General features: G+C 50.0%; 1 protein-coding gene across 7 annotated transcripts; it reads left to right on the top strand.

Annotated features, from left to right (window-relative positions):
* Positions 1–35308: 35308 nt before the first annotated feature.
* Positions 35309–70543, top strand: VIPR1 (vasoactive intestinal peptide receptor 1). 7 transcript variants are annotated; one of them, XM_032161940.2, is made up of 13 exons: positions 35309–35484; positions 46445–46550; positions 51941–52048; positions 58891–58997; positions 60388–60491; positions 60987–61119; positions 63756–63909; positions 64448–64508; positions 64780–64846; positions 65235–65326; positions 67969–68098; positions 68337–68378; positions 69068–70543. In XM_032161940.2, the coding sequence occupies exons 1-13, from the start codon at positions 35407–35409 to the stop codon at positions 69257–69259; spliced, it is 1374 nt and encodes a 457-aa protein (XP_032017831.1). In that variant the 5' UTR covers positions 35309–35406; the 3' UTR covers positions 69260–70543. The 7 variants fall into 7 exon arrangements, with proteins under 7 accessions (XP_032017831.1, XP_032017832.1, XP_032017829.1 ...); XM_032161941.2 differs by having other exon boundaries at positions 60391–60491; positions 69068–70537; XM_032161938.2 differs by having other exon boundaries at positions 60391–60491; positions 68337–69152.
* Positions 70544–71156: the final 613 nt, after the last annotated feature.

The following is a 71156-nucleotide window of genomic DNA, read 5'->3' as shown; positions in this document are numbered from 1 at the left end:
TGTAGAGAGGAGAATGATAGATAATGGAGACTCAGAAGGGGGAAGGAGTAGGAGAAGGATAGATGATGAGAAATTACTTAATGGGTGCAATGTATGTTACTTGAGTCATGGCTACCTTAATGGCTATCCTAAAAGCCCTGACTTGACCACTATGCAATCTATGCATGTAACAAAATTGCACTTATACCCCACAAATTTATACAAATAAACAAAAAGAAAAGAGAAATACAGAATGAGAATGATATGGTTTGGCTCTGTGTCCCTACCCAAATCTCATGTCGAATTTTGTAATTCCCGATGTTGGGAGAGGGGCCTGGTGGGAGGTGATTGGATCATGGGGGTGGATTTCCCCCTTGCTGTTCTTGTGATATTGATTGAGTTCTCCTGAGATCTGGTTGTTTAAGAGTGTGTAGCACTTCCCCTTCGCTCTCTGTCTCCTGCTCCACTGTGGTAAGATGTGCTTGCTTCCCCTTCACATTCTGCCGTGATTGTAAGTTTCCTGAAGCACCCCAGCCATTCTTCCTGTACAGCCTGTGGAACTGTGAGTCAATTAAACCTCTTTTCTTCATAAATTACCCAATGTCAGGTAGTTCTTTATAGTAGTGTGAGAATGAACTAATACAGATAAATAGATGAAACAAACAGAAAATGGCAAATCATCAATTAATATAAATATACCAATAAAACAACAGATATTGGCAGAGTAGATTTTAAAGATAATACAACAATATACTGTCTACAAGAAATTCATTTTCAAATATAAAGACACAGGTACATTGAAAGTACAAAGGTGGAAAAAATACACCATGCAAACTTTGAGCCCAATAAAAGGTATATTAATGTCAGATAAGGTAGACTTCAAAGCAAAGAAAATTACTAGATGCAAAGAGGGCCATTACACAATGATAAAAGAATCAATCCACCAGAAAGACATGGCAATGTTCAATGTGTAAATACCAAATAACAGAGCCTCAAAATACACGAGTGATCTGAAAGGAGAAATTGAAAACCCACAATTAGAGTTGGGAAACTTAGCACCCCACTCTCAGCATTTGTTAGAACTACCAGGAAAAAAAATAGCAAGAATATAAAAGAATATAAAAGAACTGAACCACACAACCAACCAACAGAATCAAATTGACATATATAGAACACTCCACCTAACAAGAGCAGAATATAAATTATTTGTAAGTGTTCATGGTACATGCACCAAGACAGACCATATCCAGGGGTGTCTAATTTTTTGGCTTCCCTGGGCCACATTGGAAGAAGAATAGTTGTCTTGGGCCACACATAAAATACACTAACACTAATGATGGCTGATGAGCTAAAAAAAAAAATCACAAGAAAATCTCATGTTTTAAGAAAGTTTATGAATTTGTATTAGGCCGCATTCAAAGCCATCCTGGGCTGCATGTAAAAAAAGTACAAAAATTAACCAGGTGTGGTGGCACATGCCTGTAGTCCCAGCTAATCAGAAGGCTGAGGTGGGAGGATCACTTGAGCCCGGGAGGTGCAAGTTGCAGTGAGCCAAGATTGCACCACTATACTCCAGCCTGGGTGATAGAGTGAGACCCTGTCTTAAAAAAACAAACAAACAAAATACACACACACACACACATACATATATTTACACACACAGAGATACACATATATACACACACATATATATGTATAGAACTAAGTTAAAATGAAAATATAACATATCAAAATATGTGGGATGCAGCTAAACGGTTGAGAGGGAAGTATAATACTAAAGGCTCACATTAGAAAACAGAAAAAGTCTCTAATCAATAATGTAAGCACCCATCTGAAGAAACTTTAGAAAAAGAAAAGAAAAATAAACCCAAAGTAGGCAGAAGGGAGGAAATAATAAAGATAAGATTAGAAATCAGTGAAATTAAAAATTAAAAAATAATAGAGAAAAATCAATGAAACATAGCCTGCTTGTTTGTAAAATTTAAAAAAGACGATAAGCCCCTAACAAGACTCACAAAGATAAAAAGAGAAAACACGAATCACCAGTGTCATAAATGAAATACTACAATTTTATGCTGATAAATTTGACTCCCTTGTTCTTCCCCCTATTTTGGCTCCTGTGGAGGCCTGCTGGTAACAGGACTTATAAAAGGAAATATGTCTGGAAGACTGTGGTCCAAGGCCATTTTTGCTGGCTATAAACGGGGTTTCCGGAATCAAAGGGAGCACACAGCTTTTCTTAAAATGGAAGGTGTTTATGCCTGAGATGAAACAGAATTCTATTTGGGCAAAAAGGACCATGGAAACAGTGGTATAGTTCATGCCAAATTCCGAGGCGATCTTCCTGCTGAGACTATTGGACACGGAATCTGAGTGATGCTGTACCCCTCAAGGATTTAAACTAATGAAAAGTCCATAAATAAACGTGGATTTAAAAAAAAATTTACTCCCTTGAAGAAATGGACCAATTCCTCCAAAATCACAAACTACTAAAACTTAACCAAGATGTAATGGGTAATCTGAATAGTCCTATAACCACTGAAGAAATTGAATTCGTAATTTTAAAACTCCTATAAAAGGAATATCCAGGCTCAGGTAGTTTCAATGGAGAATGCTACCAAAATTTTTTTTTTAACTTAACACCAACTTTACACAACATCCTCCAGAATAATAGAAGGGGAAGGAATACTTTCCGACTCACTTTATGAGACTGGTATTACCCTGATATAAAAACCAGACAGCAGGCCAGGCACAGTGGCTCACGCCTATAATCCCAGAACTTTGGGAGGCTGAGGCAGGCAGATCACATAAGACTAAGAATTTGAGACCAGCTTGTCCAACACGGCAAAACCCTGTCTCTACTAAAAATACAAGAATTAGCCAGGCATAATGATGCATATCTGTAATCCCACCTACTGGCACATCTGTAATCCCAGCTGAGGCACGAGAATTGCTTGAACCTAGGAGGCAGAGGCTGCAATGAGTTGAGATCATTTCACTGCACTCCAGCCTGGGAGACAGAGCAAGACTCTGTCTCAAAAACAATAACAACAACAACAACAAAAAAAACCAGACTGCGATATTACAAGAAAAGAAAACTACAAACCAACATCTCCCATGAACTTAGACACCAAAGTCCTCAACAAAAATTAGTAAACTAAGTCTAGAAATGCATAAAAATAATTACGCAACAAGACCAAGTATGATTTATTCTAAGTATACAAGACTGATTCAATATTTAAAGAACAATCAATGTAATTCACCACATAAACACCACATAATATATATATATATAGACAGAGAGTACTAGAATTTCTAACCACTGCAATAAAAGAAGAAAAATAAATAAAGTGTTGCCCAGGCTGGTCTCAAGCTATCTGCCCACCTCAGCCTCCCAAAGTGCTGGGATTACAGTGGACTGCACCACTGCACTCCAGCCTGGGTGACAGAGTGAGACTCTGTCTCAAAAAAAAAAAAATTATATATATATATGGTACTAGAATTTCTAACCCCTGCAATAAAAGAAGAAAAATAAATAGATTGAGAAGGGAAAAATCAAACTGTTCCTATCAGAAATGATACAACTGTCTATGTAGAAAATTACAAGCAATCTTTTTAAAAAATCCTCCAAATAAGAAGTGAGTCTAGCAAAGTAGCAGAACACAAGATCAACGAACAAAAATCAACTACATTTTTTTTTTTGAGACAGAGTCTCACACTGTCACCCAGGCTGGAGTGCAGTGGTGTGATCTCAGCTCACTGTAACCTCCGCCTCCCAGGTTCAAGCAATTCTCCTGCCTCAGCCTCCTGAGTAGCTGGGACTACAAGTGCGCGCCACCATGCCCAGCTAATTTTTGTATTTTTAATAGAGACGGGGTTTCACAGTGTTGGCCAGGATGGTCTCGATCTCTTGACTTCATGATCCGCCCGCCTCGGCCTCCCTAAGTGCTGGGATTACAGTTGTGTAATAACATTACAGCTGGAAATGACAGTTGTGTCATTTCCGATAGGGACAGCCTGGGCAACAGAGTAAGACCCTTCCTCGAAAAAACAAAAAACAAACCAAAACCCCCTGCAAATAACAAAGGGAAGAAAAGATACTTTTAAAGTGAAAAAATCTGGGAGATACTACCTTAGCCAAGTGATCAACATTAGTATTACCAGTAATGGGACAGTCCTGGCTCACTGCAGCCTTGATGTCCTGAGAGCAAGCATCAATCCTCCCACCTTAGCCCCCCCAAGTAGCTGGAACTACAGGAATGCATCACCACACCCAACTAATTTTTGTATTTTTTGTAGAGGTGGGGTTTCACCATGTTGCCCAGGCTGGTCTCAAGCAATCTGCCCGCCTCAGCCTCCCAAAGTGCTGGGATTACAGGCATGAGACAGCATGCCCGGCCTGCTTATGCTATTTTTAATGTCCGAATAATCCACATAATGGTTTTTGTTTTAGTGTACATGGATATATGTTACTATTATGAATTAGGAAGAATTTTATATTTGAAGCAATTTTTTTTATAGGACCTTGCTCTGCTGCCTAGGCTAGAGTGCAGTGGTGCAATCATAGCTGACTGCAGCCTCAGCGATCCTCCTACCTCAGCCTCCTAAGTAGCTACAACTACAGGTGTGTGCCACTGCGCCTGGCTAATTTTTAAAAACAATTTTTTTTGCAGAGACAGGATCTTGCCATATTGCCCAGGCTAGTCTTGAACTCCTGGCCTCAAGCAATTTCCCCATCTCAGCCTCCAAAACTGCTGGAATTACAGGTGTGAGCTGCCGTATCCAGCTCGAATTCTTAATTGAAAATGGGCATAAGCCTACCAATAAAATAAAATAGTTTGTTAATTAATATGTAAATATTTTTGTAATATACATAATTTAAAGCATGTCCTGGTACTCTCTTAAAGTGTCTACATTTGGACACTTGAGGCTATGTGCCTGAGAATTCATTGCAAAATCGCCCTTGAGGTTGTTGAAGTCAGACATTCAGGCAGAGATGATAGTGATGGCTCCAGGGCAGCCTTCAGCTCTGCTTTCAGTCACCCTCCACCCACCACCCCTTCCCCCACATGCTCAACTCAGAGCCCTGGGTCCCAAAACAGATACACTCCATTAACAAGCCAGGGTATGCCCTCCCACCCCAAACGGCCAACAGGCAAAAGACCAGAACCAACAAATATCTGGAGGGATTTGGGTTCTTCTGAGCAGACTCATCACCCACCTCCCTTCTCTTTTCCCCCTGCCGTCCCTCTCTCCTCCTTCCCTTAAACACCTTCATTCCATGGGTGAGAACACTGAGGTCCAGAAGGGGCAGAGGCTGAATTAATGGCATGGTCAAGATCACCACAGAGCCAGGACTCAACCTACCCTTCTGGTTTCAGGAGAGCCCTGCAATGGGGTAGGAGGCAGGAATCTTGGCTTAGGATTCACCTGCCCTGGCTTTCAACAGGCTGCTTGCTCCAGCCTGGAGCAAGCCACTGTGCCCATCAGGACCCAGCCCATGTAGCTCCTTACTGGGCTTCCAGGAAGGGCTGCGTGGCACAGCCCGTGGTTCCCTGCCCCCTGCAACCTGCAATGCACCACCCTGTGCCCAGGGGTGAAGTGCTCTCAAACAACTGCTCTGGTCACCAATCCCCACCCCAACCCTCAAAGCAAAGTCTCCACCCTCCTTGTTCCTGGACGATTCATTTCATCCTGTTTCCTCCTCCAGGAGCCTAGTTAGAGGCGTCTGAAAGGCAGCTCATCCCTCCTTGGCAAACTCCCTCTCCCACTCTGGAAGACAAAGAGGCTGTTGACTCCTCCCTGGCAGTAAGGAGCACCCAGCCCTTGAGAACTAGGCTCCTGGCAAGGTGGGTTTGCCTCCCCTCCCTTCCTGATGGGTCTTTGGCAAAAAGAAGCAACTCCTCCTGTGATACACCTAAATCACTCCTGCTGCTTCCAGCCAGTTCCCTCTGGCTCCACGGAAAAGCCATTATGAAACTCCAGGCTTTGTGTGCATGTGAAGTGGCTGGTGCTGGTCAGGACATGTGTCCTTCAAAATGGAATGTGTGCCCATTGTCCAGTGCAGATAACCCAGACCCCAGCCTGTAGCCCTGAGAGGAAGACTGAAGCTGGCTCCCCTCCAACACGTCACTGCACTGCATGCCTCACCAGGGCACAGATGGTGGCATTCCAAGTGCTGCGGAGCCCCTGACACTTACACAGAGTTTAGCTATCTTCCAGGGAAGCAGGATTTTGTGGGGCTCTAAATTCGTCTATGACTTAAGCAACAGTTCTGTGTTAACTAGACCTTGGGTTACCCAGAGCATGCTCTCCCCTGGCTTCAGCAGCCAGCAGGGAGAGCCTTCTTTGGGAGCCAGGGACGTGGGGGTGCTCCTGGGTTCCCAGACCTCCAGAGAGATCATAAGAAAGTGGGAAAAGAACCTCAAGCTCGAGCCCAGCCCCACACTGTGTGGTGTGTAGCTTGGAGCTCTTTGGATTTCAGCTTCCTCAGAGATGGGCAGACAATCTCTAAGACTGTCCAGCTTAGGGACTGTCTCTTGTTTCTAACAGATATGTCATCTATTGGCTCCCCAAAACATACCCTGCTCTGTCCTCTGCCTCCATAGAATAAGGGCTAGGAGGTTAAACCATCCTCCAAACCACCATGGTCTGAAGCTTCCAGCCCTTCCCCCAAAGCATAGATATGTTGCAGTTCCAGAGGGGGCTATGCTCCTCAGTCCTGGGGCCATACAGATCCCCCAGCCAAATCTCACCTCCCACATATGGTACAAAAAGGCAAAGTACACATACGGGGCCTAAAGACCGTGACATGCGAGCACAGGAGGGAGGCAGGACAGGAGCTGTGGGAACAGTCCATCCTTATTCACTATGGGAGCTTCCCCAGGTCCCTTAGCCTCTCCCAGCCTCAATTTCTTCAACAATGTAATGGGCACACGCATACACCCCAACAGAGCCCAGGGTGTGGCCTAGACTCTCCTTAATACTTACTCAGTTCTGCTCCCTGCCCAACAGGTCACTGCTCTGCCCACCCTGTGCTTCTTCTCATGCCACAGGGAAAACTGGAGCATCCACCCCCTTCTCATAGGGAAATCCTGCAATCCCATCATTCGGAGTGATGATCAAGCCCAGACATAGCCTTCATTTATGAAGGCCTAGTCCAGCAGGAATTGTGCACTCCTTTCTCTGAGCCAAAAAGAGGAGTAGGATTGAGTAGCACCTGAATAAATAGCAATTTCTGCCTTTACCCCAGATAAGCTGAGTGGCTTTGCTGAGTGTAAGAAACAAACTCTGGGTCCCCTTCATGCTGTTTTCTCCATCCCCCAGTGTAGTTACCTTATTTCATGAGGAGAACCCAGGGTCTTAATAGCTTTGGGCTCACTGTGGCTCCTGGAAAGGGCTGTGCTTGTTTCTGAAAACCAACTGATTTGTTCTCATTATCAATCTAATAAAAGCCCAGTCCCTTTCTAGCATGTCCCTGGAGTTCTGTTCTCATGCCTGACCTGAGATCACACCCTGACCCTGACCCACACTCAGCCCTGACCTTGTAGAGGCTGGGACTTCAGAAGGAGTCTGAACCCAGTGAGACAGAAGTATCTACACAATACTGTAATGCTGCTACTAGAGCTTCTCTCTCCCTTACTGGCTTTGACGAAGCAAGCAACCATGTTGGGGAACCTCACATGGCAAGGAGCTCAGGCAGCCTCGAGAACCATGGGCAGCCTCCAGCTAACAGCCTGCAAGGACCTCCAGCAGCCAGCAAGGAAGTGAGGTCCTTGGTCCTATAGCCACAAGAAACAATTCTGTCAACAACTACATGAGCTTGGAAGCAGACCCTTCCCCAGCTGAGCCTCGGGTAAAACCACAGCCTTGACTGACACCTGCATTGCAGCCTTGTGAGACTCTGAATTACAGGACCCAGTTGAACCATGCTTAGACTCCTGATCACGGAAACTGTGAGATAATAAGTATTCATTGTTTTAAGCTGCTAAGTTTGGGGTCATTTGCTACACAATAGATAACTAATATAGAGCTGTACTGGGAAGTCTTGACAGAACTTCAGGTCACTGAGATAGCTAAGGGTGGTCAAAATATTAGGCAGCCGTTGCGGCAGGGTAGTGTGAAATACATAACAGCTACATTTTACTGAGCACTTACTATGTGCCATGCACTGTGCTAAATGCTTTCTGTGTGCTAACTCATTTAATCCTCACCAGGATTTAGGGACTAAATCCACATTTTATAGACAAGGAAATTGAGGTGCAGAGAAGTTAAACACATTGCCCAAGGTCACACAGCTGAAGAATAGTAGAGCCAGAACTCACACCAAAAGTACTTTGCCATAACCCTTCAAGAGTAGGGGAGCTGGGATGTCAGTCTGAGAAATTTTGTTCTTCAGCCAATGGGAGCCCTTGAAAGTGGGGAATAGGAGAGTGGCATAGCCAGTATGTGTTTTGGAAAGCCCTTTTTGGCAGGCCAGCAAGGAAGGTAGGGAGCCAGGCTGTGGGGAGACTTGGAGGCTGTGGGAGTTTGCGGAGGATGGAGAAGTCAGGAGGGAGACCCAAAGTGAGTCATGTGGGGACGGGCTGGAGGGAGTAGAGGACCACGGGGCAGAGCTGAGATGCTGACCAAAAGCCACCTAGGTCAGTAAGCATCTCCGGGGTCAGGGCTGGATTAAAGTGACCTAGTGGCCTCTGAGCCTTGCCACTTCCCCACTTCTGCTCAGCAGCCCTATAGCCTGTTCCTCCTCCTCCCAGGGTGTGGTACAGCTGAGGGAAGCTGTGCCCCCCGTCAGGCCCTAACCAATTGACTGGTGTCCTCGAATGCTCTTCCCTCCTTCTTCAAAGGCTCCTGGAAAGTGCACTCGAGGGTGAATGTTATTGCCTGGCACTCAGAGGCCAGGCAGCCATAGCTGAAGCCACCATGGAAGTCAGAGCCCGGCTCTCCCAGGGCAGAACACCCACCACGTCTTGAGGCTCAGGTTTGCCCAGGATTCTACTGAGCCCCTCTCTGCAGGTTCCACACCCCCCACCAGAAATGAAACAAAACCAGTCATTGACAGGAATGAGCCAGGCTTAGGGTAAATGCTGCAATTAGTTTTTTAATCTGGTGATTTACAAACCTCTAAGACATCCGGAGCTCTGAGACTCAAAGCAGCTGATCCCATGCTAGCTAATGAGGGTAGTGGCTTCTAACTGGAGCGCCTGGCAGCTGGCACTGCTGGGTTGAGCTGCCCTGAAGCCAAGACTGCACTGGTAGCTGGACCGGCTCTCCTGGTGGCCTCCACAGGAGGAAGTGCCTGAGGGCTCAGGAGGGTGGAGCTAGGCCCAGCCTGCCTGCCTTTTGAAGGCTCCACTCCTAGTCCTGGCCAGGCCTCCCTCCTTGCAGTCCTGTCCTCCCTGGACTCTCAAGCAGCAGCTCCTTTGCTTTTCCTGTGCCTCCTGCCAGGATGCCCTCACTCTCCTCCGCCACCCTGCAAATCCCACCACACTTTCACAAGCCAGCATCTCCCTGACACCTTCCAGAATCCCAGCAGAGATGTTGCCTTTCTCCTCTAAGGGTCCCCAGTTGTCTTGCTCCCCTCTGGTGGCCCTGACAACATTTTGCCTCACATAAAAGTGCTATCTCAATGCAGTCTTATTTCTTCCTTGTCTGAGTCATGTAGGGCTGAGGCTCAGTCCAGTTCGTCTTTGCACTGTTCCCCATCCAACCTACAGCGCTCCATCCAGGAGACCCCCTAAAACAGACATGAGAGCACTACTGGTAGGGAAAGCAGCCTTGAAGGAAGCCAGTGCACAGGAGGGTATTTTTAACAAGTTAGCAGAGGTTTTCTCTCCTTCCCCTCAAACAACCTGTGGACCTGGATACATCACCCAGGGAAGAGAGGGTGGAGTGGATGGCGCCCTGCCCGTATCCCCTCCGCATTCACTTCCCCTAGCAAAAGACACCTGTAACTTTTTACTGCAGGCACCTGCAATTCCCTATCTGAGGGCTTTTTTGGCCACTGGATATGAAAGGACCCACAACCTATGGGAGTTGATGGAGAGATGCCCCAGCTTCCTCGACCTACAGATGGGGATAGCATGACTCTGAGGTGTGTTCCATGCAGCCTCCCAGAGCTGGAGTTCCAGGCATCCATGGGGGTGACCTGGTCATTAGCCACCCTGCATTGGCTGCCTTCCCTCTTCTGTCCCACTTTCTCATTTCCCTTGAGTGCTTCCTAGGATCACCTCCCAAATAAATTGCCTGTGCTCAAATTCTCCTCTTGGGGTCTATTTCTAAAGGAATCCATAAGGAGGCAAGGAACACCTATGAGCCCCCCTGGATCATAGATGATCCCAGAGGTCTCTGAGGAAAGTCTCAAAACTGATTAGGACATGTCGACAGCAGAAAAAAGTTCATGAAACTCAAGAGCAAAGCTCCCTGGGCCCACTCCCCAGACAGAGCCTCAGCAGGGGCAGTAAGAACCCAAAGAGGAAATGGGCATGTGGGGTAGCCCAGAAGAGACTTTCTCTGTCTCCTGGAGAGCTGGCTCCCCAGGCATAGCCAGAAGCCTGTTTTCTGATCCCACAGGCACAGCAGGAAAATAGCAAAGAAACTCCAGGACTGAACCACTATGGAAACCCCTTAATAGCTGGGCTTACATCAGCCCCCAGAGCTTTGACTCAACCCCTCAGAAAGGCAATAAGTCTGGAAAATCATTGGGATTTAATTTTCTGTCGTCATAGTAGAGCGGGAGCCCAGAATCAGAAATAGTTTGGGTTACAGAACATAAAACAGTTTCTTACACACCTGAGTTTAAGGATGCCTCAGTAGCTGCCGAACTAGCATTCCTTCCTCTTTCCCTCTTCCTGGTTCATACCTGGTTGTCTAGGACCACTCAGGATGCTGCAGGGTAAGCACTGGAGACAAAGCATTAGTTCCAGGACCTCCTTCCTGGAAGCCTCCACCCCTAATGCATGGGAAGAGCTCTGGAGTTCAGTGAGGTACCTTCCACATTTCTCCACTCTCTTTGGGATCTCGTGGGGCTCATAGTTTCCCCAGCACCAAGCCCAAGCTATCCAGGGCCAGGCTCTTCCAGGAAGCAGTCAGGGGCTAGCCCTCTCCATCCATCTGTAGAAATGACTCTTTTGAGGGCAGAGTTGGGAGAGTGTTCCCCAATCCCTCCTCGGGAGATGGCCAGTACCTTCCAGTCCCACCCTCCTTTCCACTTCTACCCCAGCCTCACCTGGAAGCCACAGTGGCCATGACTTGAGGCTGGAGTTACCCTCCTGTTCCCAAGGTCTGGATGCAGAACATCTGCATAGACCACATATGCTGGCAGGGACCCTGCCCTTGTTGGTTCAATCAAAACCAGCCAGGCAGGGAGAGTGTCCAGCTGGGGCCATGAGGCCTGAGAAGGCAACAGATCTCAGTTAAGGCTTCCCATAGAACAGGTAATCTTAGCCCTGGGTCCAGTGACATCCAAGAAATGCATGAATAGAAATTTATGGAGCCCAAATACTTGGGTGGTAAAAAATGGCTGCTTTATTCCATTTTAACTGAAGGTTAGCATTCTCTTCCATGATGAAAGTAGACAACATAGTACAGTGGTATCAGCAGGAGCTGTGACTTTATCACCAATAGAAATCCCAGCTACTTTCATCTCAAGTTACCATTAGTGGAGATGTCTCAAAATGTCATTTATTCTCATCGCTACTTTAAAATCACTGTGGTTACTCAGCCTGCCACTAGATCTTGTTATTTGATACATTAATAAAGAAACACATGTATTACTGTGACCAAAATGTGTTTTTAATATTTTGATAACTGTATTTCAATTGATTTCCTATGTAATTCTATGTTTTGTTTCTTGTGCATTTTAAAACATTATCTGGAGAAGGTGGTAGACAGGAGACAAGGCTAATGTGCAGCTCCCACATGGACAGACAGAACACCATGATCTTTTGCTCCAAGAACCACTGCAGGAATGTGCAAGGAAAACCAAAATAATTCACAGATTCTTTGAAAGAAGTGGCATGCTGCTGCAAATTCTGTGAAACAGGCAAAAAACTGAGTCCCCAAAGTATGATGGGGGGGATATCTGCCTCTGAACATACATCCCCACTGGGGAATCTGAAAATCCAGATCATGAGAGGAAGATTTAGCCTTGCCTAGAGCTGAAACAGAATTAGGAAGTTGCATGAAATAGAAAAAGTAGAGGTAGCAGTGGGACGGGCCTTGTATGCACTCCCAGTCTCCAGCTTGAGCCCAGGGAAGCCATCTCTGACTATATCTCACAGGGGCCCTTGGAGAAGGCAGCCAGCAGAATTAGGGAGGGATTGCAGGGTGAAGAAAACTCCCAGTTGAAATTGGTAGTGGTTTCAACTGGGCACAAATTTTCTTAAGCAGAGTCCAGGGAACAAGAAGGAGCTGCTGCAGATTTGAGTGTAGGAGCATGGGAGCTGGCTATGGAGTGGGCAGATGAGGAGGGGTGAGGTCTGAAAGCCTGCTTTCTCAGCAGGGTGGCTCACAGCCTGGGGCAAGGTCTGAGTGGGAGTATTGCAAGAGTGAGATAGGCCTCACCAGCTGCATGGGAGCTGGGTGAGGCCTCTTGCTACCAGCTATACCCCACTTCCCTGGTGAACTATATGACACAACAGAGATAGCCAAGATCCCCTCTGGAACATAGCCTCATAGGCCTGAGAAACACCCCTCATCCCCCACAGTAGCCACAACAAGTGCTGCCCAAGAAGAGTCTGAGCCCAGACATGCCTGATCCTGCCCCCACCTGAAGGTATTTCTCTACCCACCCTGGTAGCCAAACACAAAAGATAGAAACTCTTGGGAGCTTTATGGGCCCACCAATCACCTAAGAAATTGAAATACTTACCTTGGCCAATTTAGGGCAAGCTTAGATCCCCCTACTACTACCACAGCTGGTGCTCTCTTGAAAGTGCCACCTCCTGGCTGGAGGTCAACCAATTCGGGCCATTACAGCAACTCATGACAGAACAACCCTGATCCCAGGAAGGAGAAGAAAACACCTAATTCCACTGCCTACAACATCCTGGCTAACCAGAAATCCTGAGTGTGTCCATGTGACAACTTCACTGCTAGCATAATCAGCATTCAAGAAAGCCAGCACACTAAACATATCTATAACAAAGGACTCTCACAGAGTCTACTTCATTTCCCTGCCACCTCTACCAGAGCAGGTGCTGGTATCCATGGTTAGGAGACCTGAAGACAGATTACATCACAGGACTCTTTGCAAACATACTGCAGCACAAGCCTGGAGCCTGGTAGCCCACAGGGTGGCTAGACCCAGAAGAGCAGTAACAATCACTTCATTCTGGCTCTCAGGAAGCCTCATCTCTAGGGAAGAGGGACAGCACCACATCAAGAGATCACCCTGTGAGACAAGAGAATCTGAAAAGCAGGCCTTGAGTTTCAGACCTCTCCACTGAAATATTCTACCCAAATGAGAAGGACCCAGAAAAGTCATTCTGGTAATATGACAAAACAGGGTTCTATAACACTCCCAAGAGATCACATGAGCTCCCCAGCAATGGATCCAAACCAAGAAGAAAGCTCTGAATTGCCAGATAAAGAATTCAGAAGGTTGTTTATTAAGCTACTCAAGGAGATAACAGAGAAAGGTGAAAACCAATTTAAAGAAATGTTTTAAAAATACAGAATATGGATTAAAAAAATCCCCAGAGTAATAGATATAATAAAGAAAAATAATCACAACTTCTGGAAATGAAAGACACACTTAGAAAAATACAAAATACTGTGGAAAGTTTCAACAATAAATTAGAACAAGTAGAAGAAAGAACTTCGGAGCTTGAAGACAAGGCTTTCAAATCAACCTAATCCAACACAGACAAAGAAAAAAGAATTTTTAAAAATACAAGACGCTCAAAGAACACCTGGGAAATTCATTGCAAAAAAAGATCATCACCTTGGCACATAGTCATCACATTATCTAAAGTCAAGATGAAGGAAAGAATCTTAAGAACTGTGAGACAAAAGCATCAGAAAACCTGTAAAGGAAAACCTATCAAGGTTAACAGCAGGTTTCTCAGCAGAAACTTTACAAGCCAGAAGGGATTGGGGACTCATCTTTGGCCTCCTGAAAAACAAAAATAATTGTCAGCCAAGAATTTTGTATCCAGCAAAATTAAGTCTTTTTCAGACAAACAAACATGGAGAGAATTCACCGCTAATAAGCCAGCCCTGCAAGAAATGCTAAAAGGAGTTCTAAATCTTGAAACAAAACCTTGAAATGCACCGAAATAGAATCTCCTTAAAGCATAAATCTTACAGGTCCTATAAAACAGTAACACACCAAAAAACAAGGTATTAAGGCAACAACAAACATGATGAATAGAACAGTACCTCACATCTCAATACTAATGTTGAATGTAAATGGCCTAAATACTCCTCTTAAAAGATACAGAATGGCAGAATGAATAAAAATCCACCAACCAAGTATCTGCTGTCTTTAAGATACTCATCTAACACATAAGGACTCACATAAACTTAAGGTAAGGGGGTGAAAAAAGATATTCCATGCACATGGAAACAAAAATGAGCAGGAGTAGCTATTCTTATATCAGACAAAACAGACTTTAAAACATCAACTGTGAAAAAAAAAAGACAAAGATGGACATTATATAATAATAAAAGGATTAGTCCAACAGGAAAATATCACAATCCTAAATATTTATGCACCTAACACTGGAGTTTCCAAATTTATAAAATTATTACTACTAGACCTAAGAAATGAGATAGACAGCAACGCAATATTAGTGGGAGACTTCAATACTCCACTGACAGCAATATACAGGTCATAAAGGCAGAAAGATAACAAAGAAACAATGGAATTAAACTATACCCTAGGACAAATGGACTTAATGAATATTTACAGAACATTCTACCCAACAACTGCAGAATATACATTCTTTTCTTCAGCACATGGTACATTATCCAAGATAGACCATATGTTAGGTCACAAAACTAGTCTCAATAAATTTAAGAAAATCAAAATTATATCAAGTATCCTTTCAGATCACAGTGAAATAAAACTATAAATTAACTCCAAAGGGAACACTCAAAACTATACAAATACATGGAAATTAAATGATCTGCTCTTGAATGATCTTTAGGTTAACAATGAAATCACAATGAAAATTTAAAAATTCTTTGTGCTGAACAATAATAGTGACACAACTTATGAAAACCTCTGAAGCTGGGTGGGGTGGCTCACACCTGTAATTCCAACACTTTGGGAGGCCAAGGAAGGCAAATCACTTGAGGTCAGGAGTTCAAGACCAGCCTGGCCAACATGACGAAACCCCGTCTCTACTAAAAATGCAAAAATTAACAAGGCGTAGTGACATGCACCTGTAATCCCAGCTACTCAGGGGGCTGAGGCAAGAGAATCACTTGAACCTGGGAGACAGAGGTTGCAGTGAGCCAAGATTGTGCCACTGCATTCCAGCCTGGGCAGCAGAGCGAAACTCCATCTCGAAAAAAAAAAAAAAAAAAAAAAAAAAAAAACTCTGGGATACAGCAAAGCGATGCTGAGAGGAACATTTATAGCATTAAATGCCTACATCAAAAAGACTGAAAGAGTGCAAATAGACAATCTAAGGTCACAACTCAAGGAACTAGAGAAACAAGAACAAACCAAAGCAACTCAGCCGAAGAAAAGAAATAACAAAGATCAGAGAAGAACTAAATGAAATTGAAACAAACAAAAAAACCCAAAAGATAAATGAAACAAAAAGCTGGTTCTTGGAAAAGATAAACAAAATTGATGGACCATTAGTGAGATTAGCCAAGAAAAGAAGAGAAAAGATCCAAATAAGCTCAATTAGATATGAAATAGGAGATATTTCAATGGATACGACAGAAATATGAAAGATCATTCAAGCCTACAATGAACACCTTTATGCACACAAACTAGAAAATCTAGAGGAGATGGATAAATTCCTGGAAACATACAACCCTCCTAGATTAAATCAGGAAGAAATAGAAACTCTGAATAGACCAATAACAAGTAGCGAGATTGAAATAGTAATTTTAAAAATTGCTACCAAAATAAAATCCAGGACCACATGGACTCACAGCTGAATTCTATCAGACATTCAAAGAAGAATTGGTACCAATGTTACTGAAACTATTCCAAAAGACAGAGAAAGAGGGAATCCTCCCTAAATCAGTCTGTGAAGCCAGTATCATCTAATACTAAAACCAGGAAAAGACATAGCAAAAAAAGAAAACTACAGACCAATATCCCTGATTAACATAGATGCAAAAATTCTTAGCAAAATACTAGCTAACTGAATCCAACAATGTCACAAAAAGATAACCCACCATGATCGAGTGGGTTTCACACCACGGACATAGAGATGATTTTAACATATGCAAGCCAATAAATGTGATACACCACATAAACAGAATTTAAAACAAAAATCATATGATTATCTCAATAGATGCAGAAAAAGCATTTGACAAAATTCAGCATCCTTTTATGATTAAAACCCTCAGCAAAATTGGCATAGAAGGGCCAAACTTCAAGTTAATAAAAGGCATCTCTGACAAACCCACAGTCAACATTATACTGAACAGAGAAAAGTTGAAAGCATTCCCTCTGAGAATTGGAACAAGACAAGAATGCCCACTTTCACCACTTCTGTTTAACATAGTATCGGAAGTCCTTGCCAGAGCAATCAGACAAGAGAAAGAAATAAAAGGTATTCGAAACAATAAAGAGAAAGTTAAACTGTCACTGTTCACCAATGATATGATCATATACCTAGAAAACCCTAAAAACCAATTCAAAAAGCTCCTAGATCTGATAAATGAATTTAGTAAAGTTTTGGGATACAAAATTGATGTGCACAAATCAATAGCACTGCTCTACACCAACAACAACCAAGCTGAGAAGCAAATCAAGAACTCAATCCCTTTTACGACAGCTGCAAAAATAAAAATAAAATACTTAGGAATATACCTAACCAAGGAGGTGAAAGATCTCTACAAGGAAAACCACAAAATACTGCTGAAAGAAATCACCAATGACACAAACTAATTGGAAATATAACTAATGCTCATGGATGGGTAGAATCAATATTGTGAAAATGACCACACTGCCAAAAGCAATTTACAGATTCAGTGCAATTCCCATCAAAGTACCATCATTATTCTTCATAGAACTAGAAAAAAGCAATCCTAAAATCCATATGGAACCAAGAAAAACCCCACATAGCCAAAGCAAAACTAAGCAAAAAGACCAAATTCGGAGGCATCATATTATCCAACTTCAAACTAAACTACGAGGCTATAGTTATCGAAATGGCATATAATACTGGTATAAATATAGGCATGTAGACCAATGGAACAGAATAGAGAACCCAGAAATAAAGCCAAATACTGACAGCCAACAGATCTTCAACAAAGCAAATGAAACATAAAGTGGAGAAAGGACACCCTATTCAACAAATGGTGCTGAGATAACTGACAAGCCACATGTAGAAGAATGAAACTGGATCCTCATCTCTCACATTATATGAAAATCAACTCAAGATGGATCAAAGTGTTAAATCTTAGACCTGAAACCTATAAATTCTAGAAGATAATATTGGAAAAACTCTTTTAAATGTTGGCTTAGGCAAAGAGTTCATGACCAAGAACCTAAAAGCAAATGCAACAAAAACAAAAACAAATAGATGGAACCTAATTAAACCAAAAAGCTTCTGCACAACAACAAAAAAAAATCAGCTGTGTAAACAGACAACCCACAGAGTGGGAGAAAATATTCACAAACTACGCATCCAACAAGGGACTAATATCCAGAATCTACAAAGAACCCAAATAAATCAGCAAGAATTAAACAAATAATCCCATCAAAAATGGGCAAAGGACATGTATAGACAACTCTCAAAAGAAGATATACAAATGGCCAACAAACATATGGAAAAAATGCTCAACACCACTAATTATCAGGGAAATGAAAATCAAAATCACAATACGATACCACCTTACTCCTTCAAGAATAACCATAATTAAAAAATAAAAAAAAATAGATGTTGGAGGCTGGGCGCGGTGGCTCACGCTTGTAATCCCAGCACTTTGGGAGGCCGAGGCGGGCGGATCACGAGGTCAGGAGATCGAGACCACGGTGAAACCCTGTCTCTACTAAAAATATAAAAAAAAAATCAGCCGGGCGTGGTGGCGGGCGCCTGTAGTCCCAGCTACTCAGAGAGGCTGAGGCAGGAGAATGGCGTGAACCCGGGAGGCGGAGCTTGCAGTGAGCCGAGATCGCGCCACTGCACTCCAGCCTGGGCGGCAGAGCGAGACTCCGCCTCAAAAAAAAAAAAAAAAAGATGTTGGAGTGGATGTGGTGAAAAGGGAACACCTTTACCCTGTTGGAGGGAATGTAAACTAGTACAACCACTATGGAAAACAGTAAGAAGATTCCTTAAAGAACTAAAAGTGGAACTACCATTAGACAATTGGGTAGATACCATTGTCTAAGCAGTTCCACTACTGGGTATCTACCCAAAGGAAAAAAAATCATTGCATGAAAAAGACACCTGTTCAGGTGACAGATGCACCAAAATCTCAGAAGTTACCACTAAAAAACTTATCCATGTAACAAAAAACCACCTATTCCCCAAAACTATTGAAAAAAAAATAAGTAACTAAAACATTGTCCTAATGAGGGTCCACAGGCTTCAAAAGAAGGTCCATGGCAGTAAAAAGATTCAAACCCCTGCTGTGGACAGACCCCCATGAAAGAGGGAAGCAGTGGCTTCCAGTTGGGAGCGGTCCTCATTCAATCCTTGCAGAGATGGGTCAGGAAATCTTAGAAACCAAGGTTCTAGGGCAGGGGCTGGCTGCCAGACTGTCCAGAAAAGGACTTTACTCCATCTTATCTTCTTTCTACTTACTGTTTTAACTTGTACTTATGGATTCGACCTCTGAACTTTTCCACTGTGTTCAGCAAGGAGCTTAGCAGGGGAGGGTTCCTGGCAGGGTGGAATAGAAACAAGAGCCTGACAGGCACCAGACTTAGCCCCTTGAATTGGGATTTTGGGTGGTGGTCAAGAACAGACAGGGCAGCCCTCAATTTCCCAGTAGGGGGTCTGGGAGTGATAGAGTCCACATTCCAGGACTTTCCTGGAGATGGACCATGTTGGGCTGTCACTGAAGGCTGGTACGGCAGAGCCGAGAAGTGAACTCCCAGGCACGAACTAAAGTGAGTCCACAGCACCTGCCCTGGGAAGTCAGTGGCTGACAGGAGGTCTTTAAGCTGTACAAACTGACCCCTGTCCTCAGGAACTTTGAGCAGGGGGCAGGGCAGGCAAAACTGGCAAACTATATGAGAGATGCTAGGATGGTTCCCCAGTCTGACCTCTGCTTCTTCCAGAGTGTAGCAGATATTTGGGGCCCCTCCTCTGATTACAGCTGCAGCTGCAGGGGCCAGCTCTATACCAGCCCTCAACATCCCACCTCAACAGTCATAGGTCTCTCCTTTTGCCTGTCTCAGGGCTATTTTTAAAAGCCACAGAGTCAGCTGGGGGATGAGTGGGAGATGCAGCCAGGAAGTGCAGGGGAGTTAATTCCCCAGAGTGGGACCCACAGATAAATGGCCCAGCTTCCCACTCACTCTGGCAGGCTTCTGAGGTTCTCGCTGAGTTGGGCCCCCATCTTCTGAAGCAGAGACCTTGGTGGCACACTCCCTGCTCCCTTCTTGCAGCCTGCTAGGGTCACCTCCCAAATAAACTACCTGGATCCAAGTACTTTGCTCCAGGTTCTGCTTCCAGGGAGACCCAAACTGAGACACAGTAATAGAGTTTTTAAGCTGGACACATGACTGCCTCTTATAAAGGCTATATTGCTCAGCTGTGTATTTTAGCCATGGGTGGCCATGTGATTAAGTTTTGGCCAGTGGGATGTGAGAAGAGGTGATTGTGCAACTTCCAAATCACTCAGTTGCTAGGAAGGGGCATGCCATCTTCTTCCCCTTTGCCTCTTCCCACCGCCTAGAAAGCAGAAGCAGCAGTGCCCAACCTGGGCCATGTGGACAAAGGTCTTTACCTTCTGATATTCACTCCCTTGTGTAGCCTCCTCCCACATTCAACCAAGAATGGCCTCTGTGATCAATAGAATGTGGCAGAAGTGATAGTGTATGACTCTCACAGACAGTCATAAAAGGCACTCTATCTTCCATTTCAGTCTCTGGGGTCCGTCACTCTGGAGGACCAGCCACCATGACATAAGGACACTCAAGTACCCCTGTGGAAAGGTCTACATGGAGGAGGAACCAAGGCCTCCCTCCAATAGCCATGTGAGAGAGAAAATGGTTGGGAATAGATAGTACCCCAAATAAACCTTTAGATGACTGCAGCCCTAGCTGACATCTGACTGCAAACTCATGACAGGTCTCAAGCCAAACCTGTCCAACCAAGTTTCTTACAAATTCCTGATTGACAGAAACCTTAAGACATAATAAATAATTTATTTAAGCCACTAAATTTTAGGTTAATTTCTTATATAATACTAAATAACTGCTATGGATTGAATTGTGGCTCTCCTGTCAAAAATTTACTTGTTGAAGTCCTAACCCCTAGTACCTCAAAATGTAGCATTATTTGAAGTAAATGTCTTTACAGAGGTAATCCAGTTAAAATAAACTTATTAGAGCGGGCCCTAGATCAATATGACTGATGTCCTTATAAAAAGGGGAAATTTGGAGACACACGCCACACAGGGAGAATGCCACGTGAAAATGAAAGCAGAGATTGGGATGATGCTTCTTCGAGGCAAGGAGTGCCAAAGATTGCCAGCAACTACCAGAAGCTGGATGAGAGGCATGGGATTCTCCTAGTCCTTAGAAACCAACCTTACTAACACCCTATCCTTGGACTTCTGGCCTCCAGAACTACAAGAAAATAAGTTTCTGTTGTTTAATCCCCCAAACTTACGGTACTTGGCTATGGCAGCGAGAGCAAACCAGTACAATAACTGATACAGACAACATCCAAGGGATAGTGGAGTAGAAAGACTGAAGAATTCTGGGCCTTTCATGTCACAGCAAGAGCCTCCACACGAACTCTGGCTTCTCTATGAAAAAGAAATAAATCTCTGTCTTATTTAAGCCACTGTTCTTCCCATCTCTAGCCCACGTAGCTGAAGCTATATCCTCACAAATTCAGCATCTAAAACTTCCTCTCGACATGTGCTCTCCTGACAGTTTTCACACGGAAATGAATCCCCAGAATAAAGAAATAAATTGAGATCAACACTGTCATCAAGATTGTAAAGACTGTCTTCCTTTTGCACACAGACACTGAATGTTTCTTCCAGATGGAAAGCAGGTGGGATTGGGTGGAAGGGGATGCAGGAAGCCCTTACTGTGAAGGAGCAGCACATCCTGGCAGGACTGAGGGGAAGGTCTGGAGGAACCACGCTGGCTCTACTCGCTCTACGGAGACAGAGCAGAACATCTCTCTAAGGAAAAAGAAACGGCACCAGGTCCAGGAGAGACTGCCCAGGAGCAGAGGCCAACACGAAGATTCAAAAGAAGTGCTTGTTTCTGTCCTGGGCTAAAACAAACCACACGTACATTCCCACTCCTTCCCACGGTGGCCTCTTCCATTCTGCTGTCTCTGAACAACTTGAGGACTGGGGAGTTGGAGTGGGAACTTGCAGTATTAGAACTCTTTCTGTTTCACTTAACATGAAGCCAGCATATACTGGCCTAAGCAAAGAAGAGATTTATAGATCAGAAACAGAAAAGTTCACAGGGCTTCCGGTGCAACTGGATTCAGGAACTCAAACAATGTCATCAGAAATCTGTCTATCTCTATCGCTTGGCTCTGATTTCCTTGTGTTTGCTCAAATCTCAAGCAGGTAAATATGCCACAGCAGCAGCAAACTTGCATTTTCCCAGCTTACTAGTGGAAAAGCAAGCTTCTTTCCCACAGTTTCAGCAAAAGCCCCAGGGCTGATGCTCATTGGCCCAGGTTGGGGCATGTGACCATTGGCATGACTCCCATTGGCCAGGCCTGAGGCAGGTGCTCACTACTGGAGCCAGAGCGGAGGATAAGCCCTACCCAATCACTGAACTATGTGGGTCAAGAGTAAAGGAGCTGTGGCTTCCACCCCATCAGAAGGGCACTGGATGATGGATGAATTCTGTGTGGTGCGTCTTCACACTGACACCAGGAGGATAAGGAAATGAGTGACTCCCTCAGCTGAGTGGCCGGCATGTGCCAGGCTAGAGCAGCCTGGCTATGGCAAAACATCCAGCCCCGCCGTGTGGACGGGAGGATAAGACCCAGCCCTAGTCTGGCCTCAGACTAAGGGCTCCTCAGCCCCAGGCTTCCCCATGCTTTGGCACTCCTCCAGACCAGGAGTAAGACATTTCTTTATTACGCACAGTTCTGTACTTTCTTACTCCTCCGTATGGCCCTCTGCTGGTGGCCAGTTACCCTCAAATGTGGTCTTAGCTCCAGCAAGCCTTCTGCCTTCTCTCCACTCTCCCACCATAGGTTACACATACACACTCATTCTTCCACCACCAGTCCAAGACCTCTCCTCTGACCCTCCATTTCTTCAGAGCACAGTTCCCGCGAAGCCCTTCCTCTGATCTGCACCACCCAGAGAGGCTAAGCTCTGCCTGCAGTCTCCACTCACACCCTACCTCATTCCTACAAGAGACTCTGGTCTCCCCACTTAGCCTGGGAGCTCGCAGGGCAGGAGTTCAGCTTCCTCCTTGCTCCTTCCCCACCCCAATTCCTCCCCATGCAAGACAGAGGACAGACAGGCCTACCCCCAAAGAAGGGGTTAAATAATCTGAAAGTTAGAGTCATCACAAAGCAAAAGAAGCCAGCGGTCAATTCAGGGTGGCTTTCCAGAGTGGCAGCAGGCGTCAAGGTTCACGTGGGCTGCAGCAGAGCTGCTAATGCTGTCGGGGTCCCTGTCCTTATCCCTCTGGGCCCTATCCCATCTCAGGCAAGAGTAGGCCTAGGGGCAAGCACAGCTGGCAAGTGACTCAGGCCTGGGCAGGATCCAGAATAAAGAGGAAGCGAGAGAGGCGTGCATAGCTGAGGCTATTTTTACCCAGACCTGTGCAAACAGAGGCATGAGCTGGTCTGGCCAGTTCCTCCCCTCCCTTGGCACCTGGCCTGGAAGTCCCTTGTGCCCACTGGGTTGGGAGCCAGAGGTGAGGAATGGGTGGGTAGAGAAAGGGCAGATGTAAGAACTGCCTCCAGGTATCCTAGAGACACAACACCTTGGAAGGTGGTGTTATGAAAAAGAGTAGAGAGTAAAGAGGTTTAGGAGTTGGGGGGAAGGGAGCAGTTTGCAGTAGTAAGGAGGGGGACTGGCATTGAGAAAAGAGGTGGGGAGCCATGGGAATACCGGGGAAGAGCATTCCAAGCAGAGGGAGCCGCCGGTACAGACTGAAAAGCAAGACGGGTCTAGGAATAAATTTTCAAAATAGCAGGGAGGCTGGTATGCCTTCAGGGAGAGCAGAAAACAAGAAGAGAGATGAAGGGACGTGATGGAGGCGTCACTCAGGGCCTGGTAAGCGCTGGGAACTTAGGAGCCACAGCATCTCGCTGATGTTTTAAAATGTGTTCCACAATAGTCAGTCTGAGAGAAATGTATTAAATAACACCACAGGGACACAAGCAGCAAACTTTGACAAGAGGATGCCCGTGCGCAGAACCCACAACCCAGTTTCTTCAAAAGAGAGCCTGCAAGGAAAAGAGAAGCACAGGCAGAGAGAATGAGGGGAGTCTCTGTATGAAATCTGAATGTGTGAATCGGATTTAAGCAAAAACTGATAAAAATAATAAATAAATAAATAAATAAATAATAATCAATCAAAGCACTTATAAGGCAAGGAATGAAAATTAAATAATGATTGGATATTGAATGCTATTAAGGAATTTTGGTATTTCTTAGGTGTGAAAATTGTGTTGTGTGTAATGGTATTGTGGTTATTTTTTAGAGTCCTTATCCTTTAGAGGTACACACTGAAATATTTACAGATAAAATGATAGATCTGTAATTGGATTCAAAATAATCGTGGTTGAGGTAGAGGGCAGAGGAAACAAATTAAGTGATGGATGCATGGAAGATCATTATAATACTTTATTCACTTCATGTATTTTGAAGCTTTCTTTCTTTTTTTTCCTTTGGTTTGTTTGTTTGTTTGTTTGTTTGTTTGTTTGTTTGTTTGTTTGTTTGTTTGAAATGGAGTCTCACTGTGTCATCCAGGCTGGAGTGCAATGGTGTGATCTCAGCTCACTGAAACCTCCACTTCCTGGGTACAAGTTATTCTCCTGCCTCAGCCTCCCAAGTAGCTGGGGCTGCAGGCGTGCACCACTACACCTGGCTAATTTTTGTATTTTTAGTAGAGCTGGGGTTTCACCATCTTGGCCAGGCTGGTCTTGATCTCCTGACCTCAAGTGATCCACTGACCTTGACTTCCCAAAGTGCTAGGATTATAGGTGTGAGCCACCGCACCTGGCCTGAAGCTTTTCTTAACAAACAATAATACTACTCAATCCAGATACTGAGATTGGAGAATGGGGTTCCAGAGATTCTGAGGAAGCAATTGTGGTGAACAGGTGAACAGGTGAGCAGGTGAGGGATGAGTTAAAGATGACCTGAGACTGGAAGCAAAGGGTGAGAGAGAGAAGTCAGGGATGCGCTCGCAAGAAAAGACTCCCCTTCCTCCCCTGGCTCCAGCATTTGGCTTCCTCTTCCCTCCCCATTCCCTTCTCCCCTCTCATTTTTTCTTCTCTCCCAACTCTCCATCCTCTGCCCACCCTCCTCATCCTTCCTTCCTTCCTCATCCCTCCTCCCCTATCTCTCCTTCCTCTTTTCTCTTCCTCCCGCCTCTCTATCTTCAGCAAACATCTTCCTGGCCTCCTTCCCAGCCCTGCGCAGGTGGTCCTACCCAGCTGGTTTTTCTCTGCAGCTAGGTTGCCAGGCAGCTCCAGTTTGATTCCCCTGGTCACCACCACCCCCAGCTTCCTGGGCCTGCTCTCCTTGCTGAGTGCTGCGTTCACCAAATTTCCTCAAAAGGAGAAAAGAGGGTGCTGCTGGGGCCTCTCCTCCCTCCACAGAGCAAGCACTGCCACAGCCTGAGGTTGTCCTGGCCCAGCTTGGAATTTAATGGAGGTGAGGACCTTGGGAAAGCATTAGGGACCCAACTTGGCAATAAGAGCATGAGATGGTCTTTGCTGTTCTTCTCCCGGAAATGATTTCTCTCGCTGCAGAGAAGGGTGGAGGCTGGAAGAAAAGCAGAAGTGACCTCAAGACACTTCCTGTCCAGTCATTTGTTTTCAAGTGTCAAGCCTGGGGACCCAGGAAGAGAAGGGGAGGACTTCCCTGGGATTCCTCCAAACTGTCTCCCTTGAGCAGCACTAGATCACTACCTGCTCCCCAGCTGTTCTTTGCCTGCTCCCCCCTCAGGAAGGGGACTGCAGGGTACACAGGAGGCTGGGCCCTGGACACCAGGCCCCAGCCCCACCAAATCCTCAGTCCCCAAAGCCCCAGGCCCTGGACTTGCCAGGACCATGCAGGCTGGGCTACCGTGGGTCTTGGCAGAACCAGAAACCAATGGAGTGCGAGAAGGAAGGAGATCTCTAACATTTTCCCAGAACAAACCACGCAGGAACCCAAGAAAGGCTGAAGTTCTATTTTTTGCCAATCCGGTGTAATGAGAATATAAAGTCAAAATTAACTTGAATTCTAGAAAATAAAGACAAGCCATATTTCCTGAACCTGAGTCAAGGGACTGAGATTCCACCCAAACGAAGGAAAGGCTAGGAGGGAGATGGGGGGCTTCTGGCTCCAGTGAGACCCGAGGCTATCTGCTGCAGACTCCAGATTGCAGGCCTCAGTCACTGTCCAGTGGCAGGGCACCAGCCTACCTTGCCACTGTGGGCAGCCATCAGGGAGAGGGCAGCCACTCTCGAGAGGGCCTTGGGACCCTAAAATAGCCTTGTCTCCCCAGGGAGAGTAGACACACACTCCCACACTCTGGTAATCATCAGAGTAATAAAGATGATAAGAAGAAGCATTTAGTGAGCATGGCTGCTTGCCTGTGGGCACAGTCAGGCCTAGGGTCCCTAGAGGCCTTTATGCTGGATACCTGTGGCTGCAATGGGGGACAGAGGAGGGATTAGATCTGGGCTTTCCCCACCTAGCTCAGATCTCCTGCTCTCTCTGCCTGGTCTTCAAGCCACAAGCTTGGCCCCAGTCCTAGAACCCATCCTTCAATCAGAGGAATGACACAGTGGCTGTTGCAAAGGCCCCAGGTCAGAACCCAGGTCTGGCTAATGGGTTCTGGCTGATGGGTCAAAAGAAAGTTAAATAGATACTCCCACCCCTGCTCTGCAAGGATCAGGATATGGCTGCACCTGGATTTCTCTGGGCGTTTCTTCAGGGTCCCGAGGTCCTCGTCAGAGTGGCACAGACCTGGGCTGTGCTCTACCTTCTCAGCCCATGGGAGCCCAGATTCCGGGCCCATCCCTTTCTGGAAACATCTGGTTTCTCAAGGGCAGCCACTCTATGACCAGCCAGGGTCCTCTCCTCCAGTCTCAACTCCCACCTGGCAGGTGAGGCTGCCTCTGCCCACATCCGTCCTGGGCCCAGGTCCCCTCACCTCACCAGGCAGCGGCCAGCCGCATCCTGCCTAAGGCACGGCAGCTGACAACAGACCTGCCTCAAACCTTCCCCAGTGGGGCAGCAGTGGTTTGTCTCCCTTGTCTTAGCTGAAGAACTAAGACAACTTTGTACTTTATTGACCCTGCTGTTTAATTTTTGCTTCTGTGTTTATGTATGAACATGAATTAAATATTAGACATTAAATATGTATTAAATTAATTCATAGATTTATATATTTATTGATATCCATGAAATTATAAAATGGAAATACAGTTTTTTTTACTTACCATATATTTGCCTTGTTTTAATATCAGCATTATGATACCTCATAGAATATGTTGGAAAACATTTCATCTTCTTCACTGCTTTCAAACAGTTTGATTACATAGGAGTTATCTGTGCCTTAAAGGTTTATATAATTCTCTTATAAAACTATCTGAGCTTGGCATTTTTTAGGGGTAAATTTAATAGTTTATATTTCTCTAGAAAAGCACCCATTTCACCTAGATGTTCAAATATATTGGCATTAGGATAGTATTCCCTCATAGCTTTCAAATATACTCTATTCTTGGAACTATGTCCTTTCTCTTGTATATTTCCACTTTCATTTGTGATCAGCCTTGCTAAACCTTTGTCTGTTTACTGGTCTACTCAAGAGGAAAGTTTACTTTATTAATCAATTCAATATTTTATTTTGATTTCATTGTTTTCTGTTTTTATAGTTACTAATTCCTTCTTTCTTTAGATTTATTATTTTTTTCTAGTATATTTAGCTGTTATTTCACTAATTTTGTCTTTCTTGTTTATTATCAGTGTAATTAAGGCTACAAATTTTCCTCCAGTTACTAGAATGTTCATATCTTTTATTTTAGTATTCAATGTTATTCATTTCTAAATAATGTATAATTCCAATTTTCACTTCCTTACCATAATAATTACTTAGAAGGGTGATTCTGGTGTTTTAAAATTTATTAATTGTCTGTGTGTGAAATATTTCCAAACATACAGGAGAAAAGAATAAGAAAATCAAACCCAAATATCCATCACCCAGTTTTATTAGACCTTAATATGATGTCATATTTGCTGTAGATTTTTATATATATATTTTTTATATATATTATATTATATATATTATTATATATATATATAAAAATATATAAATATATATATAAAAATATATAGAGTCTCACTCTGTCACCCAGGCTGGATTGCAGTGGCGTGATCTCGGCTCACTGCAACCTCTGCCTCCCGGGTTCAAGTGATTCTCCTGCCTCAGCCTCCCAAGTAGCTGGGACTATAGGCGCCCACCACCACGCCCAGCTAAATTTTTGTAGTTTTAGTAGAGACAGGGTTTCACCATGTTAGCCAGGATGGTTTCGATCTCTTGAGCTTGTGATCTGCCCTCCTTGGCTTCCCAAAGTGCTGGGATTACAGGCAAGAGCCACCGTGCCTGGCCTGCTATAGACATTTTTTAAAGAAATAAAATATTCAGTGCAGTTGAGAATCCCCTGTGTATCCCTCCTATGGTTGGCAGAATTCTAAGATGGCACCCAAGATTTCTGGCTCCTGCTGTGCACACACTGTATAATCCCCTCCCTGTGAGTGTGGGTGGGCCTGACTTAATCAGGTGAGCCCTTTAAAAGGAGGTTCTAGAGTTCAGAGACATAAGTCAGACAGCTTCAAAGCTGCAGCAGATACTCTCTTGCTGGCCTGTCAAAAAAAACAAACCTCTATGTTGTGAACTGCGTACAGAGAGAGTCACATTGCTAGAACCTGAGGTCAACCTCTAGGAGCTGAGAATGACACCCAAGTCAATGGGCAACAAAAAAGTAGGGAATCTTATAGCTGCAAAAAGTTGAACAACCTGAAAGTACTTGGAATAACAATGAAAACTGAACAACCTGAATGAACTTGGAAGAAGACCCTGAGCTTCATATGAAAACACAGTCCTGGCTGACAATTTGACTTCAAGCAGAGGACCCAGCTAACCTTTATATGGACTTCTGACTCTAGAAAATGTGAGATAATAATGAGTGCTGTTTCAAGCAGCCACATTTGTGGTAGGAGTTCGAGACCAGCCTGGCCAACATGGTGAAATCCTGTCTCTACTAAAAATACAAAAATTAGCCAGGCGTGGTGGCGTGTGCCTCTAATCCCAGCTACTCGGGAGGCTGAGGCAGGAGAATGGCTTGAACCCGGGAGGCGGAGGTTGCAGTGAGCCAAGATTGTGCCACTGTACTCCAGCCTGGGGCAAGACTTCGTCTCAAAAAAAAAAAAAACTAATACATCTCCCTTATTCCATTCCCCTCCCTCTCTTTGCAGAGGTAACTAATAACATGCCTTTGTGTTTATCATTCCTGGACATGATTTACACTTTTACTGCATAATTAGTATCCATAAAAGTTACATAGTATTGTTTGCAGATAGTATTGTTAACTCTATAAAAGTAACATTGTACCATACATATTCTGCAACTTGCTTTGGTTGCTGGACACCATATTTTTAGTTACATATACACATAGAGGGAGATGTGGCTCTCCTTATTCTGAGAGCTGGAAAGAATTCCTGAGAGAAGGATGTTAAACTCTTCCACTATGACTGTAGATTTGACAGTCCCTCCCTTTTTTACATAACTTGAGGCTACAGCATTCGATGCATAGACGCTTGGCATTTTTATATCTTCTTGAGAGATTGAGTGGTCTAACAATATGAACTATCCTCTTTGTGCCTTTTGTTTTCTATCTTAAATTCTCATTCCCGTTGACTATGATGATTCATTTTTGTTATTATTTCTAATACATGATTTGATGCTTCTATTTATCATATATTTTTATTTTTAATCCTCTTATATGAGCAATCTTTATTTTTAATCTTCCAAAACAATCTTTATTTTTAATCTTCCCAAACAATCTTTTATTGGATACATGGAGTTTTCTTAGTTTCATTTCTCTTTTTTCTGGTTATTTGGGAGTTACATACTTTCTTTTTTTCCCCAGTGGATACCCTCACATTTTTAACACACACACAAATCTCTGGTGGCATCAATTATGTTAAACTCCATGTCTGTTTTGTCCTGCCTACATTATCTCCCTTTTCCAGAATCTCTGTCGAAGGTCAGCTACACACAGGAACGCAGGACTGGGAAGGGGGAGGTGAGCGTGAGAACTTTGAGATCCCCTGTGGAGTTAGTCCGAGTTCTCCCTGGGCTAAGTGGCCTCACCCCCCTCAGGAATTCACTGCCTCAGAAATGAGCTCTGAGAGATGATGCAGTGCTGTCTGTGGTTATGGGCACCCTCTGAAACTCAGCCCCTCTCTGCCCTACCTACCTTGAACCTTGCCCTTAACTCTACTTCCTCCCTGCACACACTGGCCAAGCCCTGCTCTCAGACCCCTGGCTGGAAGTAGATGTGTCTGTATGAACTCATGCCCACACACAAGGGCACACACTCACATGCTCTTACACGCGGACACACATGCACACACACACGCACACTGCAGCAAGCATTTGACCAGAAACTGTGGCTGCTTTTGAAAATAGGGTGGAACAGTCCTCCCCTTTAGAGTCTCCCACACTCCCAACACCATGACCCCTGATATGGTTTGGCTGTGTCGCCACCCAAATGTCATCTTGAATTGCAGCTCTCATAATTCCCATGTGTTGTGGGAGGGACCTGGTGGGAGATGATTGAATCATGGGGGCGGTTTCCCTGATACTGTTCTTGTGGTAGTGAATAACTCTCATGAGATCTGATGGTTTTATAAATGGGAGTTCCTCTGCACAACCCCTTTTTGCCTGCCTTCTGCCTTTCACCTTCTGCCACGATTGTGAGGCCTCTCCAACCACATGGAACTATGAGTCCATGAAACCTCTTTTTCTTTATAAACTTCCCAGTCTCAGGTATCTCTTTATCATCAGTGCGCAAACAGAATAATACAACCCCCTTGCTAAGCTGTCTGGTGACAGATTGCTGACCTCCTGGACCAAACTGAGCCCTGGGGTTTTGAGGGAAGGAGTTCTCAGGCTTTTCCTCTCTGCCCAGACCAGGAGCTCCAAGGGTGGTACCTAGGTCTCCTCTTCCTCTATCCCCTGGAGCAGGAGCTCTCTCACACACTTCATTCTCCATGCCTCAGTTTCCCCTCTGTGGCAGCTGCAAAGGGGCATCACTTGGATCCCCCTCTAGAAAGAGCTTGCCACTCAACTGTGAGGAGGACAATGAGCTGGAGCCTCTAGCCACATTGCCTTCAGGCTCTGGTCAATAGGTCTATGACGGCCTGTTAATGCTCTTCCCAGACAGCCCCAGACATTGACAAAGCACAGTAGGGTTACTAAGGCTTCTATTCCAGCCTTTGCCCTGGAACTCGCTATCAAATTGGCAGAGACTTTTTCAGATCTGCAACGCAGTCTGAGTTTCTCTCTGCCCAATCCTACTTTCTCCTCTTTTGTCTCTCACAGGTCCCCCTGCCATCCAATAAACATTCACACTCCTAACTCCACTTTAGCATTTGCTCACTAGAGGACCTGAACTGACACACCTATAGTTAGCACCACCCTTCCCCCCAACAGAGCTCTAAGCCCCAGCCTCCAGGACCAGGAATAGCCATTTCAGAACTTGTCCCTGGGCTTCATTTCCAAATCTGTTAAGTCAGGATGATTCTTTCTCCATCACCTGCTCTCCCGTGAACTTGGTTTTCTTCCTAGATGCAGGTGTGGCACCAGCAGAAGATCCCCCACAATCCCACACCCAAGCAGTGCTGGATTCCCTGCAGAGGACAGCCCATGTCTAAGTCACAGTCACATCCCCAGCCCCCAGATGAGTGTGGGCGGTGAGACGTGAAGGGTGAATGAATGATATTCACTGCATGCTGTTATGGAAGGGATGAAGGGAATATTTCTTCTTTAAATGCCTGCCCAGGCCTCTCCTGCCTTCCACTAAATTACAGCCTGGAGTTAAGGTGCATCTTCTCACCGGAAGAACTGGCCCCAAAAGAAGGTGCACCCTGGGGAGTTGGTGATCACTCCATATTCCCAGAGCTACCAGCCCCACTCTATGAATAAAGACCAAAAGTGTAGGTCCCTTCAACTCAGAAGCCCGGAGAAAGCAAATGTTGCCTGCCTCCAGACAGCAATGTGGGTGGCTCTGGCAGGGGAATCCTAGAGCAGTGACTCCCCCAGCCAGGTGGTTTCCTCACCATCTCCTAGCCTGGCCTCCACCATACAGGTCAAGGCCACTCTGTGGCCCGCTAGCCCCCTTCCCACTCCACCACGGAACCTCACCACCATGGATCCCCTGAGCTGGAAGCCTTGAAGGCAGTGAGTGCACGATTCTGAGAGGAGGCGAGGGCGGCACACAGCGCATGGATGAGACAGGCAGGAAGCCAGGCAGGCTCAGAATGAGTAACTGCAGATTCTCTTTGTGCCATGCCTGTTGTCACGGGGGATGGCAAGTGACTCCACTTCTCTCTCTTTCCCGCCACCTCCCGTGTCCTTGGCACCCATGTCATTCTGACATCCAGAAGGGATATGAAATGGGGCTAGAGACTAGGGACAGGTTTTAGGGATCCCAGAGGGGAGACTTCAGAACAGACCCCCCCAGGGAGGAATCCATGCAAGAAGGACATGGGGGAACAGAGAGTAGGAGGTGACTATGGCTCTCCTCCTCAAGCGTGTACTGGGAAGGGGAGGCAGACTCCAGAGGGGCTTAGGCTTTGGACAGGGTGGGGAGATTGGGACCACAGGCTTCCCACTCCCTCAGGTAGTCCATCCCTCAGGTAGTCCCCCTTTGCTTCTGACATCCCTCTTCCTCCAAGAAGCCTTCCCAGATCAACTGGGTGCACAAAAGGATGGCTTCCTCAGTAGATTCTACAGGACTCCCCAAGAGTGGGCCCATGGTTGACCCCCCTCTGCCCAGTGCTTCAGAACACAGGACAGGACATTCGGGAGCAATTATTTGAAACATGGTCACATTTAATGTTGGTTGAATTTTTTAGGCTTTTGTTTGGTTTTGCTATTTTCTTTCTGCTCTTTTCATTTCTGAACATGTTTTGTGCCCTTTGATAGGTAAGGAGGGTGGATCCCCCAGGAGAACAATTCTGAAAGAACAAAGAAGTGACGTTTATTCCGAAGAATCTGCAAGGAAACAATTATTTCTGATTCACCTACTCCCTTCCGGGGATCCAGGCCTGCAAAGGCATCAGATGCCTTCCCGGCCACTCACTGCCTCCAGCCTGGCCATCCAGCCCTCCAACAGAAGAGAGGAGGGGTAGTGTGGGCCCCTCTCCAGAGCCAGGGGAAGGCAGCCCATCCCCACTTGTAGACAGTCCCTCTCCCTCCCTCCTCACCCTGCCCACCAGCCATCCACTGGGGGGGTCACATGACAAAGTGAGGTCTGCCTCTCCAATCCTCACACCCATCATACACCCTCAAGTGTCCAAGAACCTTGTCCTCCAGGAGAGCAGGAGAACTTCAACAACCCTGGGGGCATGACACATTAATGACAGGATTTCAGCATTCTGCAGCTGGCTAGGTGCTGTGTGTGTATGTATGTGTTGAGGAGCAGGGGCTGAGGATTCATGACACCCCAAACCCACAGATTTGCTCTTCACATCTAGGGCTCCTAGGACACCATGCCAGCAGAAGTAACTTCCCAGGAAAAAGACACAATTCCACTGTCCTGCCAGGGAACTGAGACCCGAGACGGGGTACACAGGGTCATAAGGAGAGAAAAAGACCCCTGATTTCTGAGCTAACAGCAGCCGTCAGGGGTGTGGATAGCTGAGGAGATGGCTGAGGATCATTCAAACACTCCTGCCATTGGGAGATTGAGTACAAACCCAAGAAAGGCTAGGGCAGAGGCATCTCCACAGCTCCCAAATCTAAGGACGGGCCTGTGCCCAGGCTCACTGATTATATCGGGAAGGAGGTAGAAATTGCAGGGACCACAGTGGCTCCCCAAGTTCCCCTCATGGCAAGGGGATGCCGCCCATCCACCTCTGCCCCCAGTGCACAGCACAGGGCCTGGTGCACAGAAAGAGATTAATAAATGTGCATGGAAGAAAGGAGGGAGAGGCTCCATGGTGGTGAGTTTCCCTTTAATGAAGGGAAGGAGGATAGAGGGGGAAGGGAAAAAGAGCAAGTGCAGGGGATGGAATGCTGGAAGGGAGGAAGAAAGAAGAGGAAGAAGTGAGAGTGGAAAGAACGTGTAAGCGCGCCCTGAAGAAAGGGCCAGGGCACTCATCCCTTCCCGGCTTTCCCCCACTCCCCTCAAGCCCACCCCATGGCAGCATCCCGACGTTCCCTCGCTGTAGGGAGGGAAGCCCTGGTGGGTCCTCAGGGAGCTCCTGCGCGCCTGCTGTTCAGCCAAAGCCTAGAGCGGGACGTCCCTCAGGTAGCCGCACATTCTGCTCAGGGCTCTGGGACCCGCTGCCCTCTCCGCCTCTCCACTGAACTCCGCCCCTCCTTTTACCACACGGCTCCGCCAGCCACCCTATCCTGCCGCCATGACCACATCTCCAGCCTCGATTGTGCAGGCTCGAGCCCCTAGAAAGAGGGCCAGCAGCCACCTGCGCTTGGTCCACAAGAAGACGCGCTCCCAGGGCGCAGAGCTGGTGACCCCGCTCCCCATGCCAGGGACGAATAAACCAGAAGAGAGACTGGCCCAGTGTCACCCAGCGGCCGAGCCGCCGCCCCTTGGAAGCTCAGCACCAAAGGCAGGCGGCCAGGGTCCTGGCCCCTCTCTGGACCCCAGTATCCCCAGCTGTAAAATAGGGAAAGCAGGAGGAGGACGAGGTCTGTGGTTCGTTTTAGGTCAGCTGCGGAGTCGGCCCGCGTCCTGGGAGCAGACCTCGCTCCCCACGCGAGGGCGCTGGCACTTCAGCCCAGCCTCCCTGGGGAGGTGCCCTGGCCGAGACCCGCGAGGGTGCGGCCACCCCATCCTCCCTGGAGCAGGTCCCCCGAGGCTTGAAGGGCCAGGGCACCCAGCAGGTGCTGAGCGCGCCCCGCCGGGTCACCCGGGAGCAGAGAACACCAAGGAACCCAGATTCGGGCCTCTTTCAAGCCCTCGCTTCCTCTCGTCCGGCTTCTTCGGCGCGAAGCATGAACTGGGGCTGTTGAAAATGAATCAAACAACCCGATCTCTGTCAGCCCCTGGCCACGTGCTGGGCCCCAGTTCGCAGCCTGGGAAGATAAGTGGCACTTCCTGTCTCGTAATCGGATTTGCGAGCACGAACCCTCCGAGGCGCACAGGTGGGAAATGGGGAGGCTGGCGGGGAGGCCTCCTGGAGGAGGTGGCTCCGAGGTAGACAGGAGGAGCGCCCTAGGATGGGGCTGAGGGGGCGTATGGAGGTGGGAGCTTGGGAAGGTCGTGAGCTAAGCAAGGATGTGTTCGGGTCTCGAGATTCCCGGGTGATGAGCCCGGAGGGGCGAAGGCCTATGAATGTCTCACTACGGAAGACCAAGGTGTGGGATTGGCAAAGAGAGCTCAGAGCTTCCTCACTCGCTGGGTCCCCCCAGCCCCGCCCCATACCTGCGCGGCGGCCCCGCCTCCACCCATCCATTGGCTAGACCCGCCGCCCGTCAGACGAGCCCCCGGGGCCCGCCCCCAGCCCTGAGCTGCGCTTCTTACTTAGCTCTGGGGCCACAGCGCCAGCGCCACTCTGCCAGGCTCCCGGCCATCGCCCGCCTGGTGCGCCGCCCGCCAGCTCTTTGCCCGCGCGGGGCCGCCCGCCGCGGGCTCAGGGCAGACCATGCCCCCGCCAAGTCCTCTGCCCGCCCGCTGGCTATGCGTGCTGGCAGGCGCCCTCGCCTGCGCCCTTGGGCCGGCGGTGAGTGTTCGCCCCGCCGCCCAGAGTCCCGGCAGCCTGGGGGTTGCTGAGGGCGGGGGAGGTGGGGGGCTGCGGGAGCCGGGCCGTCTATGCGCGTGTCTGTGTAAGAGGAATAGGGGACATCAAGCATCTCGTCTCGCCTTCTCCCACCGCTCCAGACCGAACCTAGACGCGAGGGCTGGGATATTGGTCGTGCCCAGTCCCTCCCAGCGCAGCCTGGAGCAGGCACAGCATCAGTGGAGGGGCAGCGGGGAAGAGTGGGCCCCAGACTTGCCTTCCTTGTCACGGTTGAGGGTGCGCAGTGGGGTGGGGCGGCCAGTGGGTGCAGGGTCAGGTACTGCGGCCGATTGAGATGGAAGGTTTGGTACACCGTAGGTGAGAGGGAGGATGTGAGGGCCGTTCTTGTGTGCTGTGACCGTCTGGAGGTGCCTGTGGGGTGTCAGCAGCAGAACCAGTGCTGGGGGCCCCAGGACTTGAGAAGGGGTTCTTGGGATCAGGAGAGTGACAGGCACATCCCTCCCTGTGCCCTCCCACTGAGCAGAGCAAAAATGTACCAGAGCCCAAGGTGGAAGCTGGTGGGCAGTGAGGGGCTAAGGGTGGTGGTTAACAGTTGGAGGGGCCAGGCCTGTGCATGGAGAGAGCTGAGCAGGGAGCCAATGCCAACAAGCAGTGGCCTCCCTCTTCCTCCCACTTCTGCTTCCTCTCAACATGGGTATGCGTATGCCCTTCATACATGTGTACTCGTGTGCCCTATGTGTGGGTGTGATGCGTGTGTCTGTAGATGGCTTACCTGGGCTGGGAGGCAGATGCTGATTGAGGCAGGAGATGCATGGATCATCTCACTCTAGAACAGGGGAGACCTCAGCACTCATTGAGTCTACTGAAGCCCATTTTACAGATGGGCAAAGCGAGGTCCAGAGACACAAGAGCCACATCTGTCTCCCACCAGTTACACCTAGACAGAGGTTGATTTTCTCCCTACCCCAGACTTTGAGTAATCTAGAATTGCTGCTTCGGCAGGGTCTTAAATGCCCACTCCAAGTTGGCTGGGGGAGGGTGAGGAATCTTGATTATCTAGTTCATTCTCTCCCATGATCACTTCCCTTACCATCACCTCCACCACAGCAGGTATCTCTGTGTTTCCATCTAGCAGATGTCTTGTGCACCCTGGGAATGGGAAGCTCATTGCCTGTCCTAGGAGCGGACCTCTGACAATTGGCAGGAGCCTCACCTCCACCCATGACAGCCATGAGACCCACCTCCTGAGCACTCAAAGTCTTACCAAGCTCTGTCCCAGAGGCCACAGCTCTGGCACAACTTGCATGAAGACTTCAGGCCTCTCCAACCACCGTCTGGCCCTCCCAACCCTGGGTTCAAGCCACTCAAACTCTTCTTGGATGAGCAGGGATCTTGGGACCACTGCTGACACCCCATTCCTCCATCCCAAGAAGCTTCTGAGCCCAGGGGCAGAGTGGATTCAGAGAGGTCTCCTTTCACGCCAGGCCACTTCTACTTCACACTTCCTGAGACAGCCCAAATCTGTCTCCTCCCTCCAATGCCTACCCTCCCCCTGTCTTTCCACATCTTATTCGTTTAGTGCCCAACTCTATCTCCTCCTCCAGGCAGCCTTCCCTGATTGCTCCAGCCAACTCAACCCCTTTCCCCTCTAACCTCACCCTTCAGCCCTACCCACCTCCCAGGCTGGGCTATTCTGGCCATCCTATGAGGTCGGGGCTGGGGTCTCTTACATCCCCATGTTTCTCACAGCCCAGTGCATAGGCTGGGTCCACAGAGAGAGGAGAAGGGACTTAACCAGGACTGGGTGAGGGCAGGCTGGAGTGAGGGGTCCCTATTTCCCTCCCTGCTTCTCTTTCCTTCCCAACAGCTACCAATCGCTCCCTCATGGAATGGGGCAATCCTGCTCTAGCCAGACTCGGTGTGATGGCGGGGGTGGGTGGAGGGGTGCCAGGAGTTATCAGAGTCATAAAATGGCAGCTGCAAAGTTCAGGTTGAAGGCCCAAGGCCTTATCACTCCTGTTTATAGTGTCCTGACTTCAGCCTGGGAAGGGGAAATCTCTGAACAGGGAGGCAAAAAAAAAAAAAAAAAAAAAAAAGGGAAAGAAAACCTCTAGTGTCTCAGAGGAGGAAGTCTGCCCCAAGGCCACCTGTCAAGCCTTCCACTGCCCCTACCCCCGGGACAGCAGGCACAGGGACTCCTCATCCAGAAGCAGAGCTGCTCAGGGCAATGCCCAGTATGAGGCTGGGGGAGGAGGGTCACAGGCCTCCTCCTGGGAAATTCTCTATCTGGTGTGGGAGACCAGACCCAGTGACTTAGGAGAAAGAGCCCCGGTGGATGTGGGGTACAGCCTCCTAGAACTGGGGCAGGGGTTGCTGAGAAGAACAGTCAGGGGAGGCTCCCTGGAAGAAGCAGGACTGTGCCCTGAAGAGTTTGACCAGATGGGCCAATCTTTCACCCTAAACCATAAAACAGCCTCTGTTGCCTGCCCCCAGAAGGAGGAGTCCCAGGGGCTGGGAGAGGCTCGGCTTCTCCCCCACTCTAAGGTTGATCAGTGGCCACCAGCTCCTGAAGGCCTTGCCTTGCCACCGGCATCCTGCTGCCCCTGCCACCTGCCTCTAGCCTCTCCAGAGGCTGACCACAGCTGCCCAGGCCCTCTTGGCCCCCAGCAGGCCACCCTGTGAGCTTTGGGAAACATGGCTGCATCTGGGTCAGGCCTCCTCTTCAAGTGAGGTTACCACCTCAGTTAGGCCTGGCCAGGGCTCCCAGGGTACCATGCTGGAAAAGCAAGCCCCTTTAGAAGTTTCCACCCTCCTGTCCTGGTGCACTGAGACTAGGCTTTCTCTGAGGTTTGTGGGACATCCTTGGGGAGCCCAGGCTGGGGACAGGAGATCTGGTCCTCACTCCACTCCATGGCAATAGCTTGACCTTGGGAACATCTTTAACCTCTGTGGAAGGGCCTCGGGTTCCTCATCACAAAAGGGAAGGTGAAAGGCCTTGGCCCAGTGTGCAGGAGAAGCAGGAGGAGAGGGTTGGGGTGGAGCCAACTCTGCCTCCTGAGTGGGACATAACCTACCCCTGGAGCACCAGGGTCTCTGTGAAATGGGGTTTGTCTTTCAGGCAGGACTTCTGTGAGCTTTGAAGGAAGTAAAGGCTGTGAAGGTGGCTATGTGAACTGTGTGACTGTCATCCCTTCTCCTCCGTCCCCAGCTTGGGAGCCCTGTGGAACCTTATACAGCTATTTCTGGCCCCCATCTGCCCACAGGTTCCCAGGGCAGCATGAGTCCTGGGGAAGGGGGGAGGTGTCCTCATTAGGTGGCCAAAACATTTTGGGGGTAAGGCTCCAGGCCCAGGTAGGCAATGGGGCCTCTCAGAGCAGATGGGCCTTCACACCGTGGGCAGCCTCAGTGGAAATCCAACATGGGCCGTGAGACGAGGGTAGGGGCTCTAACCTGCCACCTGCCACAACTCTGCCGTTGCCGGGCCCTTCACTGTGGCCCCTTTGGCCATGGAGCAGGGAATGGAGCCTGGGGACTATGCAAAGCCTAGTCCCTTTCTTAAACCCTTCTGTTCAACCCCCAGATTCTGCCTTCCCCTATTTGACTTCTTAACACAAAATGATTTTTATTGTACCCATTGAAAATGTCAGTATGTACAAACTCTCTCACATAACTTAGAAGTATTTCCTTTTTTTTTTTTTCTTTTTGAGATGGCGTCTTGTTCTGTCACCCAGGCTGGAGTGTGGTGGTGTGATCTTGGCTCACTGCAACCTCCAGCTTCCGGGTTTAAGAGATTCTCCTGGCTCAGCCTCCCTGGGAGCTGAGATTACAGGCTCCTGCCACCATGCCTGGCTGATTTTTGTATTTTTAGTTAGAGACAGGGTTTCGCCATGTTGGCCAGGCTACTCTTGAACTCCTGGCTTCAGGTGATCCACCTGCCTCAGCCTCCCAAAGTGCTTGGAATTACAAGCGTGAGTCACCGTGCCTGGCCCCTTAGAAGTATTTCTGAAGAAGAAAAAAACAGATTAATCTCTCCACCACGTGTACAGTGTTTTAAATTTTTACTTTTTTTGTGAAAATTTTTAAACAAGCAGAGACAATATTATAATGAGTGTGCAAATACCCAATTCCGAGGTTTGACAATTGTTAACATCTAACAATTAACATATGCTTCATTTGCTTTTGGGCTGAAGTATTTTAAAGTAAATTATAAACCTCCTGACCTTTTACCCCAAATCATTTCAGAATGCATCTCTAAAACCAAAGGACACTCTTCTATATAACTATAATACTGTCATTACACACCTAACAAAATTGACAGGAATTGCTTAATATCTAACATTCAAATATCCCCAGCCGGAATGTAATGAAGTGCCACAGGATGAGTGGTGATATTATCCAGGGCTTGGTCTTCTCGCAGGAGTTTCATGTCTGTGTCTGATGGGACTGTCCAGCGAGCTGGCAGGGAGAAAGCAGGGTGCCTTGGCAGTGAGCGTCAGGCTGGGATCCACTGGGCAGGACCCAGTCTTTTCGTGCAGCCCCTCTCATGCGGCCCATTATCTCTCAGGAAGTGCCTCCTACTACCTAACTTCAAAACAAGTTCTTCCTGCACAGCAGGTCACCAGAGGAGGGGGAATTGGCCACCAACCAATCTCCATGTACTAAGGATCCATAGCCTTGTGGCTGCCTGTGCTGGAGTCCAGCCCTCTGCAGGTGGCTCCAACACCAACGTCACCCACAGGCACTGCGTTTAGAAGCTGAGTCCTGCAAACACCAGTTCCCTAGGTGTGGCCAGGATCGTGAACAAGCAGCAGAGGATTTAAACTAAATGCTTAGCCTGTGTTCCTCTGCAAATAGAGACTTCATGCCCCCGAAAGAAACCTTCCAAGAAGAACCCTTAGATGAGAACAAGCTAAGTGTCTGTGCTTGGGTTCTGCTAATTATGAGAGCCCTTGTCCTGATATCATTCTAAGATGTGGAAAGTTCTTACCCAAAGCACAATCCTGTATCCCTATGTTTCCCCCTATTCCTCCCCATCCCCATCAACACTCACACAGCGGTTCTCATTCTCCTCTTCTACCAGAGCTCAACCTTCCCCAAGAGGAAGTGAGACTGTCAAAAAAAAAAAAAAAAGAAAAGAAAAAAGAATTTGCAGCGGGGAGGCTTTGGGCTGTTGGCTAAGGGATGTAAAAATACAAGGAAGAGAAATCAGTATGGGGCGAAGGTAACTGGCAGACTCGAGACCTCTGGTGGGTACGGCTGGCACTTGTCAGTGGGTAGGACCTTCAGCCTACCTGGGGTTATGCAAGGCACTACGGCTGTGGCTAGGCTTGGGTGTGGACGGCAGGGGCAGCCTGGCATGAGGATTGGACTAGAGCTTTGGCAGTCACTGCTAACCCCCCTGGTGCCTGGCTGGTGTCTTTTACACGTGACTCTCAACCCCAGTTCTAGAAGTAGGTGGTATTGTTGTTGTCCCCATTTTATAGATGAGGTTGAGTAAATTGCCCAAGTCATCCAGCCAGGAAGTGGCAGACAGTCTCATTCTGGAACCTGTGGTCTGAACTAGGCTCTGCCACCTCATGAAGAGGGGCTACTATTTCCAGGGTGGGCGATGGCATGTCACATGCTGTGCTGGGACTTTAGATATTTTTTAAATTAGTAAAATGTAGAAATCTGAATTGACAGCTCAGTGAATTGTCACATATGTGTACACCTGTGTCACCAATGCCCAGGTCAAAGGTCAAACTATTACACATTCCCATCACCCTAGCAGGCTGCTCTGCAATCAGGGGAAGTCTTATTTTGATTTCCTTTAGTGCTCTCTGCAAAGCTGGGAGCATGTTTCTCCTTTCTTTTGTGACTCCTGGATCCCATGATCCAACTTACCTTCGTATGTCCTTTACCCGCTCCTTTCCTGCCCTTCCTCCCCCCACCTTTTCTCTCCTCTCTCCCCTCTTGCCTCCCAACTACAGGGTCTGCACGTCCTCGCCCACTCACATGCAAAAGCCAGCAAGGACGGGTAGCCGGGCTGCTGTCCTGTGTGCCTGTGATCACACTGCTTTGTCTCTGGCTTCTCCATTCCCCCTGTGTCTCTTTTTCACCCCATGATTTCAGCAGGGGGCTGGCGGAGTAGAGTAAATAAGTCGTGAGATATGAGATGGTTTCTGTAAAGGGCTGGGCTCATGGGGGAGAGGGTAAATGGAACCACTCCTGGCCCCCTGTCCTCTACTCCCCATTCCCCTGCCTCCATTAACAGTTGCAGGCTGGAAAAAAATAAAATAGCCCTCTTGACAAACCTCAGAAGCACAAATCATCCATGGAGGCTCTGCATGCTTGGCAATTTGCAGACAGTTCTTCCTCCTGCCTCACCTTATCCAGGCTGCTGCTTTTGTGCTCCTCTCAGAGACCAGCTTCTCCTCGGAGGGACTCATGCTTCCTGCTGCGCTACTTGGCTCCTCCCGCCCTAGTTCTCTGGCTCCAGATGATGAGGCTGGGGCTTCTGATTCGAGGCAGTAGCTGTGGTCTCAGGCTTCCCTTGAGGGGATTGAACATGGCCTACAAACCTGAGCGTGGCTCACCCTGTCTTTCAGAGCCCCTTGCATCTAACAGCTACAATTCCCAGCATCCTCACCTGTACTCCCATCACCACACCTAGCCTTTGCTCCAGATCTCAGAGAACCCCACATGGAGAGGAAAAAGCAGGGCTTTCTCTCTAGCACCTCGCCAATTCCTGTGCTGGACTGATCTCCAAAAAGTAAGCTTAAAGGCAGCCTGACCCTGCCGTTGAGCTGAAGCTAGAGAGTTTTGGGCCAGGCTGGGCTCTCAGCACCTTCTTTAGGATAGGAGTTCCTAAGCCCAGAAGGGACCCAGGCTGAAGAAGACTGAAGAAGTCCACCACATCTTCTCCATCCTGGTCTTCTTCTGTCCTCTGCCATGGTGTTAGCTGGATGTGGGAGGTGAATGACAGGGAGTTGGCAGGAGAATCCTGAGTCTAGTTGGAGACAGGGACTAACCAAGTCTTGTTCATTCCACCTGCCCCCTCCTCTCTATGCTCCCTCTTCTCTATACCCACTGTCCTGCCCAGGCTTCATCAGTTCCTGCCTGGACTGGTGCAGTAGCTTTCAGCCCCACCACCTGCAACCTGAGGGATCTTTGTAAAATGTGTATCCCCCATCCTCAGTCTCCTGCTTCAAGTCTCTGTTGGCCTCCATGGCCTAGGGCCTAGACATAGCTCACACTTGAAAACTGGCATTCCAGGCCCTTCCCAATCCTACCCCAGTCTACATCTCTCAACTTGTCTCCTGATGCCCCCAGAACTCCTTGCTGCAGCTACACCACGCTTCTCACAACCTTGCATGTATTAGGCATTTTCATGCCTCCATGCTTGCACACATGCTGCTCTACTTTCTGGGGTGCTCTTACTCCACTTCTAATTGTCTAGCTTGCACATCCTCCATGACCTCCCTCTACAGAATGAGTACAGCATACCCATTCTGCAGGAAGCCCAGACTCCAGCTATATCCCACCCTGGAACACTTCCCTGACATCAGTAGACTTGGCTATATTCAGCCAGGGAGTTTTTCAACTCTCTCTGTGTGCCTGAAGTCCAGAGGGATAATGAGGATGTTTAGAATAGGGAAATAAATAAGTGGGAGAGGAAGTCCAAAGTCTGCCTGAATTCCTCAGTGATAAGGACTAGAGGGAGCTGCCCTGGCCCGGTCCCTCAAAGGGCAATGGTTGACCAGAGGGCCCAAGGCGAGGCTGTGTTGAAGGATTGAGGCAGTCCAGACCAACGGTCAGAGACTTAGGTCCCATCTGGGAATGCGCATTTGCTGGGTGACCTCAGGTCCCTCTTTGGGTCTCCATTTCCTCTACCCCTCTCCAGATAGGGCTCAACACTAAACTAAATTGTGACAAAGAGAGAGCTCATCTTCCAGACCACACCCACTTTTTCATAAACACCACAGGCTTCAGTACCCACCCCTCCTTTCTCTCCAAACTGCCTCTAAGGACGGGCTCTGTGTCTGTGCTGCTGAGGGAGCAGAGTTGGCTGGAGAAGTTGACCCAACACTCTTCTACCCTCAGAGAGTCGCAAGCAGAAGCTGCCAGAAATCCTAGGCGCCCATGGTGATTGGGAAACAAATATTTCTTGGCAAACTACATGGCCACAGTCCTGGCTTAAGAAGGCCCAGAAAGTGAGGGCGTCCATTGTCTTGTCCTCAGAGGCCAAGGCTGGACACTTTTGTTTACAGCGACCAACAGAAAACTCAACTGATCCAAGCCATAAAGGAAAGGCATCAGCTCATGTTGCTAGCAGTAGAGCTGGTTTCAGGCATGGCTGCATTCACAGACCCAGACAATATTAAGAGAACCTGATTTTCCTCCATCTCTCTATTCTGCCTTCAGCTGTGTAGTTTTCATCCCTGTGTTCCACTTGTCAACAAGAAGATAGCAGAAGCTTGAACCCTTGCTTGCTTTAAGGTTTCCAGTCCAGTGGGAAAAACCAAATTCACTTGCTTAATCACTTAATCCAAAGTCCCAGGAGTGAGCCTCCTGGCTCTGAGTAGCCTGACTCAGGCCATGTGTCAGGCACTGTGGCCAGAAATGTTCTGATGGACTTAAGCCTTGGTCACATGTCAATCCCCTGGAAGAGGGTTCATCAGAACTCCATGAACTAGAGGTAGGGAAGGAGGTTGTTTCCCAGACACAGATGAGGACATGGCACCAGAAGAGAGTAAAGGATGGTGGAAGGCAGAAACAATAGATATCTGCTACCATCCACCCTGGTTTCACGTTACAGTGTCATGACAGGTGAGAATGGACAGGAGAATCAGGAGAGGCTGGGAAGGGGCCAGAAAGCAGAAAGAACCCTGTTTCTGGTGGGAAATGGGGTTGGGATGGTACCTCGGTGACAAATGTGCTCCGAGACAGGCAAGACAGACCAATGATGGGACAAAAGGCAGGGTAGCCAGTACCCAGGTTCCTCTTCCAGAAGCCACCTCTGAGATCTTCCTGGCCACTATTCCCCCTATACTTGAGGATGAACCAGCCACAAAACCCTTGAGACAGAGTGTCTTGAGCATTTCAGCCTGAGTAACCCTTATGGGAAGGAGAGAAAGCACATAAGCCCAAAGAGGAACCACAGACACAGTTTCCTTGAAGTCTCCTATCTTTTAACAGTTAAACAAATAACTGTATCATACTCCATCACACAACTGTGTTAGTTTCAATAAGTTTTAAATGACTTACCAGCTAATGTCTTTACTCCCGTTGGCTGGTAAAGGTGCAAGATGGAGCTCGTGCTCGCTGTGTGGCTTCCAGGGCAACGGCACTTAGGCAGATGAGGTCTGGATGCTGGGGAAATCTAAAGGAGTCCTGGAGAGGGAGGCCTTCCCTGGACCTGGACGAGGTCAACCATGGTGCTAGCTGCTTCTGGGAGTGTTGGCCTGCAGGTGACCTGTGAGACAGAGGCTCCACCAGAGAGCCCTCAATAGGAATGAGAGCTGTTTGGGGTGGAAAGGCCTTGGCTGTGCAGCCTCTTAGGCACTGAGTTGTTCAGCTTCAGCTTGGACCCACCCCTCTCCCTCCACAGCGATGGATTGCTGGCTGCCAGCTGGGATGCACATCCCAGTAAATGGAGCTGATTTACTTAAAACAATGGTCAAAGTACTAAACACTTTGGTGCCTGCAGGCCAGGAGGGACCCCCTTAAAGGAAGGTCCCCCACCTATGTTCTTCCCACAGACCCACTTCAAGAATCTCTAAGTCGGCAGGGGAAGTGGTTGAGGCCCATGTAGCCTACAGAGAAACTGAGGCCCAGGGAGGTAAGGACCCTGTCCCACGGTGGGAGGGACAAGTTGGAGGAGACACTGAGAATGTCTGATTCTGGAGTGGTCTTGCTGGACTCTCTTCTATGGCCCTGGTGGAAACTGACATTCTTCTCCCCAGGCAGAGACCAGGAAACTGGTGTGGGGTTGCCGGGGCCAGCAGCCACTTTTCTAAAGCCAAAGATGCAGAAGGTGCTGCCAACCCAGTGCTCCCTCCATGGAGGCCTTCACCCACCCTAACCCATCTAAGAGCTCCCAAGACCTGTTTTTTCTGGCTGTTCCTAGACAGCCATCACCCCCACTCACATGTCTTCCACAAGGTCAGTGTCCCCAGTCACACTGGTCTGGCCCAACCCTGATCACTGGCCAGGGTACAGGGAGGGGGAGAGGAGAAGCTTGGGCTTTTCCATCCCTTCTCTTCACCTTCCAGAGGCAGGGGAGGCCTGGTGGGATCCTAGAGGGGCTCTCTTACTTCCTTAAACCTCCCCACCCTCAGTAGATCTGGTATAGCTTGAATTATTTAGAAACTAAAAAGGAGGCAGGTGAGGTCTGGGCAAGGAAGACCAGAGTCCCCTTCCTAGCCTGGTGACCCAGGGGACTGAGCACAGAATCCTGGAATGACAGCAGCTGGAAAATACAGCTAGACTCCTGGATTCTTCCCAGGGCTGGCCCTGGGAACCAGAGGCCAGGATCCAACTCCACATAACAGAGTAGTAGCATGAGCTGGCCCCACTCACCAGGGAGACCGAGACAGGGACAGACTCTCAAACCAAGCTGGAGAGTGGCAGAGTCCAGAAGGCCAGCTCAGGCCTCTAAGGGGAGGCCCTCTTGCCACCATCTGGAGTTGTGCCACCCACAAAGAGACAAAGCAGTTATAGCTGCAGCACTATTGGGGGAGCCATCAGGAAGCTGTGGCAGGGTCCTCACTGCTGACCCAGGTTTGGGGGCAATGGACAACAGGTTGGGGTCAGGTTCAGGTTTCAGTCTGGGGTTGGTATTGGGGTTCCATCTGGAACTTGGATCTCTTCCAGGGCGAGGGCAGGTGCAGTCCAGAGACTGGGCCTGGTGCTCCTGAGTCTATGGACAAGGCTGATGGGCCCTCCCTGTCTTTGTCCCCAGGGCGGCCAGGCGGCCAGGCTGCAGGAGGAGTGTGACTATGTGCAGATGATCGAGGTGCAGCACAAGCAGTGCCTGGAGGAGGCCCAGCTGGAGAATGAGACAATAGGTGAGGCCCCCATGGGCAGAGAGGGGCTGCATGCCCCCAGGGAGCCCATGATTCCTCATGTCTCAAGCTGAGATCCAAGTCATGTTCGTTCCACATTTGTTGGATGATGGTGAGGAGCGGCTGGGGAGCCAGATGGAAGAAGAAAGGGGCTAACAGACTTCCACATTCCCACCCCAGGTCTAGGGAGCTCCCAGCCGCAGCTGAGGAGGACATACTAAATTGGGGTTCTGAAAAGTACATGGAGACAACTCTGCCTCTGGGGGTCCCTATCCCTCTTCTCCAGGATAAGTGAAGACCTCCATGGCGGCCAGCCCACCCAAGACACAAGGCCCAGGGTGCTGTGTGGTGGGGGACCTGTGACCAATGAGGGCAGGCAGGTTCCAGGACCCCCTGGAGCTGGCATGAGGAGAATTAGCCCCATAACACCACACTCCAGGATTAGAACATTGTACTGTTAGCATCTCCAGAGGAAGAAGAGGCACATTCAGTCACAATATGTGACCCCCACAGGGACCACATGGAAGCTCAAAGCCATCTTAGTGGTCCAGAGCAAGAAGGGGCACAAGTTTTGTCTGGAAAGATGTAGAATACTCACCACAGCCAATATTCAGCCTGGAAACTGAGGCCCACCCCTCCCTCTCAACCCCAGGCTCTGCCTCTGCCACATCCAGAGGACCGATAGTGACACCACACACACACAGATACACACACACACACACACACACACACACACACACCCAGCCCCTAAGCATACACATACAGTCACACACACTGGCCTCTCCATCCCAACCCACCCTTAGTGGCCAGATGAACTATCAGCTCATTATTTGGCTGATGAGACAAGTCAAGGTCAGCCCCAGGGACTGAGCACATGACGGCCCCAGCCACTCCTCCTCAGAGGGCTGGGAGAGTTCCACCTGGCAGTGTGAAGGGTGGTGCCCAGCTACCTAGACTGGACAGCAGGGCTATCAGGACAGATGACAGCACCCTCCTTTTGACTCAGCAGCCCCGGGTAAGAATGGATGGAATTCTTTGGTACCACTTGAACCAGACTTGGAGGTGTGAGCACGTTTGGAGAAATAGAGAGTCTGGAAAGGTGGGAGGCACTGAGGAAGACTTCCCATGGGGAGTGGGGCATGGTTGGCAGGTTCAAGTCTTACTGTCAGGGACAGCGGCCTGGCACGTCTGGGCTGGAGGCAGTGAGATGGCTGGGCCCCTTCTGGGCCTCCATCCCAGGCCATCTCCCTGAGGCTGAGCTTACAGTTATGTAACAGCCTTGCTCAGGAGCAGGGAGCATCTTTACGTCTTCCTGGCTCCCTAGTTCCCCTTCCACCTCTCTAAAGCTGACAATTATGTAACCCCTTCTGGGTCACTCTTCTTGGCCCTGGTGTCCAGGCTGTCTGCCTCCTGCTCTGTAAGTGAGTATGTGTAGCCTCACAGATGGGCTTTGCCTACCCTGGTCTCAAAGCAGGACAACCCCTTGACTCTAGGGCCCAGAGACTGAGGCATGGGTCAAGGGGTGGCTGGGCCTGCCCACTGCCTACAGGCCCCACCCCACTCCACCAGTGCAGGGAGCCAGGACCAGGTGCAGACAGGCTTTGGCAGGCCCCAACCGTGGGATCATATGCAGCCCCAATAGGCCCAGGCTCTAGACTCCACTGCGCACCTCCCACACCTGGGGGCAGGCCACCCTCGTGATTCCGATGAGGTCACTGCTGGCACAGCGTTCCCATCGGGTGCCAACACCCTGTCACCGGCAGCCAGGCTGGGATGCAGAGAAGGGCCGGCATAGGTTGTGGCCATGGGTCTGCCCGTGACCTTGTGTAGGGCTCTGTGCATGTTCACGCATATCTAGGTATGCGCTCCTGGCCCATGTCTGTCTGGAGCTGCGTCTGTGCCTCTGGGGTCTATAGCTCTGTGTCTGACTCTGAGTATCTTTGTGAGTCAGTAATGTGTGTCTATTTAAGCCTGGGCACATGCCATCTCGACATGCCTAGATGTGTCTGCCCAGTGTGCTGTGTCTCTGTGTGTTGGCTTGTATGTCTATCAGTGTGAATGTCAGTGGTATACCCAGACATGTCTGTCTCTCTGAATGTATGTCTCTGTGAGTTGTGTGTCTCTCTGTGCCCATTTGCTTGTGTCTGTGGTCTGTGTTCAGGTAAGTGTACATGTGTGCATGTTTGCATGTGTGCCTGGTGTTCTGCGTACTGGCGTGTACATGTCAGTGTGTGTATCTCTGTGTGCACACAGGTCTACAAAATGACACAGCAGAGGCCCCACCTCATCTTGCCTCACCATCCCTTACCCCAAGCTCTGGGTTGGGCTTTCCTGCTGAGGGCACAGCCCCACCTGTGGGCACACACAGCCAGCCTGGGCCCTGTATTTCTGTAGGCCTGGTGACATGTGTGATGGGAACTGTGGGGCCTCATTAGGGCAGGCACACAGGAAATACTCCTGTTGCCTAGCCCAGGACAATAGGCCATTCCAGGTACCAAGTATATTCATGGCTGTCACCCCGTCCCCTGCTTCCCCGGCCATGTCCCTCATATTGGCCTCTCGTCCTGCTCCCCTACCCCGCTGGTTGCCCTGCACCCCAGCACCGGTTCACAGCCCAGCCTTGGTTGTGCTGAGATTCCTTAAGGCCAAGTGTGGCCTCACAAGGGCAGGGCCTGGTTTCCTCTCTTCTGTCCCACTGCAGTGAAGCAGAGCTCAGGACCAGAGACCCAGCCCCAGATTCACTCCCCGGCCTGTGCTGGCAGCCGGAGGTTTAGAGAGCCCAAAGTCTGGCAGGGACCCAGACACAATAGCCGGCCTACATAACAGGGCGTGCCCAGCGCTGTCAGAGAGGGGTAAACAAAGTCCAGCAGCAGCAAAATTCCCAGAGAAATGACAGCCCTTCCAACCAAGAGGAGTGGGAATAGACTGTACCGCTTACCAGCAACATGACCTTAAGCTGGTTTTCTAATCAGTCTGTGCCTCCATTTCCTCATCTGTGAAATGGAAGCATTAAATAAGTTATTCATCCAAAGAGGTTAGAACAGTGCCTGGCACATGCAAAGATTATATGAATGTTTGCTGATACTCTTAACAGGGTCTTGAACCCCTAGCAGGGTTTGACTGACCTGAAGTGCCCCTACTCAGCTTTCAGAGAAGCTGGCCCAGAATGGAAGAGGGACTGGCAGCCAGCATGAGGCCACAAGAGCCCTCAAGACAGGTTGGGGGAAAAGTGGTCAGGGTCCATGGCCAAGGAAGGCTGCAATCTCTGGCCAACCCCTGGGGATCCAGATGTCCTCCTCAGCCTTCAGCTATAGATGTGGCCTGACTGCTGCAGCCCCAGAAGGTGCCCCTTGCTGCTGCCAGCCCACTCCAACGCACAGAGTCCCAAGGCTCTTCCCCAAGTAGGGACATCCCTCCACCTCCTCTTCCCAGACCCCCTTCTTGGGAACTTGTGAACCTTCGGACCTGAGCTGGGCTGGGCTGAGCTGGGCTTGGCCCAGCTGGCATTGACTTTGGCTCAGGGGTTGGGTTTTCTGAGCAAATCTATGGGACTGGCAGGATTGCAAAGAGACAATTAAGCCTCCAGCATGGGATGGGTCCAGAGCAGTCCTAGTCTCTCATGGTCATGCAGCTTCTGAACAGACTAAATAATGGCATTTGCATGTGCCTATTAAAGCAGACCCCTAGAGACCACACTGTGCATCTTTCACTGGCCAGGCTCTGCAAGGCTGTGGCGGAGAATGCAGCCACAATGCAGGGTTTTCACTGCACTTGTTCTCTAACTATTCCCCTCCATCACAATTCACAATCCGACCACGTTGGGGGAATCTGTGTTGTTCAAGAACTAGGTGCGGGCTGGGCACGGTGGCTCACGCCTGTAATCCGAGCACTTTGGGAGGCCAAGAGGCAGGTGAATCACCTGGGGTCAGGAGTTCGAGACCAGCCTGGCCAACATGGCGAAACCCCGTCTCTACTAAAAATACAAAAATTAGCCAGGTGTGGTGGTGGGCTCCTGTAATCCCAGCTACTCAGAAGGCTGAGGCAGGAGAATCACTTTAACCCGGGAGGTGGAGGTTGCAGTGAGCTGAGATCACGCCATTGTACTCCAGCCTGGGCGACAGAGCGAGACTATGATGGGGTGATGAGTATATTGGGGTGCATCTAGTTCTTTTTTTTTGAGACAGAGTCTCAAAACATTTTCTAATGCCTCCTTTACTATCGTAATATGAAACTCAGGACACACACCCATCCACTTTATAAAAAATAATGTTCTAGCTATACTGTAAAATAAATATTAAAAGGAAAGTAATTTACAATAAAGTACCACATACATATTCCAGCATAACCGCACTAGATGTAGTCTGAAGGTTGTTCCTACAAATATAAATCCTGGGAATGTGAGGCCTACAAATGCAGACTGATGGACGCAGGTGGTTGCATCGGTGACTCAAGTATCACAGGCAGCATTGCTATGGGTATCATGATTTTCCAAAACACTGAACAACTCTTAGTGAAGTTCAGAACAAAACAAAATACAATCTCCCCTCCCTTTTCTCAGTGGCTGCATTCCTGGAAAACTTCATGTATGTTAAACTTGTGCAATAAATAGCTTGTGTTGGCCGGGCGCGGTGGCTCACACCTGTAATCCCAGCACTTTCGGAGGCCAAGGTGGGAGGATCACTTGAGGTCAGGAGTTCGAGATCAGCCTGGCCAACATGGTGAAACCCCGTCTCTACTAAAAACACAAAAATTAGCCGGGCGTGGTGGCACGGGCCTATAGTCCCAGCTACTCAGGAGGCTGAGGCAGGAGAATTGCTTGAACCCAGGAGGCAGAGGTTGCCAAGGTTGCACCACTGCACTCTAGCTTGGGTGACAGAGCAAGACTCCATCTCAAAAAATAAGTAAATTAATAAAGTAAATGGCATGTGTTTATATGTAAAATGGTGTAAGAGTCTAGGCTCTGGTCATCACGAAAGGTTTTCACCTATACATATGCCCAGTGGCTCATCTGGAAGCCATGCAGAATGTGAGACAATTCATCATTCTGCAGGAGTTGCCTGTCTGGCATCCCTGGTGACTGCCCATCAAATGCCAGTGAGGCCCCCCTATTGCTGCAACAATCAAAACCACCGCTGGCATTGGAAACACCCCCAGGGGGCGCTCCATCCGTCACTAAGGACCAAGGAACTGTAGTCAGGCTTCCTTCCTGCCTCCCTGTCAGGACAGGCTCCGTGCAACCTCAGCAGTGCTGTGCCTCCCCTCTCAGACTGGAGGCTCCTTGAGGTGGGAGCCTGGCAGAGGGAGGAAGAGAGTGGGTGCCTATGGCCTCAGGCCCCAGGGCTGGAGGCACCTGCACTGTGCTGACCCATGTGTCCTCTGCCTTACCCCCATAGGCTGCAGCAAGATGTGGGACAACCTCACCTGCTGGCCAGCCACCCCTCGGGGCCAGGTAGTTGTCTTGGCCTGTCCCCTCATCTTCAAGCTCTTCTCCCCCATTCAAGGTAAGACCCCTGGGTTGAAGAGGTGATGTGAGTGGGGCCGGCTGGAGTGGGGACTCACCTCTCAAGGAAGTGGAAAGGCAAAGGAAAGTGGTCAAAGAGCCTGGAGCAATCCGAGGGACTCCCTGGCAGAGGAGGCAATGGTGCTGGGTCTTTAAAGAACTCATGGGATTTGATTAGCTCTTCACATAAAGATAAGCATGTGGGAAAGGCTCACTAAATATTTGCTCAACAATTGATAACTGATTGACTGACAGGTACTTGATTAAATTATGGCTCCCATAGTCCTGTTGTCTTGGGCTGGTCATGATTCAGTCTTTCGATGCCTGGAGCCTATGACCTCTTGGGCTCCATGAAGCCACCACATGACTTTGCTTACACACCTTGTCATGTTCCGCTTAAATGAATGTCCACAGAATGTGCACAGAATGAGGCAGAAAAGAAAAGGGGGAGCCCCTTTAGGAGGTGGCTTTCTAGCTAGTGAGTCATTAAAGAGATTTACAATATAGATTCAGTCATTCTTTCGTGCAGTGAATGAAGCACTCACCAGTGTGCCAGGCACTGAGCTGGACAAACACAGTGGAGAGAGGATAAAACAGCCCCCGGGGCTGCTCTCCCAGAGCTAGCATTCTCATTGGAGAGACATTTAGTAAGGAAATAAACAGATGTATTATCAATAATAAAAAGCGCTGGGCCGGGCGCGGTGGCTCACGCTTGTAATCCCAGCACTTTGGGAGGCCGAGGCGGGCGGATCACGAGGTCAGGAGATCGAGACCACGGTGAAACCCCGTCTCTACTAAAAAATACAAAAAATTAGCCGGGCGTGGTGGCGGGCGCCTGTAGTCCCAGCTACTCGGAGAGGCTGAGGCAGGAGAATGGCGTGAACCCGGGAGGCGGAGCTTGCAGTGAGCCGAGATTGCGCCACTGCACTCCAGCCTGGGCGACAGAGCGAGACTCCGTCTCAAAAAAAAAAAAAAAAAAAAGCGCTGGACGAGGGAATAAGGAGAGTGGGGACTAACCTAAGGCAGAGGTTCACAAACAGCCCCTCTCTGAGGAGGTGACACTTCAGCTGCAATCTGAAGACCTGGAGGTGAGAAAGAACCACCAGGCAAAGATCCCAGATTGGGGACGACTAAGAGAGAGGATCAACAGCCCGTGGAATAAGCATCCAAGGAACTTCCGTGAAGGCCAGTGTGGCTGGAGCAGGGAGAGCGCCAGGGAGGAAGGCAGGGGAGGGACAGGCGGGCCGAGGCCAGACCACGCAGGGCCTTGAGGACAGAGGCGAAGACTTGAGTTTTTTCCTAAGTCCAGTGAGAAGTGGGGGGTTTTAAGCAGGGGACTGACAAAGTCCAATTTAGGTTTTTAACATCTAACTGGTTTCTGTGAGAAGGAAGAATTCTAGGAGTGTAAACAGGAAAACCCAATCACATGGCAGGCAGGAAATGACGGCTTGAATTCAGGTAGTGAGCTCAGTGCAGGAGAGGAGTGGGAGAGTTGTTTATGGAGGGAATGGGAGTGAGTGAGGCGAGGAAGGAATCAAGCAGGCCCCACCCTAGGCTTAGGTTTAATGAGCCTTAGGGAAGAGAGCGGGACTGGGTGGGGAGCATGGAGGGAGGGGCAGGCCTGGAGTGGGGAGGACTCATGAGGAGCAGAACCTAGATAATTATTCAGAGAGCGAACAGAACTCAGGCATCTCTCACTCCAGGTGGCCTTTTCCTCCCTGGACCCCAGTTTCCCTGTTTGTAAAGTGGGGATAGGTGGTAGACCCCAGGGTCTCTTTGGGATAAGTTGGTTTGCCCCCCAGTGCCTGCTGTTGTGACCTCAGTAGTGAAAGACAGACCTTGAAGCCCTCCTGAGGAGTCTGGGAGGGTCACAGCCATGCCGTATTCCAGGCCAGTGCCCACCTGGCCTGGTTGCCTCCTCCAGGGACACCCAGTGCCTGGGCAGATAAGAGATGAGCTCCTCTGGCAGGTTTCACAGTGCACGCCATCACCGAGCCTGGAAACCAGCCTTCTCTCTGATCCCTGGAAGCACCTGCTAATTGCCTTTCTCCCTGAGACTCTGCTAACTGCATTCCTCCCCATGGCTCTTCCTTCTGTCCCTGCTGGAATGTGTCAAGGCAACTCCTGCCCTTGAGAACCTGGACTCCAGCCCACCATCTAGCTAACCCTGAGGCTGCCGCCATCAATGGGGCCCATACGGTGCCTTTGGACTGACAAGAAAAAGGCAGTCCTTCCTCGGGCAGAGATGACCTCTCACTAGAGCCCACCTAGTGGCAAGCAGAATATGCCTACTGGCCAGGTGCCCTTGTACAGTGAACAGCTTGCACAGCCATACTCTGTGGGCCTGGTCTCTGAAAATGGCGGAGAGAAATAAGAGACTGCGATTAGGGACTGAAAACAGAAAAAAGACGGTGTTCTCCCGAGCAAGTAGATGAAAAAGGTGTGGGCAACCGACCTGAAATTCCAAAGAGGGAAGTTTGCAAGTGTGGGGCAGGAATGATGGCAACACCAACTCACACAACAGGCCTGGGAAGAAGTATGCCCACGGGAAGGGACCTATACAGGGAAAGCTAAATAAACCTTATAGAAGATAAAAATTGTAGAGAGTTAGAAAAAAGTCATCTACCTAGACTGGATAAAATACCTGAAGGAGGGAGTTTGGCCAGGCAAGGAATTGCTCATTAAGGCATCAAAATGTTCATGGTAGCTCACTTCTTTATTTTTATTTTATTAATGTTTTGAGATAGACTCTTGCTCTGTCACCCAGGCTGCAGTGCAGTGGCGCCATCTTGGCTCACTGCAACCTCCGTCTCCCGGGTTCAAGCGATTCTCCTGCCTCAGTCTCCCAAGAAGCTAAGATTGCAGGCACCAGCCACCACACCTGGCTAATTTTTGTATTTTTAGTAGAGACAGGGTTTCACTGTATTGGCCAGGCTGGTCTTGAACTCCTGACCTCATGATCCTCCCACCTCAGCCTCCCAAAGTGCTGGGATGACAGGCGCATACTTCTTTAATCTGTAGTCTGCATATCTTTCATCTGTGTTTCTACCTTCAAATATATATATATATTTATTTATCTTTTTGAGATGGCGTCTCGCTCTGTCGCCCAGGCTGGAGTGCAATGGCACTATCTCTGCTCACTGCAACCTCCACCTCCCGGGTTCACACCATTCTCCTGCCTCAGCCTCCCCAGTAGCTGGGACTACAGGCGCCCGCCAGCACACCCGGCTAATTTTTTGTATTTTTAGTAGAGACGGGGTTTCACCGTGTTAGCCAGGATGGTCTCGATCTCCTGACCTCGTGATCCGCCCGCCTCAGCCTCCCAAAGTGCTGGGATTACAGGCGTGAACCACCATGCCCAGCCTCTACCTTCAAATATTTGAAGAGATTTGTTTTAAAATAAATATGGGAGAGCCATTCTGGCTGAGAAAATTCGACATACAGTCTATGTTAACCATGTCTGTGGGGTCTATGGGATACCTCCCCTCCCCTACCACCTGCATCATGATGCTATAAATAAGAAAACCTTGCTGCCAGCCTAGGAAGCTCAAACTTGCTGGCTGGGATGGGACACCATGGCAGGGAATCAGCAGGAGAGTTCCATGGTCAGGTCTGGGTGTTAGCATGATCCTTCCAGCTGTCTCAGGGTGGGGAGCTAACAGGAAAGCAGGGGGCTCCTACCGAATCCAGGGGAGATGAGGTGGTGGTGGTGCTGGGGAAGAAGAAGCTGGGACAGGACTGGTGACTGATGGGGGAGAGGAGGGAGAGGATTATTCCTCAATTCCTGGCTCCAGGCACTGAGTGGAGGATCCTAGGCACAATCGGGGGCCATGACTGCTTTTTGAGACATAGTGAGTGGGAGGAGACTGGGAGAAAGGTGGCCCTCGCCACCCTTCTGGTCGTCATGGCTATCCTGAGCTTGTTCAGGTGAGGCCCAGCCCAAGTGACAGGCCTCAAGGCAGACCTGGCAAGTGTCCCTCCCATGGTGGAGCCCAGCCTGGCCCAGGCATGCCCTGACCCCTTCACTGTTGCATGCCCTGACCCCCACAGTGGGGTGTTCTTCCCAGCACAGGGTTAAAGTCCCTTGCTACCTCCCTCCTGCCCTTCATGTCCCCCTCTACAGATATAGGGCCTGCTGGTTTCCAGGCCCAGACTGGAGGGAGACTCTTGGCTGCTTCTTGGGATCCCATGGTGACTGCCATTTCGATATCCTTGAGAGCGGCTTGCTATGAGGCCGTGACCACAGTCCCAGGGCTCTTCAAAGAGGCCACCTGGCCCCAGAGATGACCCATTGTCCCCTCCCCTCCTCTCCCTCACCATCTATGGCAGCCAGGGCTCCAGAAAACAGAGTGTCCCTTTGGCCACTGCTGGGAGCCCAGAAAGATCTGGAGTCAGGCAGACCTTGGTCTGCATCCCAGACTTGCTGCTCCCTTGCTGTGTGACAATGGGCAAATCGCTTAACCTCTCTTAGCCTTGGGATCCCCATTTTTTGATGGGATAATAAAAAGTACCAATTCCTAGCCTTAACACATTAATGTTTACCCTAACACCTCTGCCACTACACACACACACACACACACACACACACACACACACACGGCATGTGAAGCTGCTGTGTACATGCCAGAGTCACCCAGGTTTGCTGGCATAATTCATGATACCAGATGCTTGCTATGTCATTGGGCCTGGCCTCCTCAAGCCCTGGTCCCTCTGGTGAGTAGGGAGCCCAAAGCTCCAGTGTCCCAGCTTCAAAGCTGGGTGATTCTGGCCTTAATCCTCTTTTTTTTTTTTTTCCCTGAGTCTCACTCTGTCACTCAGGCTGGAGTACAGTGGTGCGATCTTGGCTCACTGCAACCTCCACCTCCTGGGTTCAAACGATTCTCCTGCCTCAGCCTCCTGAGTAGCTGGGACTATAGGTGTGCACCACCACTCCCAGATAATTTTTGTATTTTTAGTAAAGACAGGGTTTCACTATGTTGGCCAGGCTGATCTTGAACTCTGAACTCGTGATCTGCCTGCCTTGGCCTCCCAAACTGCTGGAATTACAGGCGTGAGCCACCACACCCAGCCCTTAACCCTCTTTTCTACCTGCCTGAGCCTTGTAGGGGGAAGTTCTCAAAAGAATCAGATTGTGGGTGGGATCCAGGGCCTCAGGGCCTGCAGTTAGCTCCCTGGAACTGGGGCTGAGGAAGAGCCTGCCCTTTGATGAGGGGCTGGGCTGAAGGTTCTGGGCCAGGCCCACCTCTGGCAGCAACAATGGGAAGCTGAGAGGGGCGCAGAGGGACAGCTGAAGGCTTTTCTCCTGTCCTAGGAGCCTCTTGCAACACTGAAGTTGGGATCCCAGGGCAGAAAAAGGGATGCCAAGGCAGGAAACTGGCCCAGTCCAATGCCCCCTCCTCAACCAAATCCTTCCTGCCCTCCCTGGGCCACGCGGTGGAAACAGACCCAGCCCACGGCTGCTCTTTCCTGGCTGTCCCATCCCCACCCCCAGCTGTCCCTCAGTTCTTCATCCATGAAGTAGGGTGACAAGACCTCTTTCCAAGGGTTGCCAGGAGGATTTACAGAAATGGTGAATATGGAATCACCTGGTATATTCCGGGCATAGAGCAAAGTTTGGAAATAAACACACGTGCCCAGTGACCCTTCCTGAGCTCATAGGACAGCTTGACCCTCCTGCAGCTCTTTATCTGGTCACCAAAATAAGTCCTCAGGTCACCTCCATGCAGGTGAGAACCAAGCTTACCTGGGAAGACTCTGGAGACCAGATCAGCTCTATCCTGTCCTCTCTATGTGGCCTTGGGCAAGTAACCAACCTCTTGGGGCCTCCACTTCTCAACTGTGAAATGGAGTTACCTTCCTCACCGGATGATTGAGGAAATTAAACAGGATGTGCCTAAAGTGCTTGACCAGCGCTGACATTTGAAAAGTACTCGAAACCTGTCATTGTGATGAGGCTGACAACAGTGACGCTGCTGATGCTGCTGATAGTGACTATGGTGGTGGCGGTGGTGGTGATGAATGGGTACTGAGATGGGGAAGCGAGATTCTTCTCTGGCTCATCTAATTTCTATTCAACCCATCCTCTCCCTCTCTGGGGAGAGAACACCTCCTCAGTGCTGGAGATGGAGAGTGGGGAGCCTCAGTGGTACCCCTCACCTCACCCCTAAGCGGTCCTGTCCCTTTGCTGCAGCTTCGAGCCTCTGAAGACAGTGGACAGTGCAGCTTCCCTGGAGCCTCAGCCTCTGCTTATTTCAGCCTCAAGCCCCTGCCATGCTGTGCTGCCTGATTCCCCCTCACATGCCTTTGCCTGCACAGGTTCCCCAACCCCACCCCTCCTCACTCCCACACCCTTGCTCCCCCTCCAGCAGCTCATCTAAGCCCTTCCAGGTGTGAGAGGAAACCCAGCCCCACAGGCCCAAGCAGGCTGACTGAAGAGGACCGGGCAGGCCTGGGCCCCCTCCCCCAACCGTGGCCTTGTGACAAGGGTCAGCATTCTGCTCACAGCAAGGGTCAGGAATCATTCTGTGACAAGGATCCAGGCAGGGTCTGTGACAAGGATCAGAGTGTATGTTGTACTTGGGGTCAGGTTCAGACCATAACAAAAGGGCTGAGCCCAAGAATGTCTGCTCTGATTCTGTCATCGGTGCAGGAGCCCTGAAGAGGCTTCTCCCTGTCCCAAGTGCCCCCACGGTGCCCTGGGTAACTGGGTCAGGGCAGCTGGAGCCTGACAGCACCAGGGTTGGTGGGAGTAGGGCTGAATTCTCTGCCCTGTTCCAAGCAGAGACAGCCAGGTCCCCATGCTCCCGGCCTCAGCCTTTGTCCTTGCCCCTGCCCTCCACCCAGGCCGCAACGTAAGCCGCAGCTGCACCGACGAAGGCTGGACGCACCTGGAGCCTGGCCCGTACCCCATTGCCTGTGGTTTGGATGACAAGGCAGCGAGTTTGGATGAGGTGGGTCCCAGGGCACCCCACCCCACCTGCAGAGCGCCAGGGCCCACCTAGGTGACTTTGATCTCTCCCACAGAGGGGTGTGGTTGCTGTCTGTGTGGGAACAGGACTCCTGGAGTCTGCCCTCCTCTAGCCTCCTCCAGGCCTGCCTTTCTGGGGTCCCAACCCTTGGCTCCCCCTGACAGGGTATGGGAGGAGGCTTTCCCACAGGAGGGGCCCCCAGAGCAGCGAAAGCTGAAGCAGCACCCCCAGGCTGGGCCACCCCACTGCCTCAAGGAAGCCTCACTTCAGCCCGGGAGTTGGCAGGGCAGGCAGACACCAGCACCCCATCCCATCCAGAGGGGAAACCGAGGTGCTGCAGGTCCTGGAAGGAACCAGCCTTGGCTACCAAATAGCCAGTCAGGAACAGGGACAGAGCCTGTTGTTCTCAGTCCCAGGACAGATATCTTCCCCGGAGCAGTTAAAACATGGTCTCTGTAAAGATTGGGGAGCCTGATAAGGACATTGATGGGGAGGCTGGAGTCCTCAGCTAGGAGCCCCTCACTGCTTTGGGGTGCAAATGCATGTGTGTGTGTCTGTCTGCAATGGCATCTGCCCCACCCTCAGGCGCCCTTCTCAGACGGGGCTTTCACTCCACCCACCCCCAAGGGCAGCAATTTCTTCAGAGGCCTTTGAAGCCCACTGGAGCCGTAGGCCCTCATTCCCCCTTAACCACTTGCCTCTCCTCAGGCAAGCGTGGGAGGCACACAGGAAGGAGTGGCTTGCCTAGTGGCTGTCGTGCTGCACTGCACCTGTGTCCACAGGGAGGGCATCAGGAGAGGGGACCAAGCAAGACACCCTCGGGGCCTAGCTTTGCCCTCCTCCACCAGAAAGGCCAGACTGCCCTCATCCCACCGACCCCAACTCCCAAGGGCCCAAAATGGGACATACTAGTGCAACCTCTGCATACCTCTCCTCCCTATACAGAGACAGGGCCTCGAGGGGTGTCTGAAGGGCAAGCAGACCCTGCCCCTAGGGTGCCCAGCTCAGAGCTGGCACAGAAGGGAAGCCGGGCACATGGCTGGAGACATGAAATTAACAAAAGGGACGTGCAAGGTCTTCATTCTCTCCCTCACCAACTTGTTCCTCGTAAAGACACAAAGAGAGGGAGTACATTCAACCCCCACCCCACCCTAAGACACAGTCCTGCCCTGTCTGTGGAAACCAGGGCGTTAGGGGTCAGGGGATTGAAGAGCTCTGCTCAGCTGCTCTTGGGAGCCACAGACCTCAGCCTCCTCATTTGCTGAGGCAGAGGTGGGCAGGCAGAGTGTGTAGGGCACCCCACCCCTGCCAATACCCCCTAGATGAGCCTCCCACCCCACCACCCAAGAGCCTCTCCCTGTCCCTCCAACAGCAGCAGACCTTGTTCTACGGTTCTGTGAAGACCGGCTACACCATCGGCTACAGCCTGTCCCTCGCCACCCTTCTGGTCGCCACGGCTATCCTGAGCCTGTTCAGGTGAGGCCCAGCCCAAGTGACAAGTCTCAAAGCAAACCTGGCAAGTGTCCCTCCCACAGTGGAGCCCAGCGTGGCCCAGGCATGCCCCAACCCCTCCACTGTTGCCCCCCAGCAGCACACAGTCCCCAGCTCCTGCCAGGCCAGCTTCCCCTGGAGAAGGCAGGTGGCCGAGCTGTTCCATGTGTTGCAGCCTAGTCTCCCCTAGGATGGCCCTGCACCTGGGGACAGGGTACCAGAGGGTGGGGCCTGCACACAGGAATGAGGCTTCCGGGGCCACACACGAGGTTGAGGCACTTGGGAGCCCAGCTGCATAGGCGGATGGGGTACCTGGGGGTGGGGGTCGTATTTCAGTATGGGACCCCCCTTTGAGGCGGGGCCTGCCCTCTGGAGGACACATGCTCCCCTGCCCCACCCTTGCTCAGAGCATAGGACAGCCTTGGCTGGGGTGGGAATCCAAGGCCCCTTTGGCCTCCCAGATCTGCCAACCCCACACAGGAAGCTCCACTGCACGCGGAACTACATCCACATGCACCTCTTCATATCCTTCATCCTGAGGGCTGCCGCTGTCTTCATCAAAGACTTGGCCCTCTTCGACAGCAGGGAGTCGGACCAGTGCTCCGAGGGCTCGGTAAGGATCCTGGCCCTGGCCCACCTCCCTCAGTCGCACCCTTATCTTTAGCCACTGTAATCTCCTCTTCTCCCCCTGCTTCTCCCTCTCCCGCCTCCCTCTTCCCTCCCACCCCACCCTCAATCCAAGGATGGCCCAACCCCCACCCAACCCCACCTGGCAGTACTCAAATCACACTCCCCTCCGGCAACGTGAGATGTTGCTCACCCATCTGGGCGCTCACAGACCTGCCCCCTCAGTGAGAAAAGCAGATGGGAAATGGGACACTTCATGGCCACAGCCCAGAGCCCCTGTCCCACCTCTAGCTAACTTCCTATGTGGCCTTGGGGAACTTACAGCCTCAGTTTCCCCATCTGTGCAAGGACTTCCAAGATTCCTTCCAACTCTGCCAACTGCCACCTGCATAGCCAGGGCTCTGCTTACCATGCCACTTTTCCTACTCCCCCTGTCCCCGTGCCATCTGGAATGGGTCCAAACATATGCAGTCCTCCTCTTTTCTTCTGATCCTGACATCAGGCCGGTTCTGGGCCTTCCTAGGGAAGAGAGGTAAAGGGAGCATCTAAGGAATTCATTGCCAGTCACTAAGGGGGCCATCTCCAAGGGATTCTGAGGGACCCTCTCTGAGTGCCCCAAGCTTTGACAGAGAGCTTGAGACCAGCCCCAGCCCCCACTCATTCCTTGTGGTCAGTAACTCATTGCTTCATGCATGACCCCAGAGGCAGTGCATTATATCAGGGGTCAGCAGTACCTTCTCCCCAAAGAGCGAAATGATCACGCTGGAATCTCAGGCATTTCAACAAGGGCGAGAGAAAACCTATGGGACCCACTTTGGCCGTTCCCAGAGCTTCTCAGAGGTTCTGTCCCAGGAGCTGGGAGGCCAAGTCAGACATGATCATTGCGAGCCACAGGACCTGTGGAGGAACCTGCTGCCTCCTGTGCACATGTTAAGGATAATTATGGAGACTGGCTTCCCAATTCATTACTGTGAAGCTTTTCTAAGACTAGGAGGAAGCACAGATAACTGTCCTGGTAAAGAGCTGAGTTATGGCCAGACGCAGATTATGGCTCACGCCGGTAATCCCAGCACTCCTGGAGGCCGAGGTGGGGGGATCACGAGGAGTTCAAGACCAGCCTGACCAACATGGTGAAACCCCGTCTCTACTAAAAATACAAAAAAAAAATTAGCTGTAATCCCAGCTACTCAGAAGGCTGAGGCAGAAGAATTGCTTGAACCCGGAGGCAGAGGTTGCAATGAGCCGAGATCACGCCATTGCACTCCAGCCTGGGCAACAGAGCAAGACTCCATTTCAAAAAAAAAAAAATAAGAGCCGAGTTATTCTGCAAAAGCAAATGGGAGGAAGATGGGGAGGCATGAACTCCTGTAACTGGAGAGACTGAAGTGAGACCTGAGGAAGGACTTTCCAGCCAAAGGGAGTGGTGGGGGCATTAGCTGGGGGAGGCTTCTCTCTGAGGATGTCGCAAACCAAGGGTACAGGAAGGAAGGGTGGGAACCAGTGTTTTGGGTACAGGGGGAAGTGGAAGCCAGACAGTTTCCTGGTGGAGGGTGGCTTTAAGCCCTGGCTCACAGACATCTAGGCTTGATCTGAAATGGGGGCCTTTCTGGGAGGGGACAGAAGGCCCAGAATACCTTCCAGTCATGCCAAGTGGGCCACCCAGAGCCCTGTGATTGCCCTACTCGTGGGTCTCCCTAATTCCTTCATGGTCCTCGTCTGCCTAAGAAACCCATTCTTCCACTAGGTCCTCTGAACCCCAGGAGGAATGGCCACCCCTTTCCTCTTCTCTTCTCTTCTTCTTCATTTCTACTTCCCCCTCTTCTACCCTCTTCTCAGTCCCAGTCTCCCTCCACACTTCCATCTGGGCCCCACTCCACAGTCCACAGCCCTCCACTCCCCCACATTGAGCAGACCCTTGCAAACTCAAGCAAGAATTCTCCCTCATACCTTCCAGCTACCTTCAATACAAATTTGCATTAGATGAATGAGTGGGTGGGGTGGGGGTGTGGATGGGCAGGTTGGTGGATGGCTAAGTAGGCAGCAGGATAAATGGGTTAAGTAAGGAAGATTGGACAGATGATGGGCAGAGGGGCAGGTAGGTAGATAGGTGGGTGGATGCATGAATGGATTGATGGGTGAGTGCAGAGATGAATGGATGGGTAGATGACTAAGTGGGTTGGTAGATGAATGGAGAGATAGGTGTGTGGGTGGATGGATTGATAGATGGAAAGATGATAGATGATGGATGGATACACGGATAAAAGATAGATAAATGGGTGAGTTGATAGTGAATGTCTAGTGGGTGAGTTGGTAAATAAATGGATACATGGATAGGTGGGTGGATGATTGAATGGGCAGATGGGTAGATATATAGATGGGAAGGTGAATAGATGAATTGATGGATGGATAATTAAAATCACCAGTTTATCCCAAAGTATCAGAGGATCTAAAATTAGGGAAAATGGGAAAACCAATGAGTATATTTTTAAGGCGATAATGCAAAACAACAAAGAGATTAGGTTGGCTGCACTGCAACTGTGTTTGTCCCCCCAGACACGGGTGTGGGCAGTCAAGGACCCTTGACAGCCCCAGTGAACCCTGTCTTTTCTCCTCCCCCTGCAGGTGGGCTGTAAGGCAGCCATGGTCTTTTTCCAATATTGTGTCATGGCCAACTTCTTCTGGCTGCTGGTGGAGGGCCTCTACCTGTACACCCTGCTTGCCGTCTCCTTCTTCTCTGAGCGGAAGTACTTCTGGGGGTACATACTCATCGGCTGGGGTATGGTACCAGGGAGGGCTTCCAGGCTGGGGACAGAGGGGGCAAGGCCTGGAGAACTCCCTAGGGGGAGGGTGCCAACCCAGCTTGCAGTCCTACGTCTTGCTTAGCTGCAGGTCCTGCTTGCAAGGATATCAGCCAAGGGTCAAGAAAGTCCTCAAAATGTCTGAGCCCAGGACAAGTCCCTCAGGCTGCAGCTGCACCTACGGCTGACCTGTGGGACAGATTTTGTGAACATCTTTCCATTTCCCTTTAGTTCCCGAAATACACAGGGCCACTGCTAATCTATAAAGGGCCTCTGTCACAATTAGAAAGAGAATGTCTGTCTAGGTAGACACAGCCCTTCAGGCATACAGCTTCACCCCCTCAGTGGAGCATCCCTCCGTGGTGAACAACCTATGCAACCAAAGACAGCAGCCTGACAACCCACCCTTTTCTCTCTCCCTCCCTCTCCCTGCTTTTCTCCGAAATCTCTCCCTCATGCCCTCTACCCCTGCTTCCTGTGCCCTCTCTGCTCTTTCACTCTCCCTGGGCCTGACAGGGGTACCCAGCACATTCACCATGGTGTGGACCATCGCCAGGATCCATTTTGAGGATTATGGGTGAGCTGCTGCCCCACACACTCCCCCGGCCGCCATCACTTGGGCAGGCCCCCTGGGTGGGATGATAATGCCATCTGGCCTTGGTGAGTGGACCAAAACTACAGCTCTTGGGCCAGAGGGGAGGCTGGAGGAGGACCTGAGGAGCAACAGACTCTGGGCTCAGGGTTGCTAAATGGCTCAGGAGCAGAGCTGGGGACAACTGAGGGAGGTGCTGCTGAGTCTTTCTCTGGCTGAGGACAAACCCTCTCATTCCTCCCCACGCTCTGCTCAGGTGCTGGGACACCATCAACTCCTCACTGTGGTGGATCATAAAGGGCCCCATCCTCACCTCCATCTTGGTAAGATACCCTCCCACCACCCAGAGATGGGGAAATAGGCCCACCTAGAGATGGGGAAATAGGGCAGGCAATTTAGCCCAAGGTCACATGGGAAATTAGTATCTAGGTCAGAACTGAAATGTAGCTTCCTAATGCCCAATGCAGGATCATCCCCACCCCCGTCCCACCAGTTCTTCCTTGAGCGTAAGCGGATTGGGAGCACAGTCCTTAGGGATGTGAAGGAGGTAGAGTTCCCGGATGACCTGACCAAAGGGGAAGCGCCAGAGGAGAGGTAAGATAGAGAGAGGCGCAGCAGCACCCTGGGAAAGAAGACAGGCCAGCAGCCGAGGGGCCTGAACACCTCAGCCTTCCCGCTCTGACTGCCCGAACTCGGGTCCCCACCCACTAGGTAAACTTCATCCTGTTTATTTGCATCATCCGAATCCTGCTTCAGAAACTGCGGCCCCCAGATATCAGGAAGAGTGACAGCAGTCCATACTCGTGAGTGTGGGCCTAGTGCCTCAGCCCCCAGTACCTCCATCCCCAGTCCTCAAATCATCCCACATCTCCTTGAAGTCCTCCCACCCCAAACATCCAGAGTCACCAAGGAGCCACATTGTTCTTTCCCACCTCCACCATGGCCTGGCTCAGCCCACCACCGTCCCCTGCTCCAGCCCCACCCTCACCAGGCTGCACTCAGAGCCCCATGCATGCTTCTCCTGCCCACACTCACCTAGCATCCTTCCCAGGTATGCATCTGCTGCCAAGCCAGGGAGCTCAAGAGGACACCGATGACCTGTGTCTTGTTCATACCATGTGCCCAGTCCCTGGCATGTGCCTCACATGGAAAAAGGGTGCAATAAACACAAAGTAGATGAATGCCCTGGGGGAGACCCCAGTCCGCCAATGAGACAGCCATGTTCGGGACTCAGTATTCCTCAGTAATAATGCTGACACCTGCAGTTTACATGCCAGGCACACGCTAAGGGATTTCCATGCATCATGTCATTTCATCCACACAGTCCCCTACAAAATTATCTTTGTTTTACAGAGAGGAAACTGACATATACTCCCTTCTCCTGGAGGGTTTTGGAGCATGTCACCATGGGCAGGGAGAAGGGGGCACAATGTCTGTGGACCAGGGCTTGGAAAGGTGTCAGGACCGTTCCCCCTGCTTGGGAGGACTGGAGGAAGAGGCAGGTTTTTTGCAGGAGCAACAAGGCGTGAAGACAGAGCTAAAGAAACATGAAAAATATGAAGAGGGAGGCTGTGGGAAGGCAAGTAGGGTCTGCATGCTCACAGATGGGAGTAGGAGATTGAGTATCAGTGCTATTCACACAAGACAAACCTGGGACGTCCCACAAGGCCTTCCAGTCCTGGGATTCTTCTTGGCCTGGGTTCTCTTTGGAGAGTCTGTGCTGTGGTTCTAAGATTCCTGGCTAGAATGTCACACACTGCTGGATTTAGGATTCTATTCTGGAATCCTGTGATTCTCCCTGATGAAACTAAGACTCACATTCCTGGTGTGACTACATTCTCTCCTGCCAGGTGTGTAGGCGGAGCTTCCCTTCCTGTCTGAGAAGGAAAGGCTGGGGGGGTGGAGGGGGGTCTGCAGTCTGCTGAGGGGCAGCATGTCGGGCCTGTGCACCCTCATCCTCTCCTTTGCCGATGGGACCTTATTTCCCCCAACTTACAGTGGTTCAAAAGGGCCTGAATCTGAGGCAAACAGAGCTGGCCATGGTCAGGGCCAGGTCTGTGTGGTGAGACAGAAAGGAAACAGTTGTCAGCAGGCAAAAGGGGTGGGGGCAGTCGGAGATGAAGCTCCTCAAGGAGAGGCTGTCAGCTCCCACTCTCCACCTCCCTATAAGCCTTTGATTTAAAGAAAGCCTCCATCTGTTAGCCTCCGGTGCGTGGGATAGTTTTGCAGCCAAAGAGGGGTGGGCATTGCTCAGGATCTTGGCATGGCTGAGAACCAGGTCCAGGAAGGAATGGGAGGGGCAAGGCCAGCTCCTCTGCCCCCAGCTTGCTGTGGGACCTCAGGCCTTCGGCTAGGCTTCCTTGGACTGACTGCTAAGGCAGGAGAGACAGAGTCAGAGACCCTCCCTATCCACACCCCACCTCTCCTAGCCAGAGAGCAATGGGTTCACACTGCCTGGATCAGCTATGAGGTCAGGTGGCTGGGAGGCCTGAACCAGGAAGAGCTCTGGGCCATGGGAGGCAGGTGAGCATTTAGAATGAATGCTGACCCTACTGAGCACACAAAGCTGTGAAGAAGGAGCTGGTCCTTCAGAGCACTCTGGGAGTATATGCACTGGTGTGGGGAGGTAGGAGGAGGGGGATGCAACCCCAGAGAAGGTGGCAACTTCTGGAGAAGCAGACACAGCAGAGAAAACACAGATAGAGGACGATACTGATTAATTTTGGGTTGTCCCTGGTGATCAGGTATGAACTTGGGTCCCCATCACCCTCCCAAGTGGCCCTGGGCATATGTGGTCAGCACCCCAGTTAGAAAGACTTGTTTCCTAGTACATCTTCTCTCATGGTCTCTCATGGATGCACTACACTTCATAGTACCCAAAACACTTCCAAGTTCATAGTGGGCCTCTGTTTGTATAATTTGACTATGTTGAGCACACATTTACTGCATTATACAAATTGGAAAAACTGAGACCAGGAGAGGAGGAACCAGGATCTCTTGTTGCCTAAGAGATTTTCTACTGCTCTTGATGGCTGAGAGCATCCTCTACTGCAATGATGAGGTAAGCCTCTCCCAGACCAGGGGGCCCAGGCAACAGAACTCCCAATAGTGGATTTCAGCTAACATGTCCCTGTTAGCATCATTCTCACTGGCCTCTCCTTTACCTCTTACCCTCTCTCCTCCAGAAGGGTGAGAATAGAGGGGGTTTCTTTCTCTCTCATGCTTCCCTCCAGGCCAGGAGGGCTGGGGGCAGAAGGGCAGAGGCACTGTAGCTGTGGAACAGGAGCAGACAAGGGCATAATATTTAGAGGAACCTACAGTCTATCCTCACACATCCTGGTCATTGTCCCCATCTTCTGTGCCTCCAGCTGCCCCCATGACACTCCCTATCATATCCACATGTGTGGCCACACATACCCATGGCCTGTCCCTCCCCTGTCTCTAGGAGGCTGGCCAGGTCCACGCTCCTGCTGATCCCCCTGTTTGGGGTACACTACATCATGTTCGCCTTCTTCCCAGACAATTTTAAGCCTGAAGTGAAGATGGTCTTTGAGCTCGTCGTGGGGTCTTTCCAGGTATGGGCTGTTGACTTAAGGCTGCATTCTTTCCTGGCTTTTAAGGGCATTCAACCTGGAGTTCTGGCCCTTGCCACTGGATTCCAATCTTTTTACTGTAATAAGTATTAGATAAGCACCTACTTTGTGCTTAGCTCTTTCCTTAACCAGGGGAACACAGGGGCTGGAGCCAGGGGTGGGGCAGGGCTGGGGGCTTCTGGTCTGTCTACCTCACCTCTCCTGTCATCTTCCTTCTCAGGGTTTTGTGGTGGCTATCCTCTACTGCTTCCTCAATGGTGAGGTAAGCCCCTCCCAGTCCTTGGGGCTCAGGCAATGGAACTCCCACGACCAGGGTCTGGAAACATTGGTGGGATATGTGCAGAGCAACGACTGGTTAAACCTTGCTACTCCAAGTATGGTCCTCAACCTAGTAGCACTGGTGTCACCTAGGCCCTTGTTAAAAATGCGCATCTCTGGGACCACCCCAGACCTGCTGGCTTAGAATCTGCATTTTAATAATTATTTTAAAAAACAAACAAACAGCTTTTCACTAAACCCCAGGGGGATTCCTGTGCACAACAGAGTTAAGTGGCTGTGTGCAGTGAGTGGGGAGGGGTGAGGGCTTCCAGAGAAGGTTGAGTTGCTGTGGAGCTCTGGTTACAATGCACAAAAAACCCACTCAAGTGAGCTGGAGACTCAGGATGGGAAGAGTTGGGGTACAGTCACCCCTAGGCAGCATCCCTCCCTCTCCCTGGACTGTATTCTGGGATCCTCTCTGCCTCTTACCTCCTACCATTTCAAGGCCTCCTTCTGAACCTGGCCTCAACCCCAGTCCCAAGTTTGCACCGCCCGAGGCAGCATAGGGGTCCCTCCATTTTGATTTCCTGAAGAGGATAAGACTGGCTAGTTCAGAACTCTAAGCCCAGGGCAGCCCATCAGCAGTGGAAGAGGCTCCACAGCAGCGGGCCTGACCACCTTCCCCTCTCCTAGGTGCAGGCGGAGCTGAGGCGGAAGTGGCGGCGCTGGCACCTGCAGGGCGTCCTGGGCTGGAACCCCAAATACCGGCACCCGTCGGGAGGCAGCAACGGCGCCACGTGCAGCACGCAGGTTTCCATGCTGACCCGCGTCAGCCCCGGTGCCCGCCGCTCCTCCAGCTTCCAAGCCGAAGTCTCCCTGGTCTGACCACCAGGATCCCAGGGCCTAAGGCGGCCCCTCCCGCCCCTTCCCACTCACCCCGGCAGACGCCGGGGACAGAGGCCTGCCCGGGCGCGGCCAGCCCCGGCGCTGGGCTCGGAGGCTGCCCCCGGCCCTCTGGTCTCTGGTCCGGAAACTCCTAGAGAACGCAGCCCTAGCGCCTGCCTGGAGCGTTTCTAGCAAGTCAGAGAGATGGGAGCTCCTCTCCTGGAGGATTGCAGGTGGAACTCAGTCATTAGACTCCTCCTCCAAAGGCCCCCTACGCCAATCAAGGGCAAAAAGTCTATATACTTTCATCCTGACTCTGCCCCCTGCTGGCTCTTCTGCCCAATCGGAGGAAAGCAACCGGTGATCCTCAAACAACACTGGTGTGATCTGAGGGCAGAAAGGTTCTGCCCGGGAAGGTCACCAGCACCAACACCACGGTAGTGCCTGAAATTTCACCATTGCTGTCAAGTTCCTTTGGGTTAAGCATTACCACTCAGGCATTTCACTGAAGATGCAGCTCACTACCCCATTTTCTCTTACGCTTAGCTATCAGCTCCTCAAAGTGGGTTATTCTGAAGTTTTCGTCTGGGGAGCACAGCTATCTTAGTGGTTCCCCACTGAAGTGGAGTGGCCCCAGGGTCAGTCTGGTGGGAGGACGGTGCAACCCAAGGACTGAGGGACTCTGAAGCCTCTGAGAAATGAGAAGGCAGCCACCAGCGAATGCTAGGTCTCAGACTAAGCCTACCTGCTCTCCAAGTCTCAGTGGCTTCATTTGTCAAGTGGGATCTGTCACACCAGCCACACTTATCCCTCTGTGCTGTTGAAGCAACAGGAATTAAGAGCTGCCCTCCTTGTCCACCCACCTATGTGCCAACTGTTGTAACTAGGCTCAGAGATGTGCACCCATGGGCTCTGACAGAGAGCAGATACCTCACCCTGCTACACATACAGGATTTGAACTCAGATCGGTCTGATAGGAATGTGAATGCACAGACTCTTACTGCTAACTTTTGTGTATTGTAACCAGCCGGATCCTCTTGGTTATTTGTTTACCACTTGTATTATTAATGCCATTATCCCTGAGTCCCCCTTCCCACCCCACTCTCCCTGGAGTGAGGCTGAGGAGGCCTCCAGCTCATGTATCATCTGGACAGGAGCCTGCTGGTCACAGCCTCCTCTGTCTGCCCTTCACCCCAGTGGCCACTCAGTTTCCTACCCACACCTCTGCCAGAAGATCCCCTCAGGACTGCAACAGGCTTGTGCAACAATAAATGTTGGCTTGGATTGGCTTGGTTCCCCTGGTGGTTGATGTTCTCATATGGCCTAAAATGGGACCAGCTTCCAACTTGGAGCCATCTTCCTCCACCCAAAGGATGGGTGATCTAATACATTACTGAAACCAGATGCCTCCACTCTTTTGGCTTTTGACAGAAATCCATATTTTCATATGAGGCATTCACAGTTCTGAGGGCCTTCAGCTCCCATCTTTTTGAGTGGTATCCTCTCTCCTCTGAGTGTGATGAAGACCAGGTCCCCATTGTGTCCCCCTACTCCTTAAATCCAGCCAAGAAAAGACCATTCTAATCTCAGATCAATACAAAACAGCTGGCAGAGCTGCCCAGGGTCTCAGAAATGGTTGAGTGTGAGTGTTCCACAGGCCGCAGTCATTCCTGCAAACAAGCGTCCAGGATGACCATGTTGCAATTACCCAGGGCTCAGCCAAGAGGAGGTAGGTAGAGGACAAAACAAATGTCACCAACACAAGTCGAGTGAGCAGAGACAATATGCCACTAATAAAAAGGTTTAGACATAGAGGCAGTATGGCAAATAACATCAGTCAGCAAGAGATGTCTCCAAAGCCGTTGCCCATGCTGACCTCGTTGGGTCCCACCTCCAG

The sequence above is a fragment of the Hylobates moloch genome, unplaced genomic scaffold (genome assembly GCF_009828535.3).
Source record: "Hylobates moloch isolate HMO894 unplaced genomic scaffold, HMol_V3 SCAFFOLD_8, whole genome shotgun sequence".
Taxonomy (NCBI): domain Eukaryota; kingdom Metazoa; phylum Chordata; class Mammalia; order Primates; family Hylobatidae; genus Hylobates; species Hylobates moloch.
Note: the sequence above shows the minus strand (reverse complement) of the source record. Positions and strands in the feature narration are given on the sequence as shown.

Bases quoted from the DNA above. Each gene is read 5' to 3' on its own strand.
- VIPR1 (XM_032161937.2), top strand. From the start codon at position 35,407: ATGCCCCCGCCAAGTCCTCTGCCCGCCCGCTGGCTATGCGTGCTGGCA. The intron at 46,551-51,940 runs GTGAGGCCCCCA...TTACCCCCATAG, and splicing joins GCTGGAGAATGAGACAATAG to GCTGCAGCAAGATGTGGGAC. The intron at 52,049-58,890 runs GTAAGACCCCTG...CCCTCCACCCAG, and splicing joins GCTCTTCTCCCCCATTCAAG to GCCGCAACGTAAGCCGCAGC.